General features: G+C 45.7%; 1 pseudogene; it reads left to right on the top strand.

Annotated features, from left to right (window-relative positions):
* Positions 1–44907: 44907 nt before the first annotated feature.
* On the top strand, positions 44908–49625 carry LOC144767107 (stimulated by retinoic acid gene 8 protein homolog; annotated as a pseudogene).
* The last annotated feature ends 22464 nt before the right edge of the window (positions 49626–72089 follow it).

Raw genomic sequence — 72089 nt, 5'->3', positions numbered from 1 at the left:
GGAGGGCCCTGTGTGCTGGCCTCCCTTGGCCCAGCTGTGCCCTTGCACTGTGAAGGGCCCTAGCACCTTGTGAGCACCACAGCTTTATTTCCAGGAGAGAGGAGAGTACTGGGAATGCACAGGGCGGTGCTGCACATCATGGAGAGGGAATACCTGGTGTAGGGAGGAAACATCCTTTACCACGTGGATTTTACTCCACGTGGCTTTTAGAACGCGTCCGTTACAACGCAAGTCGTAACCACGACTTGCGCTGGAGGGAGCTACAGGATTAAGAATAGTATATTTACTATTCCAACACCTTCCCTAGTGTCCACGGGGACTGGTGTTAGAATAGTAAATTATACTATTCTAAATCCGCGCCCCCAACGCAAGTCGTTGTAACGACTTGCGTTGTAAGGGACGCGTTGTAAAGGAACGCGTTGTGACGGTACGCGTCGTACCGTCATACATCCGGTGTAGGGATTCCCCCAGAGTTGCGGCAAGGAGTGGGAGCCCATCCCGCTTTTATGCGTATTTATTTAGCGGGAGCCTACCACGCATTTATGGCACGTTCTGCTTAAGAGGAGCGGGTGCCCACCCCACATGGATGCCTGCTGGCAGGAGCCCACCCCGCTCTCATGCCTTTTTAAAGAGCGGGTGCCCACCTCACATTTTTGGTGCACTGGTGTGGCAGGAGCCCACCCCGCACTTTGAAATTACCAGAAGGGGCCGCCGCATTTTCGAGTGGTGACCCGGAAGCCAGGCGGCTGTGCCTGGATGTGGGAGGGGCCTACTGCATTTTGCCGGAAGTCTGTGTTTGCTCGAACAGGGCTCCCATGAGCGTGGCTAGTAGAAGTCTGGAGGGTCGGGAAGAAGTTCCAAAGTTGGCGGCTTCCTGAGTGGGCCTTCGTGAGCTGTGGGAGCCCCGCATGCCGCCAGAAGAGGAGAGAGCCCTCCAAGTTGTAGAGGAGGTGTCTACAAGTAGGCCCCAGTAAGTGGAGACCAGAGGAGGCAGAGAGCCATGACAGAGAGCCCCAGTGAGTGGGGCTCAGAGGGGGCTGTGTCTTCTTCCTGCCAGTGGGGGCTGAGTCTGGAGTGTTTTTCTTGTGCTCCCCAGGCACCATTTGTGCAACAGCCCATTCCCTCAGCTGCACCGCTAGAGTGGTGGCAACTGCACCGAGGGGCAAATTTGTTGCCGATTCCCAGTGGGGGACTCAGGAGGCACAGCGTTGCCAAGACTAATTCTCATTAGCTGCACCGCCCATTAACGGCAGCTGCAACATTTAGGGGGCATCCCAAACCCCAGTGCAGGGCGCACTTTATGTGGGCCGCAGAAGTGGCAAAAATGCCAGTGGATGGCTCCAATACAAGCCGTGACATTTTTGGGACATAGGGCATTTGGGCCCCCTAGAGAAGGCCAGTTGGCCTGGGGGTCAGGTTTAAGGTTGAAAGGGCGCAAAGCCCTAATGTGATGCCCCTTACATCATGTGCTTATGCCTATGATGAATCATGCTTATGGGGTTTAATACCTACATATATTGCTAGGAGGTCTATGCGCAATGTGATTTATGCGTAATAATTTGCCTATTGTGATGTCTACTGCGTGATGTGATTTATGCCTACTGTTATAGTCTCAAGGGGGTACCTATTGTGTAATGTGTTTATGCTTATGAGGTGATTGCATAATGTGTTTATGCTGGTGATACCTAATGCGTAATGTGCTTATGCTTATGAGGTTATTGCACAATGTGTTTATGCTGGTGAGGCCTAATGCGTAATGTGTTTATGCTAATGCCACTGACAGAGCAATCCAATGCTGAGTCCTGCATCATGGAAACATCGCAGAGTGGGGGTTACGAGGAGCTGCGGGCTCTGATGCACGTTCCTCATTGGGGATGTGTCTCGGTACGGTGGTTCCAATGCAGTGCTGAGAGGAGATGCATTGCACTGCAGCTTTTCTGGCCAAGAGACCACATATGATCTGACGAAGCACCTTCAGACCCAGTTCTATGTGTCCAGGACTAGAGTGGTGCCACTGGGAGGCAAGACACACAGCAGAGAGATTCTGGGTTCAAGGTGGTTGGAGTCTTTTCTGTCCCTGAGGTTCTGATAAGGATGCCAGACAACTAACCCTTGGAGTCACTCTTGTGGTTCTGTGTTCAAAATTAGGTCCATTCTTGTTCACTTAGCAGAGTGGCAGTGTATCTTGTAGTGGAGCAACACACCAGTCCTTCTAAGACTTCCACAGGGCCAGAGGTGTAAGGAAGCGTTGGGTCATATGGTCTAATATTTATACCTTGTACCAGCTTTAAAGTAGGAAAAGGTTCTGGAAGTGTCCACCACCAGAAGTATTTGGAATTTCCTACCTCCCTGCCTTGGCCCCAGCTTGTCTGGTGTAAAACCTTTTGTGAGAATGCTGAGGCAGAGCCTTTGTGATGTGTACAGGTGGTAGTTGACAGATCATCAAGTCAGAGATGGTCCATCCTGCTAACAAGAAGTCCTCCTTTGTCTCACTGTCTGTGAACAATTCACAAAGACCAACTGCCAGCTCCACCTAGTCATGTATTCCAGGATACAGGTTAAAGGAACTAGATGGTTAGGACAAAAAAATGGCATCTTTCTAAAAGTGTTAGTGAAGAATTGTGACTTAAAATCTGACTTTACCATTGAAAAAGTTTTTAAATCATAACTCTTGAGACACCATACTTGACATTACCCCTGCTCCCAATTGAACGTTAACACTTATTAAATGTAGTAAGGTAACCCAATGCTACCCTATAGAAGAGACGAGTCTCACTCCGGATGTCTGAAACTGTTAAACTCCGAGGTAGGTGCTTGAAATATGAGGAATCCCTCGTAATGGACTTTCCAAGACGGTGAGCAGTCACCATGGGTCTCTTACTAGTCACAACGTAGAATGGATTGGCATCAAATGGAGCATAAGATTTGTGTTTCTGCAGCTGCTTGACAATCGCACTGTCTCCTTTCTGAAAACATAAAATCCCAACCACATTGACATTTCTTAATTCTGGACTTGTGGGATGAATCATTGAGTTGGACTTTCTGAGCATCAATTGTTCTTTCAGTGACCCACAGGGACAATTTTGTATCTATGGCTCTCCCAAACATGAGGGTGACCGGGCTTTCACTGGTTGCAGAATAGGGGTAGATCTGTAGGCACGAAGAGTAGAATGGAGAATGGACTTGAGGTTAAGCTTCTCTAGTGCAGCACACTAGACAGCCTTCTTAAGAGTGCTCACAAAACGTTCAATAATGCCATTAGCCTGTGGCAATAAATGTATTCTTTTCTGATGTTTGATATTCAAATGAGTAAGCAAGTCTTTAATCTCCTAACCATTGAATCGGGGGCCATTGTCAGATTTAAGAATGGAGGGAACACCCCAGGTTGCAAATATGCCTTCTAGTCTTACAGTTACTCGATCATGAGTGATTGACGAGAGGTCTTCCACCAGAGGAACCCAGGAGTACTCATCTACTATTACTTAGAGCTAATGGTAATTTTCAAGGGGTTCAAAGAAGTCAATTGCAGTTTTCTCCCAGAACTGCCTTGGAAGATAGACATGTTCAAAGGATGCTGTGTTGTTTTGGGACATAAACAGTTACACAAATGACAAGCCTGGAGCTGTCTCTTAACTCCCTCATCAAGATAGGGGAACCAAACACAGTCTTGGAGGGCTCTCTTGTGGTGATAATTCAGGGATGTCCCTCTTGTACCACTTCAATGTCTTACTGTCATAGAGTTTCAGGAATGACAATTCTTGACCGTCCCAAGATGATCCCTTCTTGTATAATGGACAGTTCATCATGCACATTCTTTAATTTCTAATATTTAGGACCCCATTACAATGGCGGTAGGACAGCCACTGTCAGGACATCGGTGATGGTCCCACCACCATCGGACCCTGCAGGACCGCCCGCTACATTACGATGGCGGGTGGATGTTGGGATGGCAAGGAGAGACTGGGATAGCAAGGAGAGACTTTTCACTATGCATCCAACAGACTTGGCCGTCGAAGGGACTGAAATCCCTACAACAGTGCTGGTGCCTGCTCATGCACAGCCGTAGGAATTACAATGTCCCTTTCTGTTGGTCGTTTCTTGCAGGTTAGCCTGCTATGAAAAGGCAGGTGGAAAGGGACTTTGGGGGCTCCTAGCAGGCCCCCCATCCCCTCGGACCCCCAGTATGGCATCTGGGGGGCACCTATGGTGCCCCCTAAATATCCGTGCACCATGTGGCAGGGACCACATGGTGCCTGCCACACGGTACAGGGATGTTCACAAACATGCCTCTTAGCAGTGAGGCTTGTGCTGCAGACCTTTTTCGGGCCACTGCACAAGCCTTAATGCTGAGAGGCATGTTTCCAACCACGTCCACAGCAGTCGGATCGTAATCCCCCTGTTGGGACCGCCAACTCCTTTGTCGGCCGGTGCAGTTGCCGACAGGATGGCGTCGCATACTCTTCTGAACGCCGTTGTAATAAGGCCCAAAGTGTCATTATAAAAAGGCCAAGCATGTGTACTTGATGACTGATACGTAATAATATCTTTAAGGATAGCATATTCCTGTCTGCATTGGTAGCAACACTTGGTTGCTCCATCCATGGACACAGAATCAAGAGTGCTGGATCTCACAATAAAGTTAACGTAGGCCTCAGCCACCTTAGAAGGGGTACCCTGACACTGTTTGGGTACTCAAGAGAAGTAGTCAGCAGGGTTTTGATCCTTTTCCGGCTGGTGCATATTGGTGTAGTCATACTCTTCCAGTCTCTCAACTCCCACCTCTCAATGCGAGGGGGCATCTTGGCCTTTAGATTGACAAAGATAGTAAGCAATCCTTGGTGATCAGTAACAAGCATAAAATGTTTGACATACAGAAACATATGGAAGTTATTGTAAGCCCACATAACAGCTAGGCATTCTTTCTCTGGTTGCGAGTAAGCTTGTACACTCTGTGAGAAACTTCAGCTAGCATAAGCTACAATACCCCTTTGTGCATTTATGTGTCCACTATGTTGGGCTACTATCTACAACAATCTCTGTATGTAATTTTGGATCAAAGTAAGCCATCTCAGTAGTATTTTCAATTGCATGCTAAACCATCTTGAAACTTTGATCACACTCCCTTGACCACTGAAATGAAACATTCTGTTTTGTTAACTCTCTCAATGGGGCTCTCAATTTGGCAAAGTCTGAGATGTACCTGGAACAGTAGCAGGCCATACCAAGAAAGGATCGCAGCATGGCTACATCTTGTGGAGGGAAGGTAGATGACAAAACCTGATCCCTTGACTGGATCTGGAGTCATTCCCCCTTCTGAGAAAATGTGCCCAAAGAATTTTAATTGTGTTTTATGAAATATGCACTTTACGGCATTCAACCCAAGTAGATGGCACACTTGTGTAAGGGCTCTATCATGTTCCTTTTGTGTGTTCCTAATACTATGATGTCATCACTATAATTGAAAGCATGCGTGACAAGCTGTATAATGGGACGAATGGCATCTAGACACTACAAAACTAATTTTGTTTGTATCTCAGCAAACCAATATGAGTTGAAAAAGTAGTAATGCACCTGCAATGTTTTTCCAGTTTGAGCTGATGATATCCTTTATTGAGATCAAGGGGCAAAAACACTTTGGTACGATTCAACTGGGTTATCATATCAGCAACGTGCAGACCTGGGTTTCATTCTCGTTTGATTGCTTTGTTTGCTTGACGCGTGTCAACACAGATTTGCACAGCCCATCCACTGTCCTTTTTAGGTACCACAACTATCAGTAACACCCATGGCATTGGACCAATAGACCACTCAATAATATCATGTCCCAATTTCTTATTCAACAGCCTCTTGTAGACTAAAGGCAATTTGACAATGTCTTTGAGCAAAGGGACCAACGTCCTCATTAATATGTAGCTGCACTTTCATTGTCTTAAGTTTTCCTAATCAATGAATCAATGATGGAAATATATTCACTAAGTCATGATCAGCATTAACTTAAAATTGTAATTCACAGAAATGTGTCCCATGTCAGCAGCAGTGCTTGAAGCAGCACAAACATGCACTCAACAAAGTGCCCTGAAGGACATTAATTGGGGCTAATACATCTGCCTCTTTCTGTTTCATAGTTGCCATAAATGTGCCTTGCCTTTGCAATAGTGTTGAGGCTGGCCATGTGTATGCTTTGGTTTTCGATGGTGTGAGGAGGAGCACCGGAGACAGTTCATCGGCTGCCATGATATTTATCGACGCACCACTGTCCACGATAAACGGTATATAGCAGCCATTAACCTTCAATATTTTTTTAGAATAACATCCAAATGTTAGTTGTGATTTAACTTGTCGATTCTTTTCCGAATTGTATTATTTCTTGCAAGAAATCAGACTTACATGTGCACATTTTTCAGTCGTTGGCATCAACATTGCATTCCCCTCTTCTTCTCTGTCGCTAGACAGTGATGTTGAAGAACTTTTCGATGTGGAATTAGATGACAATTGGCCTCTTTCGGTTACCACTTTTCGCAACTTATGTTGCTGTTTACTGTGGTGGGCACGACTGGAATGCTTCTAGAACTTTCTGGCAGCCATCTTGTCTTTAGGATGTGATGTACTGGAAGACATTCAGCCTTCGCGATGCAATGCGCTCACTTTTTCTCACGCTTTGCAAACTGTTACAAAATGGTTATTTTTAACTCAATGGCGGGACATTTACCGTCACGTGGAAAGGAAAATCCACATCAAAAGCACATCTTCGCCTTCTTCAGAGAGATCACTTGCAGCCTTCTACATTGGGTTTTTCCTACTTTTATACCTAACACCGATAAACTCCTTGCTCTTCCGACCTTCATACCTGTAGCTTGTTTGCCAGCACATTCTTCAGTGCTGCCCGCCTTGAGCACCCACTCCAGACTGAGTGTTTCTCTCAGCATTTGGCATCTAAAAGAATCAGACAGCCTACCATTCATGCCTCAGAGCCGAATTGCTTCTTTGTTATTAAATTTGTTGAACTGACAGTGTTTGATGAGTATTTCAAGTCTTTCAAGAAATTCATCCATCGTTTCAACATCTCTCTATCTCTTCTGACTAAAGATGTACCTTTTCAGTCAATGTTCTGCATCGGACAACTATTTTAAGAAAATGCTGGCCTCATTCTGTGTGCTGTTTCCCGCAGCTGCTGCCAGGATTATATGCTCTATGGACCGTACATGACTTACAGCGTCTTTTGACCCAGTGTCACCACTGCAAGCATCGGCCTGCTGACTAGTGCTTGGTCATCGTGTGCGAACGGAGGTGTGGAGGAACCCTCTTCTTCTTAGACGGTGGGTAGCAGTTTGGTCTCTTGCTCTTGTTCTTCACCACTCTCAACTTTTTGCATTGTATCTGGTTTACTCTACCTTTGGCCTTTCTTTACATTTATCTACTTCCCTTCGCAGTGTTCTTGTGCATCTGCCTATCGCTGTTTGTTGTGCTGTCTGTACCTGATTGTCGTGTTTTGTGGGCTGCGTGTGGCATAAGGAATACAGGACACCAGATGAGGTTGGTCACCTTCTTTATTGGTTATGTGGGCAGCGTGTCCCCAGCACGTCCGTCCTCTTCGTTGTCCTTTGGTTGTCTGTCCACTTCCTGTCCCCTACAGGATGTGGTGTCCAGTGACCTGGTCACTGCCCTATGACCCGCAGGGTCCTAGTGCCCTACGTCCGGTCACCCTACAGTCATGACTGCTACATCTCCCCCTTTGTCAAAAGTTCTTTGTTACATGCATGAAGAGAGAGAGAGAGAGAGAGAGAGAGAGAGGGAGAGAGAGAGAGAGAGAGAGAGAGAGAGAGAGAGAGAGAAAGAGAGAGAGAGAGAGAGAGAGAGAGAGAGAGAGAGAGAGAGAGAGAGAGAGAGAGAGAGAGAGAGAGATGTAATTTCTCTATATTTCTTCAATTAGTCTCTTTGGTTTCCTGCATACTCTGCTTGGTCTTGTCTCTCTGTTTTCCACGTTCGGTGATGCTGTTGCTGGTTTTCCCTCTTCTCCTTTGAGTTCCTTGAAATGGGAACTGTTTCTTGTTATCCGTTGATGGTCAGATGCTGCCGTCACCATTGATCCTTTTACGTTGGTCACTACTAGCGGATCCTTTGCAAATGGACTGTCCGACTTTCTTTGTTGCCTCTGTCTCACCACCATCAGGTCTCCTTCATTTAGTTGATGTTCTGATGCGTTTCGTTTTTTGTCAGCATATTCTTTCATTTTCCTCTTGGCATCGCGATCTCTTTCCAGTATGTCACCTCGATCTGTGCTCGCCTTGGCCTCTAGCTGAGGCAGTCTTGTTTTGCTTGATCGTCCCAGCACTAGTTCCGCTGGGCATCGTCCGGTGGAGTTGTGAGGGGTGTTCCTGTAGTCTCTTAGCACTTGACATAGTGATTGTCCGATTGATATTTGCGTCACTTTTGCGCGTTGGATGGCTTTCTTTATAGTTCCCATGAATCTTTCTGCCATTCTGTTGGCCTGTGGCCACAGCGGTGTTATCTTCCGATGCTTAATCCCTAGATAGTCCATGAATCAACGGAATTCTTCTCCAGAAAATGGAGGGCCATTGTCTGTTTTTAATGTTTGGGGGGAGCCCCATTCCGCGAAGATGTCATCTAGCGCTGGTAGTGTGGCATTTGCTGATGTCGACGGTACTTCTCTCACAATTGGGAATCTTGAAAACTCGTCAATCACCACTAGTAGGTACTTCCATCTCTAGTGGCCCGTAAAAGTCTGCCGCCAGCTCAGTCCAGACTGCCAGTGGTAATTCTGACATTTGCAGCGGTGTTCGCTTGGACGGTGGTCCCGTTACTTGACAGACATGACAGTGTGCTACTTCCTCTTCAACCATGTTGTCCAGTCCAGGGAACCACACTTTCTCTCTCAACATCTTTTTTGTCGCTACAATGCCTCGGTGTGATTCGTGAGCTAGTTCAATTGTTCTTTTTCTTAATCGGTAGGGTATCACAATCCTTGATCCTCTCATCAGAATGCCGTTCTCAGTTTCAGACAGTTCTTCACTGATCTTTTTGAAAGCCAACAGTTCTTCTTTTATGACCCCTTCTTCTGTGGGGGTGTTACTGTTAACGTGTCTCCATCTCTGTTGGCGCACTACGTTTCCTATTGCCTGCATTGTCGGGTCTCTTTTGGTTTCTCGCTCTAGTTCTGCAGACGTTATTGACGTCGGAGTGTTCTGTTTTAAAATGAAGTTTAGGTATTCTTCTGCCATGGTGGTACCATTTCCTCGATGGGGAAGTGGGTGTCGTGACATATAATCTGCTGGGTTGTGGTCTTTTCCGGGCTTGTGGACAATCTTGAAATTATAGTCCATCAGTCTGATCCCCCATCGTTCAATTGTTGGTGGTATTTTTGCGTTCAGATTTCCATAGATGGTGACTAGTGCTTGGTGGTCCGTTACGATCGTGAATGGCTTCCCATAGTTGAACATGTGATAGTGCTTACATGCCCATACTACCGCCAGACTCTCTTTCTCAGGTTGAGAGTATGCTCTCTCGATGTCCGATAGGCTCTTGCTTCCATAGGCTACGATCCGTCGTGGTTAGTCCTTTCCATGTTTATGTTGTGCCAGTATTGCGCCAAGACCTACTGGGCTGGTGTCTACTGTCAGTTCAGTGCACAAGTTCGGGTCAAAGTATGCCAGGTGGTCTACTGCCGTTACTGACGCCCTTATTTCTTCAAATGCCTTGCTGCATTCGGTGGTCCATACGAATGTTTGGCCCTGCTTTGTTAGTTCTCTCAGTGGGGTGCTTACAGTCGCAAAGTCCTTGATATATCGCGCACAGTAGCTGGCAAGGCCGAGGAATGAGCGTACTTCAGCTACATCTTTTGGTTCTTTTGCCTTTTCGAGGGTGTCCACTTTACTGCGATCTGGCCTCATTCCTTTTTTCGAAAAGATGTGCCCAAAAAACACCTGTTCTTCTCTTCCTAGTTCACATTTCTTTAGACTTACTGTTAGGCCCACCTCCTCGAGCTGCGAGCACACTTTCCTCAGTGCTTTGTCGTGTTCTTCATCAATTTGCCAAATACTAAGATTTTCGTCACTGTAGTTCAAACCTTTTTTTATTGGTCTAATGATCTGTCTGATCGTTTCCTGGAAGATCTCAGCTGCTGACGATATTCCAAAGCCTAGCCGCTTGTAGCGGAACAGACCTAGGTGCGTTGGAAAGGTTGTTATGTATCGTGATTGTTGGTCCAGTTCCAGTTGGCGATACCCCTTGCACAGGTCTAGCTTGGAAAATGTTCTCATTCCCGTTAGGCAGCTAATCATGTCATCCAGGTGTGGTCCCGGATGTCCATCTTGTTCGATAGCTGTGTTTGGGATTCTCATGTCAACACATATTCTTATTTGGGCAGTGTCCTTTTTTGGTACCGCAACTATTGGGGACACCCATGGCGTGGGCCCTTCAGCTGGTTCGATGATGTCCTGTTTTAACAGTGCTTTTATTTCTTCTTCTACCTGCAGTTGTAGATGGATGGGCACCCTTCGATGGTGCTGGGCGACAGGTCTGAATGATTCGTTGATATGCAGTGTGATCTGTCGTCCTTTCATCTTTCCAAGTCCTTCCGTCAGCTTAGGGTACTCTTGTAGGATGTGTCTTTTGTCCGAGATGTGATATGTCATCTGCAACAGGCCCATGACCTTCGCTGTGACGTTGCTGAGTAAGCATGGTGCGGGAATATCTCCTCGTAGCACATGAATTTCTTCAGTGATGGTCTTGCCCTTGTGCGTCATGGTGTCTGTGAATTTTCCCATGTTCGTTACTGGATTTTGTGCACCCCAGGTAAATACTCGCACACTTGATGGTTGCAGGTGTGGTTTCTTCTTCATTTTTTCATATTCCGTGGCGCAAATGATGTTGCACGTGGCCCCACTGTCTAGCACGAATTCTGTTTGGTGTGGTCCGACATCTATGGTCACCCAGTCAGTCTTCTTTATGGACTGCTTATCCACTAGTCTAATGTGTTCTTCTTCATGCCCGTCATCTGTGGACATGAGGTATAGGCATTCCACCTTTTCGGTTGTTTCTTCTTCTTCATCTCCCGACTCTAGCGATGAGCTTCTGGTGGTCGCTTCCATGTGTCGCACATGTCTGTTTGTTGTTGTTCTCGTTCTCCCTGGCCTTCCTCGTTCACTCTTGAAGTTCGTTCTTTGGCACATGGTGGCGAAGTGGTTGCTCCTATTGCACTTTCGGCATATTTGACCAAATGCTGGGCATGTTCCTCGATGTGGAAATTCTAGCCCGCATCTGTAGCACTGGGATCCTTGTTTTCTTGGCGCCTGTTCCTTCGACCCTTTCTTCCAATTTCCAGTTCTGTTCATGTTTGTCATTCTGTGAATTTGCTCCTCTCTTCGGTCCATCTGTATTGCCTGCGCCATTGCTCTTGCTTCCGCTCTCGCCAGATCTAAAATTCTTTCTAGAGTAGTTGGCTCCTTTAGTATTCTCGTGCGAAAGTCTGTGTCACGACAGCCTTCTATCAGTCTTAGGCGGATGGCTTGCTCATTGTCATATTTTTCGAATTCGCAGTACGCTACTAGTTTCCTTAGCCGTGTCGCAAAGTCGTCCATTGATTCCTCTGGCTGCTGAAAAGCTATGTTGAAACTATATCTTTCAAAGTCAATGTTTCTTTGAGGGTCGAATTTGTTTGTTAGGCATTTTATTAGTCCTTCATATGTGCTTGTCTCGCTCTTTGGGAGTGTTATCAGAAGGTCATCCACTTCATCTCCCACCAAGTTCAGGAATAGCCCTAGTTTCCTTTCCTTTAATACGTCTGTTGCCTCCATGTATCGCTCAAACTTCACAATCCACTTCTCCCATCTTATTCCCACTTGTGGCTCTGATACACTGAATGGCATTGGTGTTCGATATTGTGAGCTTTGCTTTGTTTCAGGCATTTTTCTGCTTCTTTTTCGTTTGTTGCCTCTCTATTTCTTTTATCTCAGCTGTTTTTGTAGCGTTTTTTTTTTTTCGTTCTCTCTTCTTATTTTATACTTTATTATTTGTTATTTCTTGTTGTGGGGATCTTTCTCTGTCTTTGTCCCTTTCTTCTCTTATTTCTCTTTGTGTTCCTGCTTTTTTCGTTGTTTTTTTTTTTTTTTGCCTGCCCTTGAAATGGCTGTCCTGTCGCTTCTATGGTTATTTTCTTTCTTGTCCCACTTAAAATGGCCGCCCGTGTTCCCGCGAGACTTCGCGATCGAAACCTCGCTTCTCCTGTGTCTGAGATGGCCGCCGCGTTGCTCCTTCGCTCTTATTGGCTTTCTTGCCTGTCCCTAAGATGGCCGCCGAGGTTTCTCACCTCTCGCGAGACTTCGCGCTTCAAGTTCCGAGCGCGAGAGCCTCGCGCTTCTTGCTCGAGCACTAACGCTGTTCCCAGGTGCTCCTTACCGCGCTTTGCCGTTTTTAGTTGGACGCTGATCGGGGTGGGCTCCCGTGTAGCTCCTTGCGTCTCCTTGCTGCCGGCGATGTTTTTCTTTTTTTTTTTTTGAGCACACGGCGGGATCCTCATGCGTGTGGTGGCGTCACCGTTTCTGCTACACTGATGTTCACTGCCGTTAGCATTATCATACTGTATGAATGATGGATCTGTTTTAAGTCGTGGCACTTCTTATCTTGTTCATATTAACAATTTTCAGACCGACTATAAATTAAACTTTTCGTGGGGCCTTCACTTTCTTTGAAGGTCTTGTACTGGCTGGAGTTGTACTTTGACTGTACAGACGCCAATCGCTGATTCTGCACTTCGACTTAGGCTCACGTGGCACGCACGAACAGTATGATGTACTCTTTGGGGGAGCACCTGACTCTTCAGTTGGCAGGATTTACCTATCTCATATCTCATCACCAGCTATAGTGCTTATTATCTGTGTAATGGTTTATCAGCAGTGATGATGTGCCCTGCAACAGGTAGCCGGTGGAAATGATGGTGATGTGGCGAGTATAATCAGGTGTGCTCTCCTTTATCAGCAAAATCGTGCAGGAGCCATTCCACTCTTGAGAAGCTTGAAACTCTTGCATTGGGACTGAAGTATTTCCAGTGCTTGGACAGTGCTGATTCAGGTTCACTCAGATACTTGTCTATGCTTGCGTAACTTTGAATACGGACCATGCTTCTAGGGCCTGCATCTGTTAAGGTTCATAGTTTAAGCAGCTTTCAGGTGACATTACAATGACAAAAAAACGCATGTCTGCTGGCATTCGTACATAGTGATGCACAATCCACTGATCAGGTTTGATGGATATTGATGCGACATTCACCATTATGGAGTAAATTCGTTTTTTGCTAATGAAGCAACGGCTGACGTTCCAGTAATGAAGGCACAGATTATCTAATGACAAATCTTTAGGAGTAATGTATGCGGTAAGCAGACTAACTCTACAGGCACAACTGTTGGTCTTATTGTTATTAAATTGATCAATTGCGATGCTTATGGAACTATGTGAGTGCTGAGAGCTAAGATATTCCAAACATAAACCGCTCGTCGCTAATGGCACCCACATTCTGGTACCATGCTGGTCATTACCTTACTGGAAGCTTGTAATTATATAAGTGAAGAGGAAAATGCAAGTACAGGACAACCAGTCTCGAAAACGAACCAGTAGATATGGAAAGACGTATCTATTTTGTTTCATGTCAGTAGTAACCCTCCACCCCCACCCCAGTGTCGTCACCCACTTGAATAACAGCTCGACAGGGCACTTGACACTCTAAAACCAAAACGGGGCAGAATTTAAGTCCAAGATTTAAGAGTACAAATATAGATATCAGAAAGATGTATTTTTCTAAACTTTAAGAGTAAATAGTAGTTGATTACAAAATAAAGCCGTAAACAAACCAGCAAACCGTAATCGCCTCAAATGAAAAGGGGGGGCCCTCGGCCCCCCCGCACGCATGGCGGCGCGGCGACCGTCGCCCCCCCTTTTCTCCTTTGTGGTCACTCGGCGGTGGGGGCGTGCCCTGGGGGGGTGCGGCCCACCGCCGATTGGCCGGCGGCCCTCCTGACCCGGATTCAATTTAGTGGGTCCGGGTCAGGGGGGGCGGGCGATAGGAGGGGCCGACCGGCCCCTCGGGAATAAGAGGTAGGGAGCGCCCAGGAGACCCCCTTGTCCCTGGCGCTCCCTCGCTGAACGTTGTGCCCCGCGTTCGGGGCTTCTTTGTTTTAGTAATTTTCTCCGTTTATTTTACAGGTGTGAGGCTGAATCCTGTGGAGCGGCGCAGAATTTTCGAGCACCAACCTTCGGAGACTCCGCCTTGGGCCAGCCGCGTTGTGAGGGCGGAGAGCGTTTTCGTGTGTTTAACTACTTTCGCTTTTCTTCTAGCGTTGTGGAGCGGGGGCGAGACGAGGAACATCGCTTCGCGGGTTCAGCCGCGTGCGTTGTGGAGCGGAGGGCGAGACGAGGAACATCGCTTCGCGGGTTGCTGAAGCTCCGAGGAACCCACGCCGCAGGTGCCGGGAGCGGCTGAGGACGCGTGGCGCGGCCCGTTGTAGAGGCCCATAAGGTATCGTGTGGGGACGAAGGGTTAGCCGGTAACGACGCTCTGACTTCACAACCGGTGAGCGCGCCGGCAAGTAAAGAGGGATCTGGTGCGGGCTATTGCCTTATCATTCTGCCATACGGGGTGCAGAGAACTCGGGAAAGTAAAATTATTTGGCGCGCATTCTCAATTGTTTGGCGCGCATTCACGCGCATTCTCACATTCTGTGGCCTTACGTGTTGCTAAGAGGCAGCTGTATTTTGTTACTGGTATTAGGCAATTGTTTGCGCGCGCAGTCCCACGCATTTGCACTCGCGCCTAAAGGAAGTAAAGCAGGGTCCACCAGGGCAGCACCTGGATGGGAGACCCTATGTAAAAAATTGTACAGTTGTTCAGAAAAACGATTTCCACGGCTGCACTGCATTTATTAATAGGTAATCGGGGTTCATGAGTAGAAACAAAGTGTACAATGGTATAAAAAGCAATGTGACGTTTCTTCATGGGTTGTGCTTTAGTAACTGAGTGATTTATTGTTCATATCATTACACAAAGTGTACAGTCCAGGCGAATAAGTGCAGTCACAGGTGCAGTAATAGCCTGGTCTTTTTAGGAGGGATATTGTGAATTATGCTGAGATAATGTGTTTTAGTGGCGCACAGCAACAGTGAGGTTATCAGGGGGGTTTCAATTGTCTCCTTGTATTCAAACTGCGTTTTTTCTAAATCTGCCCCTGTTCCATTACACGGCGCTAATATTTTTCTCAATTCCAGGCAATTTAACGACATTTTGGGGTGCAATTCACTAGCAGACAAGACCTAAGTGCATTCAGCACGCAACGTGGTGGACCGGGACCGCCGATCATTATCGCCGACGAGGACGCAGGACTGGTCGGTACGAGGGGTACGGGGGGCTGGCATTCGTCGCTCCTGGTGGCCGCCGGGTGGGTCTACATTAGGTTTACTCACCCCTTACATAAGCGGACAAGCCGCTAGTGTTGCGGTCGCCGTTGCACGGTGCTGAAAGCCCCCTGGTGACCCTCCATCTGAAAGGTACACACAGTTGGACTGTTGAGACAAAGAGAGTAGTCAGCGGGTGTCCTTTCGGGGTAGCATCATGCCAGGTCCACGGGGTGGAAAAAGGGGGTCTAACATGGAGGCTATGATGCGGGCCATGATGCGGGAGATGAGTGACATTAAGCAACAGCTAGGGAAAGTTAATGAGTTGGAAGCACGGTTTAATGAAAGAGAGGGGGATGCCCCGGGCCCATCCGGGAGGCCGATCCGCAAGAGGGTGGCACCAGTGCCAAGGGGGGATTTTGTCACCCCGCCCGGGAAATCTAGGTCCAAAAGACCCAGGGATGCGGCCCCCACCCCAGGTCCAGTAGATCCGTTACCTGCCGCGCCGCCGGCGGTCGTCCCACCCCCGCATGTGCCTACACCCACTGCCCCCGTGGTGCCGGTGCCGGCAGGTCAACCAGTAGACGCTGGGTCTGCTCCCGCACCGGTGCCCACAATCCCGGGTACAGGCTGGCCACATCCGGCACCCGCCCTGCCAGCTGTACCAAGACCACTGGGCATAACCCCAGTGGTACCTGTTGTCCCGGGGGGTAATGTAGATTCAATGCCACCCGAATTGTTATCTCAGTTAACGGCCATGATGCCATGGCTCCAAAAAGGGGGAGCCTTCCCGAATTCTGCAGACCATGCAGCAGAGGCGGCGAGGTTTGTGGAAAAAATCAGATCGGCACCGGTCGCCGACAGTGTTGCATTGCCAATATCTTCTCCCCTTGCAGGTCCAAGTGTTCCCCAGCCGGACGGAGTTAGAGGGCACCCGCCCCCGGTGCCCGCACTTGGTAAGGAAGTGGCATTGCCGCTCTTGGGGGACGGTGTTTTACCTTCCAGGAGCGAAAATCTGGCTCAGCATGTGTCATTAGCTGTGAAAGAGATGATTTGGGCGGATAAATACGTGTACATTTACTCTTTGTTGTTAGATAATAGGGAAATGGAGCAGGCTAAAGCACTAAAGGAGTGGATGCTCCCAAGTGAATGGAGGGCGCAGTGTACTAGATTTAGGGTTGAGGAAAATCTCAACAACTGGATGCAAGCATGGGCTGTATTCACTGCAATTAAAGCTGAGCGTCCTCCAGATTTACAGGCAGCATTGGCATGCTACTCGAGCAGGATTGTGGGGTGGAGTCAACAGTATTCTGGGGAAGCATGGAAGGGTTATGATGTCAATTTCAGGAAGGCATTGGAATTCAATAGATCATTGCCATGGGACACGGTAGATTCCATGGCTTGGCACAAACAGTTCTCTGATACTGCACCTCCCCCTCAGTTCGGTCCCGTCAAGGTGTTCACTAGACCGCATCAGCCCTTTCGGCCCCCCCAAACGAGTGAGGTACCTGGGAAGTTTAGGGCAGGTGGGCCAGAGAAAAAAGGGGTGTGCTGGGATTTTAATAGGCGCACCTGCACAAGGGCCGCGTGTAAGTTTAGACATGCATGTTCCTCCTGTGGGCATCCCTCTCATCCAGAAACTACCTGCAGGTCCAAGCAAGGTAACACAGGTCAGAGGGGTAGGGGAAGGCCACTATAAGTCAAACAGGTTAGGCCCCCCCACTCCAGTCGATGTGGTGGCAATGATTCCATGGTTGAACAGATACCCAGACCACACATCGGCTACCCTACTCCAAGAAGGTTTTTCAAAGGGTTTTAGGATCCCGGCCGGGGGATACACAGACAGTGCGCACTGTAGAAATCAATTGTCAGTCAAGCACAATCCGGCTGTTGTGGCCGCCAAAATTGACAAGGAGCTATCATTAGGCAGGATAGCTGGCCCTTTTACTGAAGTGCCAGTACCCAATTTTGTGTGTTCCCCACTGGGAGTTGTCCCCAAAAAAGAGAAGGGGCAATTCAGATTGATTCATAACCTGTCAGCACCTAGGGGGACGTCACTGAATGATGCCATTGACGAGGGTATCTGTAGTGTTAAGTACGCCTCTTTTGACCAGGCTGTTAACTTATTACAAGCCACGGGACCCGGGGCGCTGATGGCGAAATCAGACATAGAATCAGCCTTTCGCCTCCTCCCAGTCCACCCGGCGGACCAACATCTTTTAGGTTTCACCTTTGGGGATAGGTTCTACATGGACAAATGCATGCCTATGGGTTGTTCGATATCTTGCGCTTACTTTGAGATGTTTAGCTCCTTCCTTGAATGGGCCATGAGACAAGTGACGGGCCATCAGCGGGTCATGCATTACTTAGATGATTTCCTCTTTCTGGGTACAGCTGGATCTCAGGAGTGTGCACTGGCATTGCAGGAATTTTGCGTGCTCATGCGGGCTTTTGGGGTCCCTCTTGCGCCCGGGAAGACTGTTGGCCCGACCACCTGCTTAGAATTCCTTGGCATCGAGATTGACTCAATGGAGGGATGTTTTAGATTACCTAAGGACAAGGTGTGCAAATTCAAGACATCGCTACAGTTATGCCTCCGGAAGGAGAAGGTCACTTTGCAGCAACTACAGGAGGTGGTAGGGCAATTGAATTTCGCACTGAGAATCATCCCCATGGCTCGCCCTTTCTCTCGCTCCATCGCTCACGCGATGAAGGGGCTGAGGGAAAAGCACCATCGCACTCGCCTATCGTCTGAAGTTCGCCAGGATATGCTTATTTGGATGGCATTCCTGGAGGATTTTAACGGTAGGGTGGTCTGGCCCGCCCCGCTCACAACATCAGCGGAGTTGGGCCTATGGACTGATGCGGCCGGTAGTGTGGGCTTTGGCGCCATCCTAGGGAACAGGTGGGTCGCTCAACAGTGGCCAGAAGAATGGAAGACATGGGGTCTGATCAGCAACATTGGCTTCCTTGAACTCTTCCCAATATGGGTGGCACTGATGGTCTGGCCCGAACACCTATGTAATCAATCAGTGGTGTTTTGGTCAGATAACATGACGGTGGTAGAATGTATCAACCAGCAGGGGGCACGGTGTCCTTTCATACTTCGTCTGATCAAAGAAATTGTTCTGCGGTGCCTTAAACTGAATGCTAATTTTAGAGCCAAACATGTCCCGGGTGTTCTAAACAATGCGGCTGACTCCCTTTCTCGCTTCAAAATGCAGGTTTTCAGGGAGCATCTTCCCACAGCAGACCCCTCGCCAGCACACTTCCCAGCAGTACTTTGGCAGATTGGTGCCCCAGATTACAGGACCTCGTGGTCGCTAGCCTAGCCCCCAGGACCAAGACGGCTTACGAAGGGGCGTTTCTGTCTTATTGTTCTTTCTTGGGGCCACAGTGGGAAGTACTTTGGGCACAGGAGGATGGCTTTGCAGCCTATTTAGAATGGATGCATAAGGAGGGGCGCTCGGTGGCAGCTGCGACCAGACATAGGGCAGCGGTGTCATTCTTCGCTCAAGCTAGGGGCTTCCGGGATCCCACTAATACCTTTATGATACGTAAGGCTTTAAGGGGATGGCGCCGTATTCAGGGACACCAGAAGGACAAGAGAAAGCCCATTGGATTGGCCCGGCTAACAGCCTTACTGGGCACGCTGGAGACTGTTTGTAGCTCGGAGTGGGAGGTGCTCCTTTTTAAGGCGGCATTCTCCTTGGCATTCTATGGGGCGCTGAGAATTAGCGAACTTGTGGCAGGTTCCAAGTCAGACCTACTGGGCGGCTTGCAAAAGGCTGGTGTGACGATAATAGGGGACACCATGTGGGTAAATATCCAAAAATCAAAAACCGACCAAGAAGCTAGGGGTCACACCATAGTTCTGCAACGGGCCCCCGCCAACCCGTGCTGCCCGGTGAGGCATGTAGAATTATTCCACGAACTGTTGGTAGGTTCAGCGGGCAGGGCATTGCTCTGTCACGCCGACGGGAGCCCCTTGACCAGGTATCAATTCAGGAAAGTGTTGGAGATGGGGGTTAGGAAGGCAGGTCTTGACCCCAAAGATTTTGGCTCTCATTCCTTCAGGATTGGGGCAGCAACTGAGGCGGTGGCGGGGGGCCTCCCAGTGGAAAGAGTGAAGACAATTGGGAGATGGTCTTCAGAATGTTATAAACGTTATGTTCGGATTGACATGCTATGATTACTTGTCACTCACGCCTGGTCTCTTTCCGCTCTCTTACAGTTTCTCAGACCTGTTACGCAGGGGAGGAATTTGTCGTCGGGCACCGGCAACATTCATCAGCGCGGAGCGGCGACCAGGAAATAATGAAGAACAATGTCTGGATTGTTGGTCATTCATATGTGAAGCGAGCAGAATGTGTCTTCCTGTCAGGTGACAAGAGGAAAAGGGCGGCACAACTAGGGTTGGACATCACGTTCTTTGGCAGAGGGGGGTTATGTCTTCACGAGTTTAGGGGATTCTTCCAAGGGCTTTTAGCACGCCAGCAGTCTCCACCGTCAGTGGTGATACTTCACCTGGGGGAGAATGATTTGGCAACACTGGGCAGGCGCATTCTGATTGAGGAGATTATCTCAACGGCGGGTTGGATGGCTAGGACCTGCCCCGGGTGCACACTAGTATGGTCACAACTCATACCTCGACTACAGTGGCGGGGGGGTCATTCGGTCAGGGCGTTGAATCACTCGGTAAAGAGGATCAACACACGGTTGGATAGGTTGTTTCGAACCCCCTTGTTACAGTCAATACCTCATGGGTGCATCTGGGGTCACAAGTATTACTTGAAGGACGGGGTTCATTTGACAGAGGAGGGTAATGTCTTGTGGTCTGACAATATCTGGGCTTGGCTAGAGGGTTTTGAAAAGAGGAGGGTGTCCTTAGGCAGGGGCTAGAGGGGGAGGCCAGATCGTCGGTTAACAATGCTGGCCTGTGGCGGTAAGGTCATTATCGGTGAGCACATATTTGAGGTCTGAGGGGGCGGGCATCATCCTATGGAGGTTCCCGCCCGGGGGGAGGGGCCTGCGGGCCACTCCCAGAACTCCAGGGGCAAGGTAATAGGCAAAGGAGCGCGGGTAGGAGTAGTTCACGCTTTCCTTAGGCTGGTAGCCACCCCGCGCGCGTGGACTCATGACGCCACCGGCGCAGAGTAAGGGCCCTCCTTTAGTGGGTAAATGGAGTTTAGGGCGTAGACCGGGCAACTCCCGGGGTAACACTGCGCATGCGCACTTCTAGGGGGGAGGCGCAGCTTGTAGGACCTGACACCGGTAGTGACCCTGCCATATGGCCAGAAATGTACAAAAATCAAGTTTAGGATGTTTAGTTTAAGCTAGGAAACAACATGTATTAGAGTTTTGTTAAGGTCAGGCTCTCAAACTTGTTGATATGAATTGTATAACTAAATGTCCTGCTGATTTTTGTATTCATTGTTGATTATGCAATTAAAACCTTTTTAATTTCATACTTTAATAAATACGGCCGGGCGACTAGCGCCTGCCTTCCAAAAAGTAAAACACGTCTCGTGTCCACGTTCCTGGGTGTTGGGTGCCGGATTGGGGGGGAGGCGGCAGCTAGTCGCTGACCATGTGAAAAGGGGGGGCCCTCGGCCCCCCCGCACGCATGGCGGCGCGGCGACCGTCGCCCCCCCTTTTCTCCTTTGTGGTCACTCGGCGGTGGGGGCGTGCCCTGGGGGGGTGCGGCCCACCGCCGATTGGCCGGCGGCCCTCCTGACCCGGATTCAATTTAGTGGGTCCGGGTCAGGGGGGGCGGGCGATAGGAGGGGCCGACCGGCCCCTCGGGAATAAGAGGTAGGGAGCACCCAGGAGACCCCCTTGTCCCTGGCGCTCCCTCGCTGAACGTTGTGCCCCGCGTTCGGGGCTTCTTTGTTTTCCCACCCACCATCCCTTGGAACAAAGTTTTGAGCAGTGTTATGTCTGGTTTAATGGTAAGTTTCGAAGGTACGGACCACAGGAGAGTGAGGTCTGTTGGTGTATTTTGTGATGCGTTTGTTTAGGAATTTTTTCCCCTTTTTAGCAAAATATGTGTGAAGTGAATTGTATTTGAAGCTATGTGTCTTTAGGCCTTTTTTCCCTTTGTAGCTATACGTTGATATTGTTATTTGGCGAAACATGTGCGAAGCAAATTGTATTTTAATACCATGTGTCGTTAGGCCTTTTTTCCCTTTTAGCTATACGTTGATACTGTTATTTATTAGCCAGTGTAGCTGTCCTTTAGAATTTTTTCCCATAGGTCGTCGTATTTATTAGGTATGGGGCATGCGGTAAGATCATTATCGGTGAGCACATATTTGAGATCTGAGGGGGCGGGCATCATCCTATGGAGGTTCCCGCCCGGGGGGAGGGGCCTGCGGGCCACTCCCAGAACTCCAGGGGCAAGGTAATAGGCAAAGGAGCGCGGGTAGGAGTAGTTCACGCTTTCCTTAGGCTGGTAGCCACCCCGCGCGCGTGGACTCATGACGCCACCGGCGCAGAGTAAGGGCCCTCCTTTAGTGGGTAAATGGAGTTTAGGGCGTAGACCGGGCAACTCCCGGGGTAACACTGCGCATGCGCACTTCTAGGGGGGAGGCGCAGCTTGTAGGACCTGACACCGGTAGTGACCCTGCCATATGGCCAGAAATGTACAAAAATCAAGTTTAGGATGTTTAGTTTAAGCTAGGAAACAACATGTATTAGAGTTTTGTTAAGGTCAGGCTCTCAAACTTGTTGATATGAATTGTATAACTAAATGTCCTGCTGATTTTTGTATTCATTGTTGATTATGCAATTAAAACCTTTTTAATTTCATACTTTAATAAATACGGCCGGGCGACTAGCGCCCGCCTTCCAAAAAGTAAAACACGTCTCGTGTCCACGTTCCTGGGTGTTGGGTGCCGGATTGGGGGGGAGGCGGCAGCTAGTCGCTGACCATGCTAAAAATAATTATGAGACATATAGGTTCAGTGGTGCCACTGTCAAACTATTTCAATGCTTTGAAGAGTAAAACAACAACAGGGACATTACACACTCTAATGTGCATTATAATATGTGCATTTCTCATCATACAAATAAGGCAGGTAATCTGAAAACCCAGTCTCGATCTGTGCTTAATGTGGAAATGTTCTTACTGCAGTGAAATATTTGCTTGCTCCTTCATTAAATCCGTCATTTGTATCTTCAGCACAACCAATTTAAAGCAGGCGCTCACATTTCATAATGGCAGAGAGATTTATTGTCAAGAGACACATTTATTCCCCCTCCCATATTGCCCGATTCACAGTTTGAAAAATGCTTAAGCGCTCCAATATATATCCTCGTGTACTGTATAAAAGATAATTAATAATGAAAGGCAGCACTGACTACTTAAGATGAAATTCAATCTCAGGGCTCAGATGATAGAAACTGCTCGGCATACTTGAAGTGAATTAGAGCTTTGCAAGTAATCCTCCTTTTATGAAGCTGTTATGTGTGCTGCATTGCACATGCACACATTTTTGGCTTACCAACGTGGTCTACTGTACATGTATAAAATCCGGATTAACATTACAACCTGGTCCAAAAATATCACTGGCAGCGGTTATGTAAATCACAAGAGCGTCTACATTTTATTTTATTTTTTTATTATTCAGCTTTTTGCACCAGAGACAGAGGCAGAACAGGCCCTCTTTACACGAACTGTTTAAAGAACTGTAAATGATTTCCATTTAAATGTGTTCAGTTAACTAGAAGACAGTAGATATTATTTGAAATAAAGACACTCTCATGTAAAGATTCACCACAGAAAAATATTTATGTATTAAGAATAATTAAAGAAAGTTATGTAGGGATTGTGACAGCTATATCTTGAATTGGTACGGTAGCTAGGACATGGGTTTAGATGTAAAAAAATATGTGTCTATGATTACTTTCGCATATTCAAGGGGCTAGCACCACAACTTTTAATAGAACAGCCTGAAAAATTAGGACTCATCTTAAAATGAATGGTAGATCAGTTACAGGCACAACCTTATCAAACTCATTAGCGAAAAACACAGACAAAGTAACTTCCTGATGGCATCATTGAAAGTGTCATACTTGACCATTGTCAAAATAGGAAGCCCCATCTCACTTTATACTCCGGAGCTGTACAAGGAATTATCCTATCCTTGTCAAAATGATATTTTACTTCTTACTTACCCTGATGGTACATCTAAGTTTACTCCAATTTGGTGGTCACCAGATATTACCTTGCACCTGATGTGGCTCTGGTGCGAAAAAACCCACCAAAAACGGTTTTGAAGGCAGGCCCAGTGGTTTTGTAGACGTTAAGGGGGGAGGAGCAGATGTCTTTCTGGTGATCAGTGATCCAGACACTCTTACTGAGTCAGCATCTACTTATATAGTTGCTATGCCTGCCGGCCAGCAACTTTCTAAATTTTGTTATTTTTTTTGGTTTGGAGCACGGGACACTGCGATTTGGCTTGTTTCTTGGGTCAGTGCTATGGTATGAACTAAAGATGAGCCTAGCAAACTAATCCAGTGAGGGGGGGACAGCCACACCACTTGTCATAGCGCGGAGACACGCCAGTGGCGTAATCAGGCGCTTAATAAATGCCCAATAATAATAATAATAATTCATGAGATAAAAAAAAACACTGGTAAAAAGTGGGCAATCACTTGAAGTGATTTAAACAAAAAGGTGAGACTTGGAGCTGCATCACATAGGATCTTAGGAAAATGCAGGAGAAAAAAAATTCCAAGTGGCCCTCGACCCTTAATGGGTAAGACGTCTTCCAAATAGGTTTTGCTGCACATTTAGAAAAATTAGCATTACTAGAAACAGGGGTATAACTAGTTATCATTTTCAGGGATGCCGTAGTGTGATCCTATATATATAGCTCCTTGGAAAGTGTATAGAAGGTGACTATCAATACAGAGCTACAGCAGTGTGTTCTTGCATCCTTCACTGGATCTGAGAAAGATGGCTTAGAATTTGAGCAATAATAGAACTTTCCAAGCCCCGACAACCTTGGAAAGACTTTGTAAACTAATTTTGTGGAAGCATCACCTGTGTAGGGAATTAGACATTGAGATGTATGTGTTCTTTATGCATTAAAAGTTGATGTCACCCTTACAAAAAACATGAACAAACAAAGTAAATTCCCATGAAATTCACAAATGTGTTTATCCAACCATCCCGAATCAGAGGTATTAGGCATGGACCATGAAAGAATGAGTGTATATACCATCTCAATTTGACATACTGGTTTACCATGTGCTGTGCTCCATCACGATCACCCTTTTTTGTCTGAAATCTTCCAGGAATTTATTGGTAGTCAAGGTTATGTTATGTTGATTTGTACAGCACACTAATCATCCAAGAGGGTATCTAGGTACTTGGGCAGCTGTGTAGGTGTGTGGTCTTAAAGGTTTTTATATAAAGAGCAAACTCTTAATATTATTGCGGAACTCAAGAAGTGAGGAGGAGGCTCTGATATGTTGGGGGAGATCGTTCCATGTCTTGGGTGTGATGTAGGAGAAAGAGCGACCTTCACTTTTTCTTTTGCTGATGCAGAAAATGTGTTTAAGTGAGAGTGAGGCAGAGCATAGGTGTCTGGTGGATTGGCATATGTGTATGCGATTGCTCAGGTGTTCTGGTCCTGTGTTGTATAGGGCTTTTTTATGTGTGCGTGAGAAGTTTGAATTGGCTGAGCTTGTGAATAGGGAACCAGTGAAGCTTATTGAGGTGTACTGTGATGTGTGTGAGACATGGGAGGTAAAGTATGAGTCTTGCTGTTGTGTTCTGGATAGTCTGGAGTCTGTGTAGGAGTTTTTGGGAGATTCCGGAGTAGATAGATTTGCTGTAGGCCATCCTGCTGGTCAGTCTGGTGTACTGAGGCAACCATCTTATAATCTTCCGTAGCATGCATAGGATGTGGAAGCAGGAGATTCACACTGCATTGACTTGAGCTGTCATTGGGGATAATCCTTAAATTGTTTTCATGGTCTGTGGGTGTTGCTCCTGGCTAAGATGGTCAAAAGGTGGAGTCCCATGAGGAGGTTTTGTTGCAGAAGACCAGTACTCCTGTCTTGTCAGATTAGACAAGAAATGTGACAGAGGATATATTATACTATTAAAATATAACACCCTTTGTCAACAAGAAAGTTCAAACCACCACCTGTCTTTTAAAAACTAAAAAAACTATAGTTTATGAGTCTCTCATCATGAACTGCGGTTCCCATTGTTTTGTTATATATTTATTATATGTAATAGAAAAAAGAAGCAGAGAGGCGCACTCAATGAAATTAGTAATGCAAAAAGTCCATTAAAAATTCAGATCTTCTGTTTCCTTGAATATATTCTTTATTTTCATTCACATAAAAACGGCACAGCCAACGCGTTTCATCCCCAATTGTGCCTAGGGAATTTCGTCAGGGCATATATGTAACAAGCCGGTTAATGCGGTGGTCCTAGAGAAGTTGATCCTGGGCCCCTGTGTATAGTCAATGTGGTAACTTGCGGGGATTGAGCTCCAAAAGTAAATCGGCGTGCTCCGGGCACAATCCGGTATCTGTAGTCAGGTCTCCGCGTAGTTGTGAACAGTACCTCTGATATGGTAACTGTTCGCCGCTGCTCCTCCTCACGGATCCATTGACTATACACAGGGGCCCAGGATCAACTGATACCTGGTCCATTCCTAGTCACATCTTCAGTTAACCGGCGGGACGCGATTTTCTAGTTTGAACCGGACCTGAGTGGCTCATTTTGCTCAGGAAAACTCCGCGACCCACTGTGACCTTTTTATTACATCAGCTTCCACAAAGCATCCTTCTCTAGGACCACCGCATTAACCGGCTTGTTACATATATGCCCTGACGAAATTCCCTAGGCACAATTGGGGATGAAACGCGTTGGCTGTGCCGTTTTTATGTGAATGAAAATAAAGAATATATTCAAGGAAACAGAAGATCTGAATTTTTAATGGACTTTTTGCATTACTAATTTCATTGAGTGCGCCTCTCTGCTTCTTTTTTCTATTGCTATGATATACATCCCTGGCAGCGGATGGTGAGAGTAGCAGCACCACCTAATAACTGTGAAACAGGCAAAGTTGATGTGCGAAACCTTGGTCTGCTGCTGTGTGCTTTGGTTTATTATTTATTATATGTAGCCTCGGACGATGGTGATGAGTGCAATTTCTCTGGTACAATTCATCATCTCTGGAACAGTCGAAGTTGCAGTAGCAGGTTATGTACTTTCCCTCCAAACTTTAATTGGGAATAATATGCTAATGTGCTATGTTGATGAATGTGTTCAGTGTGTAGATGCACATATTACTGGTCTCTCTATTACGTCCTAGAGCTGCACCTCAAGCCGACTCATTCAAAGATATTTAAGGCAGTCTTTGAGCATTCAAAGAACCCAAAACATGGGCTACAGAGGTGCACAGTGACTAGGTTACCTGGACAAGTTCACCCAGTAATAGCAAATATATGAGTCCTTAATAATACCAGGGTCTTCTGCATATGCATTATACATTATTATACATTATTACATGTGATATAATTAACAACCTACAGCGTTAAGTGACTGAGTTTTGTCCGGAGTGAATGTATAATTATATAGTGGTGCAGACAGAATACATGGGGCCATTGAACTGAAACACTCATTTGTTTCTGTTCTGAGTACATTCCTTTTTTGGTCGAGCCTAGGCCGCACATGTGCTGTCTCTCTCTCTCTGGGCTTACAGCTAACCCAATGCCTTTTTATTTTGTCCCTTTGATTGTCATTCGAAAATGTTTACTTGCTAGTGCTTAACCCTTCCTTTTTGTCCCTCCTTTTTGTGTATGGTTTCCTTCCACAGAGCACTGCCCAAATACTATTAACATTACACTTCTCTGTTTATATGTTCATTTGGGGGACCATTTTTTTCTTTTATTCCTGCTTGTGTCACTGTTTGTTCATCTTCGGTGGTTCAGTATTGGTGCCCCTCACTTAATCCCCCCTTCCTGTTCAAATACTGAGATGAAATGTTAGACTCTTCAGATGCTGTTTTCAGAGGCGTCTCTTTAATTATCTCTGAGTTCAAAGTGCAAGGATTTAGCCAAAGCCCTCCTGCTACACAACTCTTTGCTTTAGCGAGCCACAGTCACCTGGCCTTCAGCAACTGCACACATCATTTTATAGTGCTGGTGACTTGCATCAAGGCACTTGTCTTTCTGTCTGTGCGTTAAAAAGCCTTGGAATGTGTCTATAAATGTTTCCAGAAGCAAGCATGTATTCCTGAATAACATTGCATGACCCAGTGTTTAGTAATTGTTTGGCTCAGCAGCCAGAATAATGTACTGCATGGCTAAACACTTATATGGTCCTAATGGCAAGACCTATTTGCTATGCCAATGCTTATTCTGCAGATGCTGCCACTATATGTTTTTTAGTTACATGACACTTTTGGGGGTTAATAACTCGGGGAAGAGCCAGGTATGGACTCACACAAAGTTGGTAAACCAGAACCTTGTTTGGAATAACCCAGTTTACTCGGAAATGGGAAATGTGTTTTATTGTACAGAGCAACTTAACTACATTAAAGTCAGAAATGTAAACTATAACAGTCCTAACTCAATTTAGTAAAAAATTAAAGAAAATAACTTCAATTAATAAAATAAGATCATAATGACAAATATTGGATGAGGGGAACAGGAGATATGACTTAAAATATGTTGTTGAAAGTCACTAACAAATATCATAATGTACATGGTTGTGGTAGGGTGGGAATTGGACCAAATTTCAGGTTCAGTGTCTATGACTGACATCAGCATAAACATTTTTGAGAAAAAGTCCTTTGTAGTCTATGAGTGTTTAATTGCCACTGTGCAGGTACTGTTTAAGCATGTAGTGATGAAATGATGACTAAACATACAGAATTGTGGCTTAAAGAGTGATTTTGCTTATCTTATTAATAAGGGGCCACCAAGTGCTTGTTTTTTTCCATGACCGAGATTCCTCTTTACAGACCCTGGTAGGGACACACTCATTCCATTTTGCATCAGAGCAGAAAACAGAAAGACGCATTTCCCTCCCCAAGCTGAGGGAGCTGTTCTCTATTAACAATGATTACCCACAGCACCACGTACCTGCTTCACTGATGCATTTTGCACTGGAAGCGAATGTGCTCTCCAAACTCTCCTCCTTAAGCAGTGCAAACCTGCTAAGCTTTTCTCTCGCAAAAGCCCTGAAATCGTTAGGAATACATCAAATATTCATGTATCTCGTGGGGTTTGTTGTACGTTGGTTTTTCTTGTTAAAATTGGCATTTTGTACCACTTTTGATTTGTTTTCAGAAAAAAAATAACCAACATCCCTTCATTCTCTTGGGCGCAAAAAAATGGATTTACAGTTAATTCCATGGAAAGCGGCGCCTACCCTTTCTGTGTTCACCAACACTCAGTTAAACAATTTGCATGGAAAAACTCTGGTAGGGCGAAATTAAAAGTATAAAACTCAGCTATCTATGTGGGACAGTAATCAAACTGTGAGACTGCGCACAAACTCAAACTTTGACCGCTCCCCCCATTCATGCCTTTTTGTTTATGGGAGGCCGCACATAGAAGGTAGATATAGGTAGGTAGGAGTAAACACGTAACTGATGGAAATCTACTGAATTTGCGGCATCATTTGCAGCTAATTTAGCGTGTGGGCTGATAAAGCGACAAAAATATTACTTTTGTATTCTGTATGTGATTTTTCGGTTGGAGTAGCTCTGCATATGCGTCGGACTCTTTCGCGGATGGCACCACAGAATCTGGCGGATGAAAGCAATGCCTCAACCATGTATCTGTCATTTTGTCTCAATGATTAAACTGGAATCGAAACTTGAGTTGCTTTGAATGAGGCCACCTTGACTCCCTTGAAGGATGCTAAAGTAACTGTAACGTATTTGATCCTGGGCTTTGCCCTGCTGGCAGTCAGTAGTGATCTCAAAACAGAGGTTCAGATTTTGAGTGGTTTAGCTTCAGAAAGTGAGGAGTCTTCCAAAATATTGACTGCGCATGTGCAGTAGTCCTCCAAGAAGACCTTCCAGTGCAGACAGAGGCTTTGACGCCATTCTAGCTGAACTAAGAGGTACGAGTTAGAGGGATATTACATCAAACGAAGCAGCCATAAAAAGGGGACCTCTTTGTGGAGTGGTGCCACAACGTGTGTTTTTTCATATCTCAGTTTTAGCAGACTTTTGGGCAAGCAAGAGAAGCAGCTACTAAAAAGAAGTTGCTGGCTCATGCTAAAGGGAAGCTCTCGTTGTTCCTGGACAACTTGAGGGTCAAACTAAGTAAGTGTGAAGGACTTTGGGTTTTTAATCCCAGTACAGGCCTAGAATATCTCAATGGGGACGCCATCAAGAGAGGGGCAATAAAAGGCTGTGGTAATGAGAGCATGGCGCTGTGACCCGAAACTTAAATGTGCTTCAAAGAGCCATGCAAATCAATATGTCCATTCAGGACTATGGTTTGGAGCACTAGATTTTGCGAAGGAAAATTTTTATAACAATAAATATCTAGTAACAATACGAGGTGCTCTGTGATTGAAATACATTTAATCTCTGGAATGCAGGGGTGTCTTTGCTCAACTGTGTCAGACACTTTCTCCAATTTTTGCACAGACCTTAAACAAACACCGGTGGGTGGGGGGGGGGCAAATTCCATGACATTTATGCTTATGCCATAAGGGTGCATTGGGTACATTTTTATGATATGGAAATATTTCCATCAATAGGGCAATAAACTCAAAGCAGCCTAAAGTCAGTTCTACAATTTTTGCCGCCAAAGGACGTGTTTTGTTTACCAACCACTTCACCTAGCAAACTTTTCCATATGCAATTCTGAGACACCACAAGCTTCTAACACTCTATGCGACTCCCTATTACAGCTTGCTTTTGCACTGGCCCTCAAGCAGTCCATTGATATTTTGCACCAGTGTTTGCAACTGAGACTACTGACTCAGCCTAAAATAAAGGTGCTCTCTTTAGGAACGCTATGTTTGACTGAACATAACAAGAGATCCGTCTGAAAGCCTTTGCTATGCTACAATGAATTTAATGAGTAAAGTACCAATGATTTAGGTACTGTCGCCCTAATTTGCTATGTGTTGGTTCTCTTATTGCACTGAATTTATTACAGTTTTTCTCCACTCCTGTTTGACAAAATGAGCAACTAAATCTAATTCCCAGCTATTACAGATTTCATAAGACTATTAGTTTGATTAATTAATGCATGCTACATCCTGGAGTCTAATTTGTTTACTCCTGGTGGACTCATTATGGTCTTTAATGTGAATGTGTGATTAGGTTTTAAAAGTGCGCCACCGTGCAGTGACTAAATCATCTTCTATGCCTGCTAATTGCGAAGCAATGCAGATCTCAAAGTGCACCGCCGCAATATTAAATCTTCCCTTACAATTTCTAAAGTTAATATGGCTAAGTGCGTTTGGTCGGAGGGGTGTAAAGTAATATTATGCCTAAGTGCTGTCATCCCACAGCCTTCCAGGGCAGAAGATGGAGCTCACACTGCATTGGTGATGCTTCTTTGTTGTGCGTGGTTGCTGGTGGTTCATCAGTGGTGGAGCTAAACAAAGCCAATAAGACAGGAATACAAAAATGTGAAAGTCAGAGAAAGGTCACCATTTAATGTCATTGTTGTTTTGACATAATATAACTTATAAATATGCACCACCATATGAAAGAGATTTTTTTTCTTTTATCTTTAAAACAAGATTCCAGGGAAATGCCACTTGTGTATTAATATGTTAACACCTCCTACATAACTCTGTTTAAACCAAAGGTCGCTCTTGTTATCAATTAACACCCCATATTCATGGTCCAAGTCAGGGAGCTTTGTATTTTCAGGCCTATGATTCTGGTAGTTAATCATTAAGCACTAGCGAGGGGTGGGGAGGGAAAGGAGTGAGGGGTAAAACGTAAAATTTCATTTTATTTTTTACGTGTCTAAATGTATACTGGTGCATTCTTTCTGAATCTTTACTTTTGGAGAAATACAATTCAGTACATCATGTCACTCTTCTGTTCTGTCGAAACAATAACGCACAGTTGTAAGTGTTCGAAACTGTACAATCCAAAGCAATTTGGTTATGTGATAGACTGATTTGTTACTCAATGGCATACCAACAGTCAAAGCAGTGTCAGCCTGCGTAAACTGGTCTCCAATAAACTAACGTTACCCAGTAGAAGGAGTCCTGTGTTGGGCAGACATGCCGGGACCTAGTGGTCATAATGAGCACAGAAACGGGTGGCAGGCCTTTATGGGGGGAGGTTGAGGGACACATTGCCCTCTCCTCGTGGGTCTTATGCATTATTCACCATCATCACGGCCACCCCAACCTGAAAATGTTGGGGCACCATCAGACACCCTCAGGGCTGCACCTGGCAGCAACAGGCCTAAGCAAACAGGGCTACCCCGGGACCGCCATTTAAGTCCCTGCCAGACAGGCCGGAGACTATACTCTATGCCCACATACACTGTCCCCAGGCCCCCATGTTGCAAGAAGTTGGCCCATGCCACAGTGCATCATCAAATCATGAGTCTGTCTACTTGCATCATGTTGGCAGTCTGACCCATGCCTGTGCATCCCTGTACTCCCCCAGGAGACCTAGGTTCATGCACCATCTGTCTTTTTGGTGAGCCATCTTCATGGGCCCAGTAGGCCATCTACTGAGGCCTCCTGAACATCCTCCCAACAATGCAGAGGTCCTAACACAAGTACGGGCTGGGCCGTGGCCTCCTACTACCCCAGTGCAATGTCAGCAGTGAGGGGGAAGAACGATTGCAGATTGCTGCTTTAAGGACATGAGCACTCGCAAAGAAGGCACATCAACAGCTGACGACAACCTGCCAACTCTTCACAGCTCCAATTCTGAGATTCACAATGACCCTGAGACATCTCCCAAGAGGGCTTTCATTGAGCTACTGTAGTTCTCCTTATGAGAGGACCACAAAGCTGTGAAACATGAGATCTCCCAGGACCTGATGAAAGTATGGCAAGACTTGAAAGTGATGGGAGACAGAGTTTCTGCATTACAGGACAACTCCACTGCACAAGTCATCGAACTCGAAGCCCTACAGCAGGAGGACCTCTGACTCCGCAACCAGCAGGCATCCCTTCAAGCCCATGTAGAAGACCTGGAGAATCATTCCTGTCACAAGAACACATGCATCAGTAAGGGTGTGTTTGGGGGTGGCGGGGACAGATATAGTGGGATATGTCCAACGCCTCTTTCACCATATCCACGGGGAGGTCAATGTAACTCTCAAACAGCTGAATTGCACACAGAAGGACGGCCAGGTAAGAGCTGATGGAATGAGACCTCCGACATTTTCACTTGTGTGCACGACTTTTAGCTAAAGAATGCATCATCGGGCCACTCAAAATACCCACCCAGTTCTCTTCAATGGTCACAAATTAGTCCTATACCAAGACCTTGCAGATATGACCCTCCAGAAATGTAGAACCTTCCACCAAATTCCTGAGTTCATCAGAAGCACTCACATAGAAATAACAAGGGCCATCTTCCGCTTGAAGCTCCTAAACTCCCCTGGCCCTAAAGATTTTCATCCTCGCACTCAGCTGAACAACTCCCTTGTGGACATAGGGTCTCTCTCCCAGTCAATGCTTGAAACTTCTATAACCGTAATCCTGAAACTGAGGAAGGACAAACTTAATTGCGGTTCCTACCCCTCTGTTTTCCCTGATCAACGGCAATGCTAAGCTCTTTGCTAGCATCCTAAAGGCCCACTTCAACATTTTAATGCCACCCCTGATTGACCCAGATCAAGTGGGATTTCTCCCCCACAAACAATGTGATGACAACAATACCAAGCGATCCTGCACCTTATAGTAAAAGCCAGATGCACTGTGAGGGAGAGTATGCTTTTGGATGTAGACTCAGAGAAGTCATTTGATAGCATCCCTTGGCCCTACTTAGCAGTGATCCTGGACCTCTTTGGATTTGGGAGAAGGTTTAGGGGCTGGGTCCTGAGTGGCTTAGGAGCCCTACTAGCCCTTGTGGGGTTAACAGTATCGGCTCAGAGCCCTTTCATATATGTTGGGGATGAGACAGGACTGTCAGCTGTTTGCACTCTCTAAGGAACTCTTAACCTAACATATGCAGGACAACCCTGATATTACTGGCATCTGATTATGCTCCTTGCTAATGCTCAGTGACCCTTTGCAGTGACCCTTTGCGTGAACTTCCTGCCTTCATAGATAAGCTACAACTCTTCGTAAAGGTCTCTGGTTCAAGGTTAATCCACAGAAGTCCCAGGCTCTCAATCTTAACGTCACACCATCTCTGTGGGAGTGATTAGCGGCCCAGTTCTCCCTGACCTGGGCTTCTTCCTATGCCCTAATTCGGTGTCCAGCTAGCCAATACCCTCACCAGTACAGAAGATTCAACTACCACACCCTCCTTCACCTCACTATATTGGACTTCTCTTCATGGAAAAATTGTTCCCTATTGCAGCTCTGAAAATTACCATACTCCTTAGAGCTCTCTTTGTTTTTCTGGTCCTTCTGCTTTCGTACCCATGGAGCTTGCTAAATCAGCTGCAGGTGGAGCTCCATCATTTTATATGGAACAGTACATTTCTGTCACGATCGCGCACGCGCCGAACTACTACTCCCATGATCCTCCGCGAGTCATGTTAGACATCGCAAGAGGATGCATAAAAGAGGAAGCAATGTCCGGGCTCGGCGTCAGGGATTCCTTCTCCGGTCCCGTGAGGTCTCCAGTGGTGATTCCGGTTTTGCTGTGGTGGCGGTAAGGGTGCTCTGCACCAGTCTTGGATCATCAGCGAGGGTGCTGACTTTCGTTTTTCATGCACGTTGGCAAGGACTGCCGAGCGCGCATTAGTTATTCGTTTCTTTGTTCGGTTCAAGTGAGGATCTTGGTTTCGGTTGGTATTGTCGGCCGACGGTGGGGGTGGATGTTTTGAGATCCACTTTGCCCCATTCAGTTGGGGCATTTGGTATATACTCTTTCATGCTTCTTCACCACGGAAAGGCTATCAGGAGCATTGTAGCACATGATTTCTACGTTGGCCACAGTCTTGTGTTCTTAATGACTAGTACCTACTATTTCCAGTATAGGAAGCATTATACAAAGGAGTAGGAGCAGCAATTAACATTTGTATTGATATTCTAATGAGCATTTCACAAGCCTATCTCATTATTATCATTTTGGAATGGACTGAAAGGCTAGTGAAGTATGTGTATGATTAATGGTGTATTACCTAATATGTCTCTGGCTCCCTTTGTTAACAGGGGTTCCCCATGAGTGGTAGTGGACTACGCTCTACCCCTGTGATATGCTAAGGAGTCTAGACAAGGGTATGTTCTCTTGTTCACCGTAGATTGCTTCAGTGATCTCATTTGCAACTTAAGTATTATATATATATGTTCATGTTTATTTTGTATTCATGCAGTTATAATCCGATACTATCATCTGCACTGAAAAACAATACTGCCTCTACTCAGAACACGTATTTTGCTTTACAGGTATTTAGAGCAAGAGGGTTCATACCAAATGTGTAAGGGATTTGTTATTTGTAGAGAAAGAACCTTAGCGTATTCATCTGTGTACGTTTATTTATGTTTTACAGATCTCCCTCCCTGCTGTCCCCTTCCTTTCCTTCCCCCGCTCGATCCTTCCGATGTCCTGTGCCATCACGGCTATCCAGGCATTGGCTAGATCCAGAGGTGGACCATACTAAGCATCATATCGATCCTGAGGACAGTCATACGTGACAATTTCCATTTATGCCTCTGGCCTTGGGGTGTTGCCTGGGTTTGGAGGGGGGCCTGAGGATCCTGACCCTACTGAAATTCTACAAGGCTGCACTGCTGCACTGCTTCATTATCTGGTATAATGGTACCGGAGCGAGTTGGAAAAGTAATGGTGCTTCATGGATCGAGCAGTGGCAGAAACACATAGAGAAGTAGAAGCTACCCTGGATTCCAAGTAAGCATAGAGCCTGGGGCCTTCACTCATGGCCTGTCACTGAAGCCACCCTCACATACTGGATTCTGTATTTACTCACAGAGGCTTGATCACACGTTCCTCCCCTATAAAGCTGTTTTTAGGCACCCCAACTTTTACCTTGGTCTATATCCCATGGCTTTTGCTGCCTTGCAGTGGGTTGGTTGCAAATCAATTAAACACTCCCTTGATGTCCATAGGATCAAACCATTTGACCAACTGAAAGATGACTATGAAGTTTTGATGTCTTCAGATCCATCACTGGGACCTACAACATCCTTTGATGTCGGATGCACTGACATACTTGACACCCTTTGAGAAATGGCTGCTTACAATGGAGAGAGATAAGCGCCTTATCTCCAAAATCTGTGCCTTCCTAAACCAGGCCACGGCAGCAGAGAAATCTGCAGGGCAATTGCACTGCCAAAAGGAAGTGGGACGCCCCCTCTCGCTTAAGGAATGGGAGAACATTTATTACCACGCATGTCACACTGGGTGTAATGAGGCCAGCATGGAATCAGCCATAAAACTAGTCACAAACAGATATCTCGCTCCAATTAGGTTGCATCTGGGTAACCCGACACACAGTGTTACTTGCTGTACACCTCCTATGGTCCTGCCCTAAGCTGACCTGCTACGGGAAGGAGGTGCTGATGGATACTGACACACACATGAATATACAGTTGTCGCGTCGCCCTACTTATATCGTACTGGGCCTTCCCAACGCCCTGACTCACCCACCAAAATACAAGAGAGGGCTCCTAATATTACATTCCATCCATCATCTTGTGTGTTTTGCTGTTCAACCTATGTGGGAAGGGTATGCCCAGACGTGGGTCCCTTGCTCACTAAGCCACTGGAGTCAAGCTATCCTGGCTGAAGACGGCTGATAGCCAGAAACCGGTCCTAGGATGCTTGATTCCGGTCCAGGAAAGACATGGCTTGGCAGTTCGGTCTGGACTGTTCCCATGAGGCACAGGGTCAAGACTGATTTGCATATGGCCATGTCTGAACTCGGGTGGCTTGGTGAGCAAAATAACGATGGATTAAACCCAGATCTGTGACTGGGGGTGAATGTTTAGCCATTGTGCAACATTCCGTCCATCATCTTGTGTGTTGTGCTCTCCAGATAATATTGACCATCAGGGTGGCTCTTCAGGCTATTATCTCCCATTGCGGCTCAGACAAGTTCCTACACACCTCCTGGCTGCATATACTCTGGCTGGAAATAAGCATGGAAGAACTGACTCTGGTGTCAGAGCACAGTCTTGACACTTATCAAGAATTATGGCCATCAGTCATTTCACTTCTCTCATAAGAATTTAATTAGATGACCTCCCCCAAATATTTTAAGGCCCCCCGCTTAATCTTGGAATGAGAGGGGGATAATTTTTTGCAGCGGTCCTTTACACATGACACACCATGGCACAGCGTGACCTACCCGAGGCCCCCTGAGAAATTCCGAGGACATCATTCACCCAGTAGCCTCTGCTTTCTAAGCGAGTACAGGGGATGATTGGCTTTAGTTGAAACCCCATTTTCAATTGTTAATCTTTCCTCTATTCCGTGTGAGGCTGGAATTTGTAAGTATGTACATACCTGTCTTGTCTTATGCAGTAACATTATAAAAACAGATTTGAATCATGAAGAATGCGTTTAGACACGGGACCATCATCAATACACACAAGATAAGTTGAAAATCATTTTCAAACTGCAATAGTCCCGTGCATACACCCAATGAAGCAAACGCTACATCATTACAACTTAGTTGAAATATTCACTTTTCAAGCTCCTCTCTATGGGCTGTGCTATTCTTGGTTTATTCTTTATTAGTATGGTTAAGGCGTAAAAGTCAGAGCATCAACAAAGCAAAGGATCCACTAAAGCCTGTAATACATATATTTGCCACTCTGACTTAAGTTCAGAAGGTCCAGCATATTTATTTTTCCAGTTAAACAATTTTCTTCTACTCAGACTACATCTGCATATCTCAAGTGTTCGTTCATCTACCCTTCGCTTAAAACAAATTAGTAAGAGATACGTAGACTGTTGATGAAGAAGTGTTCCAATGAATACCAGATATTGTGACATTGAAACCATGTGAATAAAGAAAACAACCTACTACCATTTCAGGCGAGATATGACAACAGCAGCGTACTCATTATTCGCATATTTGGCAGGAAGATGCTCTTCCAAAATACGTTAAGTGCTTCATTTCACAGCATTAAATTGTGTTTTTAGGCCTGGCTCAGACAGCTCTTGGCTATCTTCCTGAACTCATGTCACCATTACTAAAACACCAACACAGAGAAGGACCTTGCATGAGCCCTACACAGCCATTGTGCTTTTCTCAGGTAATCCCTTTCAGTCATGCTTGATTAAAGCGTTAGTCTTTATTCTGTTTTGATTTGTTTAATCAGACAAGAGAAAAAAATTCCATCTCACCATAAGGTGTGTTAGGTTGCTACCTAAACAGTGCTCCCCATTGCAGTGCAAGAGAGACGGGTAGACAGAGGCACAGAGAGAACGAGAGAGAAGTAGGGGGAAGGAAGAGCTATTGAGAAGGGGGAGAGAGAGAGAGAGAGAGAGAGAGAGAGAGAGAGAGAGAGAGAGAGAGCGAGAGAGGTGATGTGGAGATATGAACAAGAGACGGAGGAAAAGACACACACATTCATGAGAATAATAGATACTCTCCCAACAAACACTTCTCAGGACATTTCACAGGTATAATGGAATAGATGAGTTTAACGTGTTGATTGTATGACACGTTTTAAAGAGAGCAGAGTTTTCTTGTTTTTTTTCTTAATCATGAAGCAAAAATGACTTTAAAAAATGTTCCATGGGCCATAAATTAAAGCGCTCGCATGCAACTACCTGGATGTAAGCTTGTTTGTGGACTAGAATCCTGACTTCTTATAGGATTGGACCTGCCTTCAAGATATGTCAATGATTTGCTGCAGGAAATATGCCCCACCCACTCCAGAAGAAACCTCACATGCTGCTCCAGTAGCACTAGAAAAGGCAGCCCCACCTCTCCAGAAATAATGATGCAGCAATTGTGGGTCGGTGCCCCATACTGTTTGCTTTGCAATTGGGTCTTCTTTGCACCCAGATCAGTGAGAACAACTGATGCGATCAAGATAGAGTTTTAATTTCAATGGCCAATAGTGGATGCAGAACAGTAAGTGGGGTCTGAGTGGTTGGGTTGTAACACCCCCACCAACATCAGTCAGCAGTCAAGAGTAAAAGAAGTGTAAGTGGGCGGGGGGACTACTGAATGCTCTCGTTAGGATGAGGGTGCCCTGCAGCAGAGGACAGAAAAGGGCCATTTTGTGAAAGTACATCAAAATATGTATACATTCCCGAAACGCCATCAGCTTGTAGAAAATAAGAAAAGACAACCCATTGAGTCAGTTTTCAAAGGCAGCTCAGAAAAACAAGCCAAAGCTGACCAAGGCCAATCTAAAGTCTCTTTCTGTGTGCTTACTGCATGTTGTGTGGGTGTGCCATCAAGACGTAATGTTCTACCAGACAGTGAAAGCTGCCCGTAGACCGACCTAAGAAAGAAACTCACTGTGTTCCAAGATAGTCTTGTGTACCTTCCCCAACATGCATTTATGATCTGAAAGAGAATATAATTGTTTGTTGACCAGAACAATAAGGCCAAAAATCCCTCTAACATTTATGCTCTCAAAATCAGTGAAACAAAGAACCAGTAATGCAGCATCAAGTGAATGACAAAGCAACACTGCTGTAGCGTTATACTGTGCCCAAAAACTCTTTAGTCTTGGATATTATTATTCTCTAACCTCTTGCTACCTATCACACTGCCTTGGTCCTCCAATGGTTCTTGTTCTGTGCTGAAAGATGCTGATTATTTGGACGATGGTCAATTATTCAATAAGGACCAGGAATAGGATATTTCGCTAACTTCACATTTTACCGCGTACCATTAGAATTACTCAATAATAACTGTAAGGATATTAAACCAAATGATTTACCCACAAGAAATGATGAGTCAGAATCAGCAGAATTTAATTTAAAAGTTAGGTTATTCATTTGCAAGTATAGAACATTATTTTTAAAACGAGAACATACCTCCCTATTTCCAATTTGTGAAGGATTTATTGAAGTAAAACCAAGCCTCAAAGATTCAAGGATGATGGGGAAAATCTTCATCAGCCTAGGCAGTTAATGTCTCAAACAGCATATGTGTCAGTAGGAAATCAGTTAAGCGTCATACAAACCCTCAGAAACTTTCAGTAACTTCCAATTTGTTATGAGCCCCAATGTACCCCAATATAGGCCCAGGTAGTTGCATTTGTCCAACCTTGCTCTACATAACGGTTTTGGCGCTGACCTTTTACCTAGTTAAATGCCAAATAAATGTTTTGTGTTTTTTTCCGAAAAACTAACCTCAATTATTATGCATGAGGATTCTTAGTATCACAGCAGGATTACCATCTACTGTATAATAACTCTGCATTAGAGTGTTGAAAATGGCCCTTTTTGCAGGGTTATCCCCAAACTTTTTGCTTCTTTCTCCCTTGATTTTCTATGGTTGTTGGCTATAGAACTCTGGGCACTTTACCACTGCTGATCAGTGCTAATGTGCATTTGTTCTCTCTGTAAGTTGTTATTAGGATTGGTTATCCATGATTGGCATATTTGTTTTACCAGTAGGTCCCTGGTAAAGTGGACTGAGTGTGCCAGGGTTGATAATTCAAATGCTACTAGTGGGCTTGCAGCACTGATTGTGCCACCCACATGAGTAGCGCTGAAAAGAGGTCTCAGGCATGCCACCGCAGTGTCTGTGCACAGTTTGTTAACTGCCATGTTGTCCTGGCCAGTGTACACACTGGCCAGGCCTGACCCTTCCCTTTTTTTTACACATTGGACAACTCTATGGTAGACTCAAGGTTCCCCCCCTCTGGCAGGGTGTAGTGTATGTGAAAGGTAGGACATGTTCTAGTGTGGGTAAGATGTCCTGATAGTGAAATACTGCCAATTTCGTTTTTCACTATTGAAAGGCCATCTTGCCCATAGAGTAGAATGGGGAATGCTGTGTCCCACATGTACCTGCATATCTTCCCATAGGAGCAAGATGAAAAATGTAAACCTGGTATCCCTGAACTCAGAATTTTATAACGCATCTTTTAGGGAGGATGGTTTTTGAATTCTGTGTTTGAAAACAGCACTTTTAAAAAGTGGCTATTTTTTTGTTCAACCTTTCTGTGTGCCTCTGCCTGTTTGTGTATTGGCTGTCTGGTTTGTGAGTGAGAGGGTCTGGGGGGCTCCAGGAGGGAGGGTGAGTCAGCACCAGGCTGAATAGACCTATCTGCACTTAAAGTGATGGGAGGAGTTGCACCTGGGCCTGAATAGGGCTGTGCCTGCCTTCCACAATGCTGGCTCCACCTCCTGCGGTGTGTATGATGGCCCTGGCCTCCCCTCACAAAGAAAGAAGACATGCCTTGGCAGAGGGCACCTAGAACTGGTTTGGACTGGATCCTGGATCACTCACACATGTAAGAACAAAGATGTTTGGGGTATAACTAGCTGTGCTGAAACCCCTGTAAAACTAGATCAACCCTGGAAGTAAGAAGAATCTTTGCCAGGGAGAAGAGCGCTTAAAACTGAGAAGAAGGACTGCCCTTGCTATGTGTTCTGGGGCTGACTTGCAGTTGCTATTCTGCCCAGAAAAGGAGGAGGACTTGTTGCTGTGTGCTGTGTCCCCTTCTGAAAAGGAAATCACAAAGGGCCTGAGAAGAGCTGGCCTCATGTTGAAATTCAGGGTTATAAAAGTTTGCCAATGAAGACTTCTACAATCAAGAGAATCTCTACCAGAAGAAGATCAGCTGAAGAAACTGAGAAGGAAGACTGTCCTTGCGGTCTGCTCCGGGGATGATTTGAAGTTTGCTGTTTTTACTGAAGAGGAGAAAATGGGACTTTGCTGTGTGCTGTTCTCCCCTTCCTCACCTGCTTGAGGATAAGACTGCTGTGTGCTGTGTCTTTAAAGAGTCTCCAAGGGCCTGTGAAGAGCTGGCCTCCTGTTGGGAACACAGGGATATGAAGGTTCCCAAGAAAACATTTGTCAAAGAGCTGTGTGTGTATCTTTGCACACAGCCTCTGCTTGCTGGTGATTAGTGGCTCGGTGTGCGATCGGTACACAGCGAAGCCTGCCTGCCCGTGTAACTTTGTGGCTCGTTGTGCAATCGTCAGACAGCAGGGTGGGCGAGGTCTGCTGTGCCTTATCTCACTGATCGGGCGCTCGAGGGTGCGTGACCGTGCACTGCCCGAGGCCGTCACAACAAAGGGGCCGAGATCTCAACCGCCGGCCTGGTACGGCGAGGAAAGGTGAAGCACTGTGTCCAGGCATTTCACCACCGCCCGCCCGGAAGTTTTGCCCGCACCGTCCCAAGCCAGTGCCGACATCAGGGGAGAGCCGTGCTGTGATTGGACCCAGGGTGGCGCGTCGACTAGGTAATGAGGGGCTAGTCGCCAGAAGGAGCCTCACTGCAATCAGGAAGAAGCGAAGCGTCGCTTAGGCAACGAGAGGCTCACCACCAGGAGGAGCCGCGCTGAATTCCAGGAAGCACGAGGCGTCTTCCCGCAGCCCGACCTCATCCCAAAGTACAGCAGTTGCCTACGAAGGATCGACGGAGGTAGAAGCAGCGCGAGACTGGCACCCCAGGTAAACCGATCCCAGCCGCGCTGCTGCATGAGTGTGCTTAGAGTGGGTTGGGAGTCGACGGGCTGCGGGACTGCGCGGGAAATTTCCTGAGCCTAGGGAACTGTGGCAGCTTTCTGTAAAAGAGATCTGTGAGGCCTGTACCGGTGTCAGGAGAGCTGTGATACCGGGGGCCCGTCGTCTGGTTGGTATTTGTGTACTTCACGCTTTGTGGGGGCATAGTGTGGCAACACTGACCACGGAGTCAGCTAGCAGAACTATAAAGGGGTTCCAAATAAGCGGGGCATTGGTAATTTGTTCTGAAGCCATGCGTGCTGGGGAAACCTATGTTGCGGCACGTGACTAGAGAATTATTGCTCAAAGGAACGAACGCAATACCAACAAGTTTATGTTTTATCAAGAACTCCTCAAAAGAACCATCTAAAGAATAATCTTTTTATTGTGTATGTTGGATTTATGTCGTTTTGGTCTTGCCTCATTTAGATAAAGATAACTTTATTTTTATAACTACCTGTGTGGTGTCCATTTATGGTGTTTTGCAGTGTTATTGTGGGTGTTGGTGCAAATACTTTACACATTGCCTTGGGGATAAGCTTGTCTGCTCGTGCCAAGCTACCAAGCGGGTGAGCAGGGTTTATCAACTGTGTTTTCCCCTTGCCCTGACTAGAGTGGTGGTTTCTGCCTGGCTTTGGCGCCAGCCATAGCCAACCAGAACTCCCATTTCCAACAAAGGGTCCTCACTATCGTCATCCTTGGTCGACATGCCCAGAGTACAATGAAACATCTATGGAAAGCCCTGAGGGTACCTTTGAGTATATAAACATCACTTCTTCGCTGGGCAAACCAGAAGAGAAGCTTACATGCTGACACAAGACGCTGAGGTCCCTTTACGCAGACATTCCAGCAGCAGTGGTCCGACTCTCCACGCGGGGTGTCCAACTCAAGACCAAGATGGAGACCTTTTTCTCTCACATCAGTTAATGAGGTTGGCTCTTTCCTAGGGGGATTCTTGGCTCTACACTTGCATACATGCTAGGTACACTCAGGTACATCTAGTTGGGGTTGCATCGTAGGAGTATGCATTATTTTTGTCATGTATCTATATGCCTCCATATATGCACTGTTTTAGAACTATGGTAGAAATCTACCTTCTACTTACTCTACCGATGCTTGTAATCGTCTATATCTGTCTAATGTTTGTTGCAGCACACATACTTTATACTTGTATTATGCTGGTTTAATAAATGCTTATTGAAGACGTCCCCATCAATTATTCTGTATATGTCTCTAAGAGAAAGTGAGCACGAGTCATTTTTGATAGTTGCCAGAAACTATTCACTCCTTGGTAAGAGGGGCTGATAGTGGCACTGTGAGCTATCTGGTCCACAGACTAACATATCCTTGGGGCGTGTCTGGAATCAGTCTGGACATAAATCCCTTAGTTTATGTTGTCTAAACATGCAGAGCCAATATAGATTTATAGGAACTTCACGACAAAGTGAACAGTTCCAGTTTGTTAAAGACATTAATCTGTCTCAGTCTGTCGCTACATCAGCACACCAGTCAGTGGCAAATTGCAGCGTCATGTCTTAGGTAGCTTAAATACTCGGATTTCCAAAATTGAGCCATCTCCAATACAAGAACGGCTGCTTCCGCATCTGTCCCAAAATCTGAGTAATTATGTTCCATAAGTTTCCAGGGTGACACCCCTTGGCATCACCAGAAATGTCAGGCCACTCTGTCCTATTGGTCATTCTCGATGGGATGAGGGTGATGTAGTAGCTAAAATGAACACAATCCAGAAGAATTAGGTGATTCAAGTTACATAGTTTCCTTAAATCATGCAAGCGTAGTCATATGAACAAAAAGATATTTCAGAGAGGAAAGAAAAAACTGCTAACTCGTCGATACTCCTCTCCCAAGCAGCTGTTCTAGTATGTAAAAATAAATTGTTGCAATTGTAGTTGAGCTGTACTGAGGATGTCAAAGGAAACATTTAAGAGCTAAAATACAAATAGTAACGTGGCTGAATATTTCCACCAGTTTCAGACTATTCAGTTCACTAGTTCGTGTTGGAAAAGATAGCAAGATATGAGGCCTACATGAAATACAGCTAATACACGATGAGTTATGGTGAATTATAAATCTTGCATCAATAACGAACATTATTAATTTCATAAGTGAATACATTGATAAATACAAGATTTGTGTAAGAAGATACTCATAAAAAATGTATGTCTCAACTTTAGACATATAAATCTCTTTATGTGAATGCTATTCAAGGCACACATATATAAAATGTACTTTAGAGGAAAGTATCACAAAAACAACTTTAACTAAACCTGTGTATCACCTACTTTTCTTTTGTCATTTTCGGTGCACAGGTTACAACATTAAACAATAAAGTCATATTTTTTACATATAAATGAATCTACTGTGTATACATTTTTTTGTTTTCATTAATATTACATTATCAAATCATAAATCAAATTCATTAATAGTGGTTAATAGTCACGTGTATTGAAATTGAATATGAAGTATAATATTTACTGTTCTACCATCTCCATGCTTTGATGATGCAGTGTCTGAATCATAGTTTGGATGTCATTTTCAAAAAAGCAGAACTTAGCACAGGATCATCATCATTTGCATAACGTTTTATCATAATCGTTTCTTTTTGTCACAATATTGTTGAGTAAAATCTCTGCTCTATTACAGTGCGAACAGAGATCCGCAGATAAAACTACCTCTATGTACAGTCCACGCCCACTCAACTAATAATGTGTTTTGTCCGCATACAGGGATAATGACAGCAGTAGGTCCTTCTCCAGGGTGTCTTTTGATTTCAATCCTCACCTGCTGGAGCACCGCGTGGCAAGGCAGAGTTTGTCACAGGCAAGTCAAGAGGCAACCCTTGAAAGCCATGTCAGGCAACTGCACAACACTGTCTACCCTGAGACAGATCACTTTAATGGGGTGACAAATTGGCAAGTTCTGCGCAGAGCTAAGAATTATATTCAGGGGCTGGAACACATGCTGGACACTCTTTTAAAGATGACAAAGTCTTTCCAATTTGAAGGATGGGAACCCTAGCACCCTGGAAGAGGAGAAGGTAGAATATGTCAGAGTCTACTGTTGCAAAGCCAAGCAATGCTTCTCTTTAATCTGGCACAGAAAACCTGTCCATAAGCCGATACCTCTATGAGCAATAGGAAAACAAGTTGGTGGAAGAAGGGATAAAGAATGACCTTACCCAGTTATCAGTCACGTCATCTCTAGATATGATGAAATTTGCAAGGTAAATGTACTTCAATAAGCAGACAGTAGATTTGCTAGTGGAGATCCAAATTGTGTCTGCTGGGGCTATAACTCATCCGGTAGTTTCTAAATCAGTTTCCCATGTGTGCGTGGAGTGCGGCCATGCCTTCTGTCTGTCCTGCATCTCCGCGGTCTGGGAGGGGCTGCAGACAGACTTCACCTGACCAGAGTGCAAAGGGACATTTCCGAATAAAAACCTTCTCCCTAACAAGCAGCTGGCGAACCTGGCCGAAAAGATAAAACAGCTTCAGGCCCGGACCAGGGGGCTCCAGGGAGCGGAGCTGTGCGGAGAGCATGGGGAGAGGCTGAGCCTGTTCTGTGATGACGACCAGGAGCCCACCCATCTGCATCATCTGTCGAGAGAGCAAGGGCCACAAGGCTCACTCGGCGCACCCCATTGGCGAGGCTGCCCAGGAGTACAAGGGCAAACTTCACAGTTGTCTGGCCACATTGATGAACAGTCTGGAGAACATTGAGGTGCTTCACTGCAAAGATCAAAAAAGGATAACAGAGATGGAGGAAGCAGTCAAGAACAAGGAGATAAAAATCCTGAGTACATTTGAGGAGACGAAAATGTGCCTGGAGCAGAAGAAACAACTTGAGCTTAGCAGTATGAAAACAAAGCATGAAGAAAGTCTACAGATGGTCCTTAGAAGCATTAGTGAGCAGGAGAATCAGAAACCAGCACTGATGGACCTGATCAGCAACATAATGGAGAAGTGTCAGCAGCAGGATGTTGAGCTACTGAAGGGCATCAAGAGCATATTTCACAGGTTTGATAATATAAAACATCGGAAACCTAAGGCTAATTCTGCTGGAACACGGCTAAGTATACAGAAATTTAGCCTTCCGCTAACCTACTTGTTGGACAAGATAAAGCAAGTGAAAATCTCCTTGACGTGTCACCTGTGGACAAGTTATGGTCATATTCTTCTGGGCATCCTGGCTATTCTTATAGCAGTGATTTGTGCATTTTTGGGCACTCTTCCGAAGGAAAAAGTGATGGTGACTCTGGATCCTGACATGGCTCATCCTCAGCTCCTCCTGTCTGAGGGGGGGAGACGAGTGAGATACACGTTTTTACCAAAAAGGGGTAACCCTGTGTCCCTCAGAACCTGGGTATGTATGGTTAAAGACAAAAATGGTTCTGTCGGGTGAGTAAATTGCTTTTACGTAAAGGCTAGATTAGCTCATAACAAAATATAACAAATAAAAAGAGAAGACCTCTCTGACAACAAATATAATTCAAATTGTTTATATGAAAGAGCAAAGTCACATTAAAACACCGGAATTACTTCATTCCATTTCAATTTCAATTATAGGTGAAAAAAGTGACTGTTGGTGAACAAAGTGAATAGTGCAAAAATCACAGTGACACTTATTTACAAGTATATACAAAATTTGTACAAAGAAGAAATGGGCAAGGGGAAAGGTTCGATCGAGCGACCGCGAGTGATGCAAACCGGCACCCTGCTTTTCTGGATAGTGCTCCTCCATGTTAGATTGACCTATTGGCTTACGCACAGTGTGTGACTCTCGCCTCCTGTGTTTCCGGAAATCTAAACAACTTAGTCACCCCCCTCCTTTTCTCCCCCCGTACGCCCCCTGTCTTGATAAAGATCCGCGTGACCACCAACCGGGGCACATTAGGATCGAAACGTCGACGCACAATACTGGTCAAGAACTCTCCAGGAACGGGCACAGTCACCATCTGTCTCCTTGGAGTATTAACTTAGAACTCTGACCGCCAAACCTTTCCCCTTGCCCATTTCTTCTTTGTACAAATTGTGGAACTGAGGCTAGTGTGAACCCCCCTTCCCCTCAACTGTCATCCACAGTTTAAACACCAACATTCCAAAGAATCTTCTTCACAATGACCCTCTCACCTGTTCCCACGACAACCAGAAGCCTCAGTGAAACTATGTATCTCTTTTCCTTGTACATTTTTAAAACAAGGGCAGACAATGTTTGCCGTGAATCATACACCAAACAGCATGTAACACGATAAAGTCTCAGCAGAATTAAACAAGCGTTGGCGTAGCCAATAGGTCTCGCCTTTGGGTCCTTATAAGTCTTTAGCAAGAGCTATTGGCTTTTAGCAATGGTTCTAAGGTATGTTGTAGAGCAGTGTGGCTGCTGTGCTCCGTACTGCAAACTTGGTGTCCAGTGCAGTGACGTGGGGCAGTGGCATAATGTGGTGTGTTGTGGAGCCGCTTGGTTCGGCTATAGAGGAGTCTGGTGCCCGCGGCCGTCACCTACCCAGCCGGACATTGGTGCATGGCACTCCTCGTCCTTTCGCTGCTGTCTCTCTATATCTTCCTCCGAGGACCTCCTCTCCCTCTCTCAGAATCCCTTTTCTTGTCCCCATCTTCCTTTCACTCTCTCCTCTGATCCTGACCTGCCATCTTGTTCCGTCCTTTGTCCGTTCCTTTCTCTCTGCTCCCACTCATTCCCACGTTTCCCTTCTCTTCTCCCCCTTTTCCCTGACCCCTATTTTCCCTCGCTCCCATTGCACCTTAATATCTTTTGTTTTTGTAATGATCTAATCATTAGATGTATCTGTATAACCTTGTTTTTCCTCTTCCTTGCAACGATCTTTCATGTTAATTTTGTAACGTTTGTAATATGCTAAATGCGAAATTCCTCATGTAACTTGTAACTGGTGTAATTCTATAATTTTTTGGAAACTTATTTAAAGACGTTGAGACGACATGGCCGATGCCCGGTGGAGCCGCTTGGTTTGGCTATAGAGGAGTCTGGCTCCTGCGGCCGTCACCTACCCAGCCGGACATTGGTGCATGGCACTCCTCGTCCTTTCGCTGCTGTCTCTTTATATCTTACTCCGAGGACCTCCTCTCCTTCTCTCAGAATCCCTTTTCTTGTCCCCATCTTCCTTCTCACCCTCTCCTCTGATCCTGACCTGCCATCTTGTTCCGTCCTTTGTCCATTCCTTTCTCCCTGCTCCCACTCATTCCCACGTTTCCCTTCTCTTCTCCCCCTTTTCCCTGACCCCTATTTTCCCTCGCTACCATTGCACCTTAATATCTTTTGTTTTTGTAATGATCTAATCATTAGATGTATCTGTATAACCTTGTTTTTCCTCTTCCTCGCAACGATCTTTCATGTAAATTTTGTAACGTTTGTAATATGCTAAATGCTAAATTCCTCATGTAACTTGTAACTGGTGTAATTCTATAATTTTGTGGAAACTTATGTAAAGACGTTGAGACGACATGGCCGATGCCCAGTGGAGCCGCTTGGTTCGGCTATAGAGGAGTCTGGTGCCCGCGGCCGTCACCTACCCAGCCGGACATTGGTGCATGGCACTCCTCGTCCTTTCGCTGCTGTCTCTTTATATCTTCCTCCGATGACCTCCTCTCCCTCTCTCAGAACCCCTTTTCTTGTCCCCATCTTCCTTCTCACCCTCCTCTCTGATCCTGACCTGCCGTCTTGTTCCATCCTTTGTCAGTTCCTTTCTCCCTGCTCCCACTCATTCCCACGTTTCCCTGCTCCCTCTTTTCCCCTACTCCTATTTTCCATCGCTCCCATTGCTCCTTAATATCTTCTGTTTTTGTAATGATCTAATCATTAGATGTATTTTTATAACCTTGTTTTTCCTCTTCCTCGCAACGATCTTTCATGTAAATTCTGTAAAGTTTGTAATATGCTAAATGCTAAATTCCTCATGTAAAGCGCTCTGATACCTCCGGGTCTAGTAGCGCTATATAAAACTCTTAAATAAATAAATAAATAAATAAATGTGTGGTACTGTCTTCCAGAGGACCATAAGGCCAATATTTTAAGTACTGCATCATCAGGAGAAAACTTATTTGCCCCAATCCAGCCTACTCATGAGCCAATGTGTTCCGTCAGTAGTGTAAGGGTAGTCAAGCTGATAGCCATGTAGCAAGTGGATCCATCTTGCCTTCACCACCAGAGGACATTTGTTATTAAGACACTTTTGCTCTGTCTGCTGGGTTCCTCAAAGACAATGAGATGTAAGGCATGTCTAGCTTAAATCCAGTATATGAAGGTAGCACCTTGGAGAATCAGGAGCAGAATGGTTGCATCAACAGACAGGTAGTTTTCTAGCAGGCCATCTCCAGGCTATTCCTCATGATACCAACCTGCAAATTGACTAAAAGACAGTGATTCTGAGATGCACGGAAACCTTTGATTGAGAAGACTTGTAAAGACACTCTAACCCTTGTCAATGCATTTACAAAATTCCACACATATTTTCTAGAGTATTTACTGAAATAAAAGGTATGAAAATCTCTTTCAAAACATCAACTCTCTTCAGAAACTCTGTTTAAACTGTTCTGAAAATATGAATATAAAATGAATAACCGACTCACTGTTTTAAGCACTGAATTAAAAATGTTCACATTAGTAAAGGATCATGCAGATAAAAGCACTTACCAGTGATTTATTTTGCAGCAACCCTTGCATGCCAAGCTTGACTGCAGCTTGATTAGGCAATATTCACAGTGGTTAAAACAGTATGTTCCTGTTTTCAAATTAACTCTGATCTAGCAATACCCTCTGAATACGCCTTACCATACAACAATTCAGATTGTCAGATTGTGAAATGTTCCTCCTATGATATTTGGTGCAGGCCTACTGATATGACATAAAGAATACCTATCCGTATTATGTAAATAATTTATTTTAATTTCGGATCCTCTTTGTCCTTCTAGATACGTATATATTCAAAGCACACCGAATGATAAACAACTATTCTAAAGGGCTTAAGACCGCTCTACTATTATCACTACCATTGTCTTGTCAATAATCTGTGCACCCCTAATAAAAACAAAAGTCATGACATGCGTATTATGACGTTTTTATTAGAAACTAAGCAAACTGCCTTAAACTACCTGTCACTGCTCACATAAATGATCAGTCGCCACTAACCAAATTAGGACATTTACAAAAACAATACTTAATTTTAAACTTTTATTGAACGAAAGAAAAAATTATCCCCAAATATAGGTAGAATTGCCTGGTCAGTGATATGAATAGCGCATTATGCAATAGTCCAAAACGCTGAGAAAATTCACTAACTTTGCCTTCCTTGATGTCAAGCAAGACAAAGTCAATGTAAATGAAAACCTATTTGTGCAGAAGTTATTTTTCGGTAATATTTATCATGTTTTAAAATTGTATGTATAACGTGTATTATGTACTAGAGAATCAGTTTAATGTAGTTTTTCCCTGAAAGAAACATATACCAATTGAAACAGATGAATTTACACACAACCTATCCCAATACAAGATACAAGAATGACCGCTTTTTGGAAAGTGAATTATTAGTAGTCGAAAATATACATCTGCCACTGGTAATAAGGCCACTAACACAATACAGGGTTTAGAATAGGGCTTAGAATATTATTACCCTGCTCAACCCCTGGTAGCTTGGCTACGAGCAGACAGGCTTAACTTCAAAGATAGGCATGTAGAGCATTTAAAAACACCAGCTCAGTAAATAATTAATACACAACACACAATAAAAATCCAAAACTAATTTATAAAAATCGGGAATACTTGTATCTTTAAAATAACACTGAAACAAAAACAAAAATTCAATGTAGGGCACATAAAAGCGTATAGCGCCTATGGAGCTTATTGGGACATCTGGTTTTCCTAGACCAGGACAAAGTCAAAGTATCAGTCCGACTGCAATGGAGCCCTGCACAGCTACACATCGTGGTAGATCTTGGTCAAAGATTTTATCTTCTAAATTAGAAACTTTTCTCAGGCTTTTTTTTCCAGGGTCCCTTGAAGCTCTCAGCCAGTCCGGATTCAGTGAGGGTTCACCGGCTTGCCTTGCGATGAGCTCCCGGTCAAGCTTGACGGAGTCCGACCTCCGGAACTTTCCAGAAGGACAAACGAGAGATTCAGGCCGGCTCGAGGTTGAAGGTGGGTGGCTTGACTGTCATGGCTGGTCCAGGTCACCTCTCCTACATTCGGATTTAGAAACCTTAACAGACCTTCATCTTCAGGGGTCCCTCGCTGTTATTCACCAGGCCGGATTCAGGGAGGGTTCTCCAGCTTGGGTTTCAGCCAACTCCTAGTCAAACTCTCGAAATCGGAGCTCTAGGGCTTTTCAGCGGGACAAACCTGGACTACAGGCCAGCTCGCTGTTGAGGATCGCCTGCTTGGCTGGCTAGGTGAAGTCGGTCCACTTATGGAGCTTAATTCCAAAGTTGCTGCAAAGTTCTTCAAACGCCTGGAACTTATTCCTGAAGTTCCTTTGAGGGTCCCAAAATGTCTAAAAGTTACTTCCAAGGTTTGGAAGCTCTAAGATGATCCTTTAAAGTTTGGGACTTCAGTTCCCACAATCCACTTAGACAAAACACTTACAATTCCACTGGTAGTACTCAAGGCTGGGGATTCTTGCTGGTGATGGTCCAGGTGAGCTGTGTTAACCTGTAGCTTGCTGGGAGTCCACTCTTTAGTCCTTTTGAAGCACAGTAGTTCCACAGGGCTATAGTTGCAGATTGTGCAGCAGGTGCAGTCAGTCAGAGTACAGGGTCTGGTGGGTGTAAATCAAACTTCTCAGCATGAGCCCCTTCTTCTTGTTTCAAGCTGCAGATCTGAGAGACTCTGCCCCTTCCATATACTTATTCCAAGTTCTCTGGGTCTAGCAGGAGGGCACTCTGTCCAATGAGGTGCACGGTGACACCCCAGAGTATGACCATATACTCCAAAGTGTGGCACCATAGTCTCCCAGAGAGCACAATTTCTCCATGATTTAACAAGGCTGATTTTTCAGCAGAGAGACAAGAGCTAGTGAAGCCAACCTTCAGGATGGTACATCTCTAAATTGCCCACCCCCTTGCCTCTTCTCATTCCTTGTTTAAACCTGCCATCTGGCTGGGTTCAAAGAGTAGGGTTGTAAATAAGCACTAGCTTAGTCTTCCTCACCCTTTGAAATGGCCACAATGACTTCACCTCGTATCAGGTATGCACGTAATGAACTTTTAGAATTAAACTGTCCCCTCTTTATGGCATCAGAGACACTATTAATTGACCTTCGGAAAGCCCCCTGTGCTGTTAACCTAGAGCCAATAGTGAAGACTCGTACTAAGACAGATGTCACTCAGACCACTCCCACTAGCTCTGCACAGGCAAAATATACGGCAATCTACTTCAACGCTAGATCCATCCCAAGGCATGTTTTGGAGATATGGAGCCTTCTCGACCTCGAAAAGCCAGATCTGTGCTTTATATCCGAGACATGGCTACATGAGCACGCCATTCCCGACCTTCATATTGCTTTCCCCCAACAGTACTCTATAGTCAGATCTGATAGAATAGGGGGAAGGAGGGGAGGAGTATTGATAGCAGCTAGGGAGAACATGAATGTTCATATTATAGAAAGCCTTGTGGTAAATGAATCGGAAATCATAGTTTTCAGAGTCAATGGCCTGGGAAAAGAAGAAACATGGACAGGGGCTTTGCTATATCGACCCCCAGGAAATAAAGGAGACTTTGTTAACACCTTACTGGAAACTATAGCCCCTCATGTATTGACAGCGGACAATTTCTTATTACTGGGCGATTTCAATTATCACGCTGATGACCTGTCAAATACTGACACAGAAAAATGAATCTCTTCTATGAATACCCTCAAACTGACTCAAAAGAAAACAGGCCCCACCCACCAAGCTGGATATATGCTTGATCTCCTATTCACCAATTCTCCTAATGTCTCGACGGCCACCCCTATTCCACTACTGTGGACTGACCACTATTTGGTGAAATTCGCCATAAACAGCTACAGACCAAAAATAGCTAGTAATAAAGACAAAAAATCTTGTAGAAACATGAAAAAGATTACTTTGGCTGCCTTCACTGATAAATTTGTGGTAGATCAAATAGATCCGAAGGCAAGTGTTAATCTTGCAGCCATGCATCTGGAATCCGCCGTTTGCAAGGCACTGGACAAGATCGCCCCTTTACGAATGGTCCATTGTAGGGAGAAAATCTCGCCCTTGTTCACAGACCAACTAAAAAACCTTAAAACCTTAACAAGAAATGCTGAGAAAACCTGGCGGAAAAGTAAAAATTTAAATAATCGTAAAACCTATCAAACCCTACATACCAAATATATGAAGGAAATAAAAACAGGAAAAAGAACACACTTAGCCGAACGATTAACTAAAGCCGAGAACTCGTCTAAGGAGCTTCACCATATCTTAAAGGAATTTACCTCCTTTAAAAGTCCGCAATCAACACCAAAAACTGAAGAATGGACGGAAGACCTCTCTAAATTCCTAGATGATAAAATCATAAATATATGTAAACCATTTGAATTGGAAAATACACCCCTTCAATATCTAGAACAGGACTCACACACGAAAGAACCTGTATATATAAATGATTCTTTCCCGAGATGGGCCACTTTTGATTTTCTGGACAATGAAAAAACCATGCTAGTAGGACGGAACATCAAATCGGGCTTCCCCAGTGACCAACTAACTTCCAAACTATTTGCCACCCTTGCCCCAGCGCTAGTAGACTCTCTTTCTGGCCTTTTAAACAAATCCCTGAGAGAAGCAGAGTTCCCAAAAATTTGGAATGCGGCAAGAGTTAAACCTATATTAAAAAAAAAACGGCGCCGACGCAAATGCTTTTTTAAACTATCGCCCTATTTCCTTGTTGCCATATTCCGGGAAAGTGTTGGAAGCATTTGTAAATGAACAACTGGTAAACTACTTAGAGACAAACAACCTACTCGATTCCTCACAGTCAGGTTTCCGTGCTGCCCACAGCACGGAAACAGCACTGATCGAAGTTGCCGACAATATTAGACTTGCCCTAGACAAACATCAATCCTCTATTCTTGTCCTTTTAGATCTGTCGGCTGCCTTTGACACCATCTCCCACCAGATCTTGATTAGAAGACTGTGGGAGTGTGGTGTCAGAGGGCAGGTTTTAAAATGGTTTGTCAGTTACCTGACGAATCGAACAACCACAGTGCAAGTAGATAATACTCTGGCCAGTACTCGGCCTGTTATAAGAGGTGTGCCTCAGGGCTCTATTTTGAGCCCCTCGCTCTTTAATGTTTATATGGCCCCCCTGGCCAAAGTGATCAGGGCATACGGGTTTGACGTTTTATCTTACACAGATGATACGCAAATACTGGTCACATTTGGCCCTGACGCAAGCGACACCAAAAGGCGTTTTAGAACGTGTATGGTAGAGGTAAAAATCTGGATGGGCCAAAATCATCTCCAACTGAATGGCACAAAATCTGAAGTTATGCTATTTGGAGGAGCAAGTGAGCATTGGACCCAAGATTGGTGGCCTTCGGAACTAGGGGAGTGTCCCGTCCCAAAAGAATCAGTCCGTAATTTAGGGTTCCACATGGACAACAAGTTATCCATGAAATACCAAGTAAATCATACGGTAGGCACCTGTTTTGGAATAATGCGGAGTCTACGCAAGGTCTTTAAATGGATACCAACCGAAGCACGTCGAATTCTGGTTCAGGGCCTCATCATAAATAGGCTAGATTATGGAAATTCACTTCTTCTTGCCATAAACGAGTAACATATCAGGAAACTACAGGTTGTACACATTTTGGCTGCTCGTCTGCTTTTAGACCTACCCAGACGATCCCCCTCATTGCTATGTTTGAGAATCCTACATTGGCTCCCTGTAAAAAAAAGAACTGTTTTCAAGACCCTGTGTTTGGTTCATAAACACATGTATGGTCGAGGACCAAAATATTGGACTCAGAAATTGACACGGTACCTGCCTGGTCGACAGCTGAGGTCCAGCACAAAGTCACAGCTCACGCCACACAGAGTTCAAACTGCCAGAAATGGCGGTCGTGCCATTTCCTTCATGGCACCATCCTTATGGAATGAACTCCCTTTGAGCCTACGTACAACCACGGAACTTATGAGCTTTCGCAAAAAACTGAAAACCCGGCTTTTCTGCTAGTTCCAACATCTGGCCCATTCTCCCATCTCAGGATAGTCCGCATGCGCCATGAGACTCCCCCGGGATGTGATATGTGCGCAATACAAGTATCGAGACTAGACTAGACTTCTCCTGCCTGTCTCCTCCTTGTATTGAAGAATATTGTTTGAAACCCCTTCCCCTGCTCTGGCATTCCTATGTACTAGAATCCTGCCCTCCCAGAATGTCTCTCTAAACCCAGGGGCTACTGAGCACCTCATTAAAGCATCTTGGCTAATCCATTTAACTATGACCAATCAGGACAGACCACTGGTAGGCTGAATTTTGGCATACAGATAAGAAAGTCTCATAAACTCTTGTCTGTACATTGTAGGTCAGATTCAACAATAGCATATTGTTTGATTTATCAATACCACTCTAGGAAGTCCTTAAAAGACATGTTCATGACATCCTTGATGTTAGGTATTATTTAACAACTTCTTACCATGATAACCTATGTGGCTGGGGATCTGAAATGGTGAAAATGAACTGGGCAATTTCTCTAACACCAGGGCCTATAAAAGATCTTTTATAAGGACCATGCCTATATCTACATCACCCCCACCCATGAAACACCTAGGGGAGACTCTAGTGGTTCTAAATATGTAAACACATTACAGATTCTCACTCCACAGTGCTCCTAGTGAACTCTTTAAACCCCCCAAAGGAAGACGCACTCTCGGAGCTGTGGGGACGCTTCTTTATTCTTTCAATGCCCGTCCCTAACTAAACTTTCCTTTCCTTTTCCGGCTCCTCCTCTTCCGTCTCCGCCTGCCCTATAACAGATGAGGGTCAGGCGGGACAACATGACACCTCCCCCTTTTGTACAATAATGCTTACTGTCTCTCAGAGTTCTTCAATGAGTCGAACAGGTCGCTTGGTTGTTCTCCGTGGGTGGCTGGTTTGTGCCTGTTCTGGAGTACAGCAATCTTTGGTGTCTTCTAGCCTCGCTGAGCTGGGGCGTCCCCCATCACTGTTTTCTCCTTGGCTCGACAAGTCTGTATCGGAACCACAGTCTTGGAGTCGAGTGTGGGCGGCGGGAATGCACCTCTTGAAGTGGGATATGTTTCAGGTTATTCACTTGCCTTCCGCCTCAGCTGTAATCATAGTCCCTTTTCGACCGGAGACTCGCAGTGGGTGATTGAGGTATCGACTGTCTGCCTTCATCTGACGGTCTCGTTTTACCAGCAACCAGTCTCCTTCATGAATGTCCGTCTGTCATGCGTGTCTGCGCTGATCAGCATAATCCTTCATTCTGGACTTCCTTTCCTGGTCCAGTTTCACCAGAGTGTCGTGATCGGTAGTCACGGTTCGGGATTGCATGACGGTGTCCGACGCGGGCAACCGTGTGCGAGGGATGCGTCCGAGCATCAGGGTGACGGGGCATTGGTTCGTAGTACTTTGTGGCATTGTCCTATATGCTCGCAGCACTTGCTGGATGTCATGGTGAGCGAGTTCTGCTTGCTGAACCATCTTCTTAAGAGTCCCCATGAATCACTCAACCATTCCGTTAGCTTGAGGCCACAAGGGGGTAATCTTCCGGCGTTTAAAATTGAGATATTTTGCAAACTCGGCGAATTTGTGACTGTTGAACGGTGGTCCGTTATCTGTTTTTACTCCTAAGGGAATTCCCCATGCTGCAAATGTTTTGTCGATGACGGGGATGACAGCTGTCGCTTTTGTGGAGGACACTTGATGCGCGATGGGAAAACGGGAGTATTCATCCATATTGACGATGCTATATCTGCCTGATTTTAATGTCCTGAAGAAATCGATAGCCACTTGTTACCACACCCCATCAGGTAGTTCAGACATCTGCAAGGGAGCTGGTGGTTCATATCGACCCACTAGCTGACATGAGGCGCAGTACTTGAGTGTGGCCTCCACCATTTGATCGAGTGATGGGAACCAGACGCGTTCCCGGAGTGCTTTCTTGGTGGCTACAACTCCTCTGTGCCCTTCATGAGCCAAGTTGATGACCCCTTGACGCAGCCGCTGAGGAATGACTATCCTCCCTCCTCTCAGTAATAAACCATCCGTGCTGATTGATAGTTCTTCTTGGACATGTTTAAATGCCACGAGTTCTTGAGCCTCAGCAGTTGCGTATTGGTGGCTGTGGTCCAGATGTCTCCAGGAATTAGCGCGTATCCGGACCATGATAGCCTGAACAGTGGGATCTTGAGCAAATGCTTCGCGAATGGCTTCTAGAGGTACTGCCAGAGGGCATGCATTGTCGATGACGAATTGAAAGTACTTCTCTGCTACCGAGCATCGTTCTAGCGTGTGGGACTGTGGGTGCCTTGACATATAGTCCGCTGGGTTTTCCGCTTTGCCAGGCTTGTGGACGATGGTGTAGATGTAGTCTTGCAAGCGTAAACCCCATCTTTCTATCCGTGGAGGCATCTTCGCCCGTGGATTGCCAAAGATGGTAATAAGCACTTGGTGGTCGGTGATGAGTGTAAAGTGTTTCCCGTATACAAACAGGTGAAAATGTTCACAGGCCCACACGATGGCGAGACTTTCTTTCTCGGGCTGTGAGTAAGCCTTCTCCATGTCAGTGAGACTACGACTGGCGTAAGCAACGACATGACGTTGGTCTGCTTCATCATTAGACTGTGCCAGGAAGGCGCCCAGACCCACGGGACTTGTGTACACAGTGATTTAACGGGTACAATAGCTCACCATTCCCAGGAAGGAGCGAGGTCACTGATGTCTTGTGGTTGTGGTTGTGGAGTGTCCGCAAGGGCAGACACTTTCTCAGGGTCTGGTTTCTTGCGTCTTTGGAAAACATATGTCCATAGAACTTTAGCGTGGATTTGTGGAATTCACATTTATCCGGATTGAGTGGGAGGTTGACGTTAAGTAGGGCGTGGCACACCCTGTCTAAGGCTTTTTCTCCAAAGACTAGGATATCGTCGCTGTAGTTGAAAGCATTTGGGATACCCTGGATTACCCGCCGGATGGCTTCCTGAAAGATTTCCGCGGCTGAGGATATTCCGGAATTTAAGCGTTTATATCAGAACAGGCTTTAATGGGTGGTAAAGGTGGTAATATAACAGGATTTCTCATGCAGTTCTAGCTGGTGGTACCCCTTGTTGAGATCCAGCTTCGAGAAAACAGTTGCTCCATTGAGACGGGCAATCATATCACTGATGTGGGGTCCTGGATGTCGTTCCCTCTCAATGGCTGTGTTCGGGGCACACATGTCCACACATAAGCGTACTTTGTTGTCTTGTCCTTCCTTGGGCACTACCACCACGGCTGATACCCAGGGAGTGGGTCCTGTGGATCGTTCAATGATGTCTGTCCTCAGCAGGTCTTGTAGCTCGTCATCCACTGCCTGTTGCTGATGAAACGGCACCTTCCTGTGGTGTTGTGCTATCGGTGATACCTGCTCACTGATGTGTAGCTTGACCTTGAACTGGTTGAGCTTACCAAGGCCCTTGAAGAGATTCGGGAACTTGTTGATAATGTTCGGGGAGTCATCCACTGTGTATAAGAGTTTGACAAGTTTGAGGCGTTCTGCTGTCGGCAGACTGAGAAGGCAATCCGCTGCGTCAGGACCTTCGATCACATGGATGTGGGCTTGGATCTGTCGGTCCTTGTAGGTCAGAGTCGTGCGGAACTATCCCAGGCATGGAAGGGGTTTTCTGGACATCCAAGTGTAGACTCGGACTGCGACTGGTTCCAGTTTTGGCTGAGGCTTCATACTGTGATATTCATGGCACATATGTAGTTCAGGGATGCTCTTGAATCCAATACGAACTTGGCAGGGTGACTCCCTATTTGAATGTTCAGTCTTGGATATTTCTTCAGTCTGTCAGGGTCTGACACCATACACACGTATTCGTTGCTGTCTAGTGACACAGGCGTGGGAGACGACGATTCTCGAGACGTCAACCTCTGAGATCTATATGAGTTGACTGACTGGACGCTCGACCTTGATGAGCTGGATGAGTGGCTTTTCCTTCTTCCTATTGCTCTTGCATGGTGGCGGGTCTCTGACCTTGACTTGGCCGTCTTCATTTCCGACCGTCGCGTTTGACAGGCTACTTCGAAGTGATTTTCTCTTCCACAGTGGTGACACTGCTGTCCTATGGCGGGACATTGTCCTGAGTGCAGGTAGTCCTGTCCACACCTGTAGCATTTTGAGGCTGGTCTGCTTGTCCGACTGCTTCGGGCTTTATTGCCCGACGAGGTTGCTCGGGAGGTCTGCGTCGGTCTTCCCACCTTGCGGCGGTCAGAGTGGCGCTTTAGGACCACGTGAGACTGCATTCGAAAAGCTTGCTCCTTTTTTTCAGACTTACTGGCTTCCATTTTCTGTGCTTGGTCGTCCGCTTGATCATTAATGCAAGTGGTGAGCTCCTCTATTTCTTCAAGCGTATAGTGTTTCCTCAGCAATCGGCGGCGCAGTGATTCTGACTGGCATCCTTCAATAATGCGTAGTCACAGGGCATCTTCGGTGTTGAACGTGTCAAATTTGCAATACCGGGCTAGGGCCGAATGTGAGCAATGAAGTCACACATTGATTCATCCTTTTCTTGGGAGGCAAGGTTGAACGCGTATCGCTCGTAGTCTAGGTTTCGCTTATGGAGGAATTTCCGATCTAGGGCTCCTTTTACATCCATATCCATACTAATATTATAAAGAGAGAGCCCAAACCTTTGAGGCGGGTAATCTCAGGAACCACAGCACCAATCACAACACCCAATACAGCATTGGAAAGGGCAGTTGCAGCAGAAGGACATAGGCTATACAGATGCCCACCATATACATTTGAAAGGTAAAAGAACCTTACCAGCAAAGTAGTCCCTTGTGGGCGTGGGCGTGGGCGTGGGCGGGGCGCGCCATGACGAAAAAAGAAACGTTCCTTAAACGTGTGCGTTGTGCTGGGGGCGTGTGCTGGGGGCGTGAACAAGGCCAATGGGAGCAGTAATTGCAATTGCGCTGCACCAAGGGGTGTGGCCAATGGGCATGACAAATGGCAACAATCGCGCGGCACATCCCCGAAAAAAACGTGCCTTGAGGGTGTGTGGAAAACAAACGTGTGCGTTGGGCCGGGGGCGTGGCCAAGGGCAATGGGTGCGGCAATAGCGCGAGAGCAAGGGGCGTGGCTAATGGGCGCGGCAATTGCCGGGGCTTAGGCGGGGGCAGACTCGACTGATCGTGCCTGCGTGGACAATAACTGCACAGTATCCTGCACACTGTCAGCCAGCCAACTCTCTGTATAAAGGACCGTGCCTGCAGGGACACTAACTGCAGCGTCTCCTGCTCACTGTCACACACTCAACTCTCTGCACAAACGACACCAGGCGCACAACATCAACCAGGGCTGGAGCCAGGCTCAGGCGGCGGATGATGCGACTAAGCGCGCCTGCTTGGACACTAACCTTTGAAGTGACTGCACTTTCCGACACGCGCAGCGTCTCGAGCGCGCGCTGTCACCCACTCAACTCTCTGCATTAACGACTTTACACCACAAGCACAACATCAAACAAAACAGCCGGGCCTCAAGCGGGGGATGACACATTCTATTTCATGCCCGGACAACATCGGGACGGGCTGCTAGTCTTCATATAAAGAGGTGTTGGCAGCAGGCAATTCTTTGATAATTTGCGCAATGTCTTTCCCTATTAAATTTCGCAGGGCTATCAATTTCTGCTTGGAATCTTGTACTTGGGAACCTGTCATAAAATCCTCGAAGTCCTCAGCCCAGCTCTTCCATATGGGTCCCATGCTGTTTCCAGACGTCAGTTCTAAGGGTTCAGGCGGGCGCAGGTATGACACTCCCAGGATCATTGGAGGCAATTGGGGAACTTGATGGGTGGATCCCATGGCGTTGGGGCGTGAGGTGTCAGCTTCTACTGACATCCTGAGCAAAACACGAGCTCTTCAGGCTGGGCAGAGCTTTATTCACAGGAATTCACATGTTTTTGATGTTCTATGTGAATTGCCTGACTTAAAGATGGCCGCCGGGGTGAGAGCCAGTAGGGTTCTAGCACAGTAGCTGACTTAAAGATGGCCACCGTGAGGACGTGAGTCTCTTAGTCTCAATGTCAACAAGGTTAGTCACTACTTGGACTCAACCTTTATGTGGCTCCAAATTACTGCTGCATGGCACTCTGGCAGCGCACGGCTCTTCACGCGATTCCGATCGCGTTTTCGCGCTCTTTTGCTGCTCGCGGTGCTTTAGGCAGGTGAGTCTTCGTCTGCGTGCTCGTTCGAATGCTGCAGCGAGGGGCAGAAGCGGCGGGTCTCCAACGATCCCACCCTCGTCGCCAGTGAACTGTTTAAACTCCCCCCAAAGGCAGACGCACTCTCGGAGCTGTGGGGACGCTTCTTTATTCTTTCAATGCCCGTCCCTAACTAAACTTCCCTTTCCTTTTCCGGCTCCTCCTCTTCCATCTCCCCCTGCTGTGTACACAGACGAGGGTCAGGCGGGATGACATGACACCTAGCACAAATGTTGATTTTGGGAAGCACTTCACTGCAATGTGGGGAGTGAAATGTGCAATTTCCCTAACCCTAGGGCATATAAAAACCATTTTATAGGGACCTTCCTGATAAATACCTGGCCCCCCACCCCGGGACACACAGGGGAGACCCCGGGGGTACCTAATATGCCAAAACATTGTAGATTATATTTTTTTAAGGCACAATTTGCATTTAAAAAGCAGTCCTGCAACAGAGGGCTGCTTATAAACTGACCTCAGGGTTCAGCAAGTGCAGGTACGGATAATTGCCTCTAAACTGAAGTGCCCTATTATATACTAGGGACTTAATGGTAGTTTCGAACCCCGTCATATTATGTGCTAGGGTCTTATAGGGAGGGCATGCCCATAGTGTACCCTAGTGTATGTAGGTATTTTCAGTGTATTTTAAGTGTCTTTTCAGCATCGCACTGGGCCTGGTTAGGTAGAGCCCTGCAGTGGCGGCTGGTGACATTTGAAAGTGGTGAGGCGCAAACTTGTCATGCTGCACCGTAGCGAGCGTGGGTGCTGGTAACCAGTGAGTGAGGGCTGCGGGGGAACAGAGACTCATTGGACAGGCTACCCAGAGAGCCGTAGAATGCTGTGGTGCTGTGGGGGCCTGAATACCAGATTTGCCCCTCTGAAGGACGAAAAAGGAGCAAGCCAATACCTTCTCTCAGGAGGTGGCAGGCCCTACTTGCCTTACATGAAGGAGACACCTGTGATGAGACCTGGCCCCTACACCAGAGCACCCTCGCACTCCACAGGGGACGTGCCCCTGCATCAATGGATTCAGTTGATAAGCAATGAGTGCGTCCTCCCAACATGCAACCTGGGCCACCCGGGGGGCACCCCTTGCGCATTCTGACAATACTGGCAGGACAAAGCATAACAACAAAAATCACCGAAGGTGACCATTGCACAAACAGCCAAGAAGACCTTAATGCCATCGAGGACCCAGGCTGTAACTTGCAGTATTCTGCGCATTTCTCATTGCAGAAGAACTGCACCAGCATCAGATATGAGGGCTGTGCTGTACTTTCTAATCCTTGGTCCGAGTGGCATTTCAAACTAAAGACAAGACCAAGCAAAACAAGCCCTAGCACGGAGAGCTGCACATGGAAGGGTGGGAATCACTTCAACAACAGGACGTGCTGCTTAGCTACATGGAGTGCACTCTGGACGTGCACACCAGCAGGTTTGTCAACTTCCTCCTAAGTACCATACAGGATGCCAAACTGTCTTCAGGCAAACATATCCACCATGGTGTGCAACGTAAACCTGTTATCAGCAGATCACAAACAGTTAGACTAGAGAATCGATGTTCCAGTTTCTCACATTGTGGTCCAGGTTGAATGTTTTTTGTACCTAGCCTTTGGAGCTCGTTTCCCGAAGATGTGGCAGCCGGGATGAATAAAAACACTCAAAATCTACAAATTCAGTTCCAGTGTGAGGGGTACGCTATGCTACTTAAATACCAAGAAATGTAAGCCAACTTGGCTGCCTTCCCTTTCTTCCACCAAATGCATAGTTTGGAAGAAGGTTAGTCAGTGCCAGCGAACTAGGCCATCGTTTTAATTGAGTTATTTGACAGTGATAAGTGGGGCACCATGATGCAGAAAAGTGCATGGGACTGTAAAAGTCAGTTACCACCAGTACAGGTCAGCAAAAAAAATTAGAGTGCCCAGGGCACAGGAATGACTTTGTTACAGCGCTGCACGGCTAATATACAATAACCAGCAAGAGTAAGAACAAGCATTGGCATAGCAAGTAGGTCTAGCCTTTGGGATTTTATAAGTACTCAGCCATGCAGCACGTTATCATTTGGTGCTACGACATCTACTGTTACTTCACCTGCCACTGGTGAGTGGCCATTCTGTAGCTAGGAGCATTGCAGCCTGTGGGTTCTGAGTGAGACAACAATGCCAGTAATATGTCCTTAAACGTTCAATGCTAGTAGTGGTCACGTTTCATGATTATTACTGTTCTGGCTTCCTCTGAATATTTCCAGCCAGGTGCAGCAACAACAACGTGCGTGCATAAGTTAAAGAAGGACGTCGTTTGTTTTGTATTTTATGGGTCAACACGAAGAAGGAGTTCATGCACTTCGAAAGTAACGGGAGCGCACACAGAATAGGTGTGCAACTGACTTTAATTATACATTTTTTCGAACCACTGGCAAGAACACTTCCCCTGCTCCCTCAGTAATGAAGTCCATTTGTGGATTGTCATGTGTCGTTTAGCTGTTCTGATTGGGCTGACATGGGCGAGTTAGAATTTTATAGCGCCATGGGATATTGAGTCCAGTCATGGCACACTAACTGCTGCTTCCACATCTCAGAAATTAAGGTGACATACAGCAGTATTCTGAAATACAACAGGGGCTTCATCTCCGAATGTACCAGTTACAGGATGGAAAATCATAACAGTGGTTTCAAGAACTGCTTTTTAACTGCTTGGCATGTTTATTTTTCTCTGTCTATGGATTTATCCTTATATTTGTTTCCATGTTTTTTTTGTCCAGTTTTTATGAACTCAACCCCTAGATATTAAAGCGCTTTACATAAGCACCAGCTACATCACACAAGGGCACTTTCATTTTTGGTAGGCATGGGGAGATTAAGTGATTTGCTCGGAATCACAGGATATTGAGTTGATGCCGAGATGCAAACCTGGGGCCTTATTTGTGAAGGCCTTGCGCCGCCGGTGCGTCACTTTTAACATGGGGAAAAGTGACGCATCGGTGGCGCAAGGCTTTCATAAATGAGGCCCCTGGTTCCCCAGATCAAACGTTGGCAGCTCTGGCTGTTAAGCCACACCCTCTCAAATGTACTAGGCACAATCTGCAGCAGTGAATCTGCAATTAATCTATTGCGTATTTTTTTTTGTTGCAACACTGCTGTTTGGCCCATGCAGTAGGTCACCCCCCTCTTGGCCAATGTAGGGGGTTACTAGCTACAGGTGTGCACACCATTGGGGGCTAACCCCAAGGCAGCAAAGGACACCATACTGGACACTAGTTACTGGGTACGTGCAATCAGCCATGAGCGGTGGTTGCACCTTTATTTATATAATCGGGACAAAGCCAGGCCCTGAGGCTGCATAGTGTGACTTTGTATTGTAGTGGCCGGATGGCTCACTACACAAACTACATTACTTTATGGTGTCAATGCCAAAGCATGCACTGCAATTTATTCAAAATGTGCGAGTAGATGAGTTAAATATATCATTATTACTATATGTAGCCTAGCGACTAGAGCTGTTGCCCTTGAAACTGGTGAACCAGGTAGGTTCAAACCCATCATCAGCTCAACAATATGTAATTCTGGGCAAATTGCTGTGTCTAAAAAAAAAAAATAGGATTTAACGTCTGTTTCTGTTGTAAAGGGCTGAAATGCACGGGCCATTTCAAGCTACCTGCAAAAATAATTCAAGTCACAGATAAACATAAGAGGATTCACACACATATTCAAACTGTATAAGTAATAAGTAATACGTACCTTGAAAAGAAAAATCACGGTTAACGGAAAAAAATAAAATGGCAAATTTGTAAAAAAAAACGAAAATTGCAGAAAGATTTAATCATTTTGTCCCATACATATTAGAGACGTTTGATTAAAAGAGAAATTCCTTCCGATTTTAATAGATAAGGTCCACTTGCTCTTGTAAATGTCCCTGAAACATGCATGGAACAAGGGAAGCAACCCCATAACAGTAGCTGGTTTCACCTTCATTACTGATCACGACCTGTCATCATGGTACAAAGATATCTAAAGCGGAGGTCCTTCCTGCTTGCTGACATCCTTGATTCTTACTGAAATAACAGAAGATAGAATGCACTATTTCTGCGGTGCAATTAATTTCACAAAAGGATACAGGGTTCAAGCTTTTGTTAAATGTATTTTCAATTTTCACAGCTCTCATTATATTGTAATAGCTTTTTCAATTTAGCTGTATCAAAAAGATAAAATATCTAGTTTCACAGGAGAATTCACATGCCTTCTCTGGCAAAAAATACAATTCTATTTCATCTTTTTTTTTCGTTTTGTGGGAAATACGTGAAGCATCTGAGTAGCAATTTGGGTAACAGTGACTACTGAATCATTTCAATACCAGTAATCGTTGATATCAGTCTAATTTGTATTCATATTCTTAGTACATAATTACGGCTCCTTGTATTTACTGCTGTAAAATCTTCTCAAAGACTCCATATCAAACGAGAGTTAGATGGAATACCATAGATGTCAAAAACATGCATGTTATTTATTTAGAGCGTTCTCTAAAGGTCTTCAGGGCTTGATCAATCAAAGATCAGCAATTCAGCATCAAACGTTGCCCATACACACTGCTGATCAGGCAATCACCAGATACAATGATTTATTGTGCTTCTTGAAGGAGCCACGTTTGTGTATTACACATCACCCTCTAACCCTTTGGCTTCTTATAACTGAAAACCATATCTGTCAATCATTTAGTTCCAAGTGACCCAGAGATAGATAGTTTTTAATAACACCATGCATTCATTGCAGGGTGACACATTGTAACTTCAATAGAGCTCTTTTATTATGAGGTCTCCAAGGGATAATTGGCCAGAATTCTGAGTTTCCAAGCAACTATATACCATGCACACAATGGGCCTTATTTAGAGTTTAGGCAGATGGGATTTACCATCCCTATCTCAGCTGAATTGTAAGTACTATGGTCATCATTAAAATCTTTATTCAGTTTTTGCAAGAAAAGCATAAAACCACAAATTATGAAACACAGTATAAAAATAAGGGGGGGAAGGGGCCCACTGCCTCATATCTCAGTGCCATTACCCCTTTGCATCCTGGTTAGTGTAGTACAGGAGTGCTTAAGGTCGTTTTTGAAAGTTAGTATGCAGGTGGTTAGACAGAGAGAGGGAGGGAGGCAGAGAGTTCCAGATTCAAGTGGCACTTCCAGATAACGACTGGTTCTTGTATCGTTCTCTGCTAATGGTGAGAGGGTTTCGGTAAAAGGGATTGGGCATTTCTGGAAACCATGTTTGCTCCAGTGATTTTCAGTTTCCCGTTTAGATAGGAGACTGAGGAGAAAAGCAGCACTCTGTGAGTAATGCAAGCAATTTTGAATTGGGCCCGCACTTCAATGGGGAGTGAAATGAGGGTTAGCAGGGCAGGGAAAATTGGGTCAAATCTCTTGAGACCCAAGACAAAACTGCTGCAGCATGTAGTGGTGCTCTCAGTGTGCCTAGGTGAACTTTGGGAATGCCTGTGAGTTGTAGAATTCCACAGTCTAGTCTAGAAAGAACAATAGACCGCACCACTATTTGGTTCCGGAATCAATTGTCTGATGCCCCGAGTTTTAGTTGGTGACATGCACTGTTGGCCATGGCTGCGATGTGCCTGTGAAAATTGAGATGATTATCAATGGTGATGCTGAGTGATCTGGCACTCTGAACAATGCTGTGGCAGACATCCAGGGTGGGGAGTTTGACCTTCCATTCTTGTACTGGCATTTTTGCTTTCGGAGTCGAGATCAAAAGAAATTCTGTTTTAGTTGATTTATTTTTGAATGTTGGTTGGGCATCCAATCTTGAATATTTAGAGCGTTTTTGAAAGCAGGGCCACGTCTTCCTGGGAGGAGATTTTCAAATATATATTCGGGTGCCGTCGGCATAGAGGGGGAAGAGAATCCCAGAGTTTCTGCAAATCAATCACTCAATCAAACAATCAGGTTTCTTATAAAGCTCAACTACTCACCCATAAGGATCTCTATGTGATGAGCGTGGGGGGGGGATCTGCAGTTCAGTCGAAGAGCCAGGTCTTGAGGGCCATCCTCAATTGCTGCAGCAATGGTGATTGCCTGAGGTGCAGAGGCAGTGAGTTCCAGGTCTTCACAGCAAGGTAGGAGAAGGGTCTTCCTCAAGCCGTGGTCTTGCAGATTCAATGGATGGTGGCCAGGGCCAGTTGGGCAGAGCGGAGATGTCTGGTGGGAGTGTAGAAGGAGAGGCGGTTGTTGATAAATGCAGCTCCTGCATTGTAGAGATCTTTGTAGGCATGGGTGAGGAGCTTGAAGGTGAATCTTTTGTTCATAGGTAGCCGTTGATAGGTAGCCAGCTAAGGTCTCTCAGGTGACCAGCGATGTGACTGCAGTGTGGGATGTTCCGGATGAGTCTGGCAGAGGCGTTCTAGTTGTTATGCATTTTCTTTAGGATTTTCTGAGTGGTGCCAATGTAGAGTGTGTTGCCGTAGTCGAGTCTTCTTTTGATGAGCACATGGGTGACCTTTTTTCAGGACTCAGTGGGGATCCACTTGAAGATCTTAGATGCAGGCAAAATGTGCTGAAGCAGCAAGATGAAACTGTGTTGATTTGGAAGTTCAATGAGTCAGGAGTCCAGGATGATGCTGAGGTTTTGTGCATGATCCATGGGTGTGAGGGGGGGTTCAGAGCATCGGGGCCACAATGATTAATCCCAGGCACAGAGAATTACACAGAGAGGTTTCAAGTAGAGGTTAAAGATGGCTGGGCAGAGGATTGAGCTTTGAGGGACCCCTTGGAGAATACTGACTGGTCTTGAGGGTTAGTTTACCAATTTCACAATTTGAGAGCAGTTGGGTTGCTATGATGAGAAACAGTTAAGGACAGTGCCTCCACATCCCATGCAAAGTCCAAGAGTATGAAGGAGGTCCAGATGGTTGACAGTGTCAGATGCAGCAGATAAATCTAGGAGGACAAGGAGACAGGAGTTGACGGAGTCGAGGATTATGAGGGATTCATCGACTATTTAGAGGATTGCAGTGTCTGCACTGTGACCCTGGCGTAAACCTGATTGGAGAGAATCTAGAATGTTGTTTGTTAAAATGTTTGAGGCGTAACTTTCAATGACTTTGTCTTAGGATGGGAGTGTGGAGACTGGGCGGTAGTTGTTCAGGTTCTCTGGATCAAAAGGTTGTTTTTTCAAGAGAGGTGTGATTTGACCCATTTATTTACTTTATGGGAAGAAACCCTCTTTGAGAGAGGAGTTTCTTATGGTGGTCCATGTGGGGTAAAGGTGTGTGACAAGGGATTTGCTGATACAACCTGAAATGGCTTCCTGGTGGTGGTTTGAGGATTCTACTTTGGATATTGTTTATTGTAGGTCCTGTTTGGAAATTGGATAGAAAGATGACCATGATTGTAGTGACTTGCATGATAGAGTCTAAACCCTTTCATGTGAGCCATTGATAGGCAACAAGATATGGATATCTCTAACTTTTTTATCAAACAAATCTGTGAAGTTGTTGCTTCAAGCCATGGATGACTTAGGAGCCTAAGTGGTGGAAGGGTTTGTAGTCTGTGCAATGACCTTGAACAAGTGATTCAGTCTATTGTTTGCAGAATTCGCAATGGCTCTGATGTGGGAGAATGTGGTTTTGAGGATTCACTCATTGCATTGTTTCTTCCTTTGCAAAGCTTAGTCAAAATCTGGTGAGATGGAGCTTGCTCCAGTTGGCTGGGATGGGGTCATATGTCTTTAAGTTGTGGGAGCTGGAGATTATCGGATTCAGAATGGCGCCTTTGGGGTGTGAGGATTTTTGGCAGTGTTTTTGGAGATCATTGGCATTGAGAGAGGAGTTAAACATGTCCACCTAACTGTTGCCCACGCCTCCCCAGTGGATGTTGAAGTCACCAAGAAAGATATTGTTGTCTAAGTTGATTAGTTGCCAGGTGAAGAAAACTATGCAGACCTTGATGAAGGTGTTGATTTGACCCAGTGGGTGGTAAATTACATTATTTGAGGTTGGAGGTAGTAGATGTGGACAGTTCCTCCCACATTCCTTTGAAGGGCTGAAAATGAGTCGTTGACAGGGTTCAGCATCTCAGGGAGTTTGGGTGAATGAGTACCAGACCTCGACCACGTCAATGTTCTCGGTCGCGACGCAAAATAGAGTAGTAGCAAACGATCTGGGCGCCCCCTTTTTCCGCTGATATGACTCCGCTAGAGGTAGGGGTTCCGCAAGGTTCCATTCTTAGCCCCATGCTATTTAACATCTTTATGGCCCCTCTGGCGGTAGTCGCGGAATCCTTTGGCGCCCAGATCGTATCTTACGCCGATGACACCCAGCTCCTATTCACTTGTGATAGGGGCGGGTCATTCGACGGCGTAAAGATCAGAGACTGCCTTAGCGCGGTCTTTGAGTGGTTCAGGTGTAATGGACTAAAGTGCAATTCCGATAAGTCGTAGCTGCTCTTTTTTGGATGCACCTGTGAACCAGATTGGAAAGCTTGGTGGCCACAAGACTTGTTCCCTCCTGACAATGTGTCTCTCAAGGCAAAAAATTTGGGAGTGATTGTGGACAGTGAATTGTCCTTTGGGCCACATATCTCGTGCCTCTCAGGCAAATGCTTTGGCATTTTACGAATGCTGAGGAAGTTTCTTCCTCTAGTGTCTTTCCAGCATAGGAAGATTATTGTCCAGGCCTTGATTGGATCTCGACTGGACTACGCAAACGCTCTTTTTTTGGGTTTACCAAAATATCTTTTGAACCGCTTGCAAGTAGTCCAGAACTCGGCAGCCCGTGCTATTTACGGACTTCCGAGAAGAGCAGGAGCCACAGTTTTACTGAATTCTTTACACTGGCTGCCGATCGCTAAAAGAATTCTTTTCAAGTGTCTGACTTTTGCCTTCAAAGCCTTACATGGATCTGGCCCTAAGTACATAAGAAAACGCCTCTCCCGATATGTACCCAGCAGATCTCTGAGATCATCCTATCTATCTCAAATGACAGCCCCAGCGATCAGGCGTGCAAGGATTGGGGGTCGATCCTTTCGCTATTTAGCCCCGAAGGAGTGGAATGAGCTACCACTCTCTCTCAGACAGGCTCCCAATCTCCTTACTTTTAGAAGAGAGCTAAAAACGTGGCTTTTTACTAAATAAAACTTGATCTTTCTCTTGTGTCTGCTTTTAGTTGTTATGTGGTTGTTTTGCTTGCTGTTCTTTCTTCACCAAAGCGCCGGAATGCTCTTCGGAGTAGTCGAGCGCTATAGAAGAAATAAATTAACATAACATAACATAACATAACATAGTTGGAAGGAAGAACAAAGTCTAGAGCGTGGCTATATGACACATTGAGCCATGTTTAGGTGAGGATCAGAATGTCAATATTATGAGGCTGGATCAAGTCAGATGTCTATAGACGGTAATTGACTGCAGACCCACTATTGTGTAGCATGCAGTCAAGGGAGATGCTGTTGTCTTTCTGAAATGGCTATTCCAACAGCGGAGTTGAAATGTGTATCAAGTTGAGAGGGAATGAGCGTGTACTGGGTTGGTGTGTGTCAGTTTGAAATGCAATCAGGGATGATGGTGTTAATCAGGTGACCCCCTGTAGGAGGATGGGAGGAGGGGGTAGCAGAATTTTAAAGCAGCATCAATCTTTAGGGGAAGGAGTAGGTATGAGTTATCTAGGGGTGATTGAGTCTGTTTGGGTCTTGCTAGGGGAGTTTTTCTCAGTATGCTGGAAGGATGTAGTGGGAGGGTCCACAAGAGGTGATGAGGGTAGAAGTGACGAGACAACAGAGTAACCAAGGTGGAATAGAGCTGAAGTGAGAATGTCCATTCTTTGAGAGAGGTGCAAGAACGAGAAAATGAGGTTGTTTAGGAGAGGACAGTTATGTTCCACAATTATGGTAAGATTGACGTGGGCTGTCAGGGACGAACTCTGGGGGCTTGAGGTGAAGGTAGAGTGATGCGCTGGTTGTTGGTATCTGGTGTAGGGAGATGTTAGGGTAAAGGGCAAAGATAGTAAGGGGGAGACATATGGGCCGATGGATTGGATAAAAAAAGGTGGTGATGGCAACCGGGGTGTGAAAAAATCGTTTGTGGAAGGTTGGAGGGGAACAGTGTGGGAATGGTCTGAAGGGGATGTTCAAAGTCTGGTATTGTCAGTGAGCTGTGGGTTGGGGGAGACCTATTGGACTGAAGGAGAGTCTGGGGTGAGATGTGCAGTCTCGGTGGACTGGCAGGGAAAAGAATTGGTGAAGGATGTTATGGGTGGACAGAGAGGGGAAGCTTGGAGGTTGTTAGAGGGCCTGAGATTGAGACAAATTAAGTTGACAGTGGCAAAGATTGTGTCTTTGACTTTGAACATGATCTTCCCATTGGTGTAAAAGGGCATCGAGAGATTGCCCGAGAGTCCAAAGGGGGAAAAGCACTTGAGTTTGCATCGAAAGGGGATGTTTGAGATAGAT

Source organism: Lissotriton helveticus, chromosome 7 (assembly GCF_964261635.1).
Source record: "Lissotriton helveticus chromosome 7, aLisHel1.1, whole genome shotgun sequence".
In the NCBI taxonomy this organism is placed as follows: Eukaryota; Metazoa; Chordata; class Amphibia; order Caudata; family Salamandridae; genus Lissotriton; species Lissotriton helveticus.
The sequence above is the reverse complement of the archived record's forward strand: the minus strand, read 5'-3'. Positions and strand labels throughout refer to the sequence as shown.